The sequence below is a fragment of the Eschrichtius robustus genome, chromosome 10 (genome assembly GCF_028021215.1).
Source record: "Eschrichtius robustus isolate mEscRob2 chromosome 10, mEscRob2.pri, whole genome shotgun sequence".
In the NCBI taxonomy this organism is placed as follows: Eukaryota; Metazoa; Chordata; class Mammalia; order Artiodactyla; family Eschrichtiidae; genus Eschrichtius; species Eschrichtius robustus.
Window position 1 is genome coordinate 52609764 of NC_090833.1, and position 72089 is coordinate 52681852.

A 72089-nucleotide genomic window follows, 5' to 3' on the forward strand; every position below is an offset into this window, starting at 1 on the left:
AATAATAGCTTACATTTGTAGTTGGCTTAATATGGGCCAATCATCGTGCTAAGCACTTTATGTGAATTATTTCCTTAAGACAAAGAAACTGAGTCCTGGGAAGTCGCGTAATTTGCTTAAGTTTACATAGCTAGGAAACAGCAAATCTAGGAATCCAGTAACCCAAGACAGCCTGACTCCAAAGTCCATGCTCTTAAATACCATACTTTCTCTAATAAAAGAACAAGAAATGTCAAGTCATCCTTAAGATGAGTGGTGCGTTCTGACCATCTATAGTGAAAAAACAGATCCATATTTCTAGACCAAAAAATCCACTTTAATTTGCTTTTCGTAACAAAGGCCTTTGAAATGGCAGGTGCATTATGGCCACTCTGTTTAGGACTTCTGACTAGTAGGCTGCCTAATCAGTTCTGAATTCTCACTGTTGATTTTCCTTCCCCATGGACATGTTGCTTGGGATTTATGTGATTTTTCTGCACTATGTTCTAGTGTGGCCAGATCCACCTTACCTGACCCTGTTCTCCAAGGAGTACCCAGGCCTGCTTCCTGTGATGAGAGCAAACCTAGGGTGAAAAAGGCATTCAGAGAGAGAAGCTGGCCAAGTTCCTTAAAGATTCAGCTTTGATTTTCATTTTTCCACAAGACGTTACTGCCATGGTAGCACTCTAGCATGGCTTGGGACAGCTACAGCAGAATTTCTTGCTGTTCCTATATTAAGAATGTATTCTCAGAAACAGCTGGTGTGTTACAAATGCAACTGAGTGCCTTAGGAAGTGAAATGATTGGAATCCCACTCCTAAGCACAGAGGCTGTCGATATTTGAGAGCTGGTAAATGGCAGGAAGGGGTGCAATGGGGACCAGAGGGGGTTGAGTGGGAGAGAGCCAAGCTCCATGTGTCTGCTGGCTTTGTGAACCTGTCTTTCACCTAACCATGACCGTGGAGAACTGTTGTGGGAAGTAGTTAGTTTATACTGGTAAATCAGTTCTCAGATCTTCACGGTAAGATGTTGGCTGAGGACAATGGTTTATGACAGTCTTCATGGACAAGCATGGATGGCATATGGGTAGCTGTGAGCAGTCATTCTTCATTTCTTCTGAGATAAAATGACCAAATTAGGGAAGGAAGACTTTTTGTTTAATTAGATATTAGGAAAATGCCCCAATATTAAGGGACATATTAGCAGTTAAGGATTCATAAACTTTTAAGAATAATCACAACTAACGTTAATAGAATGATATATAGTTTGCAATTCAATTTTACATGTATTGTCCCAGTCGATCTTTCAGAAAAGTTAAGTGGGAGGGACAAATGTTACTGTTATCATCCCCATTTTAAAGATGGGGAAACTGAGATCAAAGAGGTTAAGCGACTTGCCCAGCCTACCTACCTAAGAAGTGATGTTGCATTCATTACCTCTCTGACCTCCCTCCTTGAATATCAACTTTTGGCCTCTAGGACAGTGTATCCCTGGTTCTTCATTTACCATCTTGATCATTCTTTTTCAGTTTTATTTCTTGGATGTTTTTTTCTGTATTCCTTGAGGTACTGACATTCCAGATCTTCATTTGCCCTTTCCCTTTTCTCCCTTTTTTGGTAAACTCTCATTAGGAAAACTCATCCACCCCCATTGGAAGGAAACCAAAGATCTGTTTGTTCAACATTCGCTTCAGCCTCTTACTATTTTATCTTCCCATATAGTAAAAGCTGGAAAGCTAAAAATTACACTTCCCAGACTCCCTTGCAGCTAGGTTTCAGGGTACGGAATAAGTTCTGCCAGTTAGAAAACATGTAAGATATTTTAACATCTTTAATGAGATATGATTCACATGCCATACAATTCAGCCATTTGAAGTGTATAATTTGATGGCTTTTAGCACATTCACAGAGTCGTGCAACCACCACCATAATCAAGAAAATGTGTACTTTTCGAAAGGCAAAAGTGAGGCCAAAGCCATCTATTTGCTGCTTTTGATGATTATTGCTGGCGAGCACAATCGTGGAGGCATTTGGTTTCTCTGCAGCAGTTTTGTAGTATCCAGTCATTGGCTTCCTATATGTCAAGAGGCAGTTGCAGCAGTGGCAGTAGTGGCTTCCTGATTACTTGATTGAGCTTCCTAATTATGATGGTGATTGTAGCTTTCCCAGCACATTATTTCTGCAGCCATCTTCTGGGCATTATTCCTGGAAATCCAATTTAGAGTCTGTTCCTCCGGGCTTTCTGATGATTTTATGAACACTTAATTCCCTGTATTAATTCCTTGCTGAAAAAGTAGCAAGAGTAATTTGTTTCTTACATATGGACCACTTTGAGCCGAATTTTTATATCTTTAACTTTCAACTTTTACTCATCTTCTCTACCTTTAGGGTACCTCCTGGTCAACCTTCCCAAAAACTGAACTGATTATCCTCACTCACAAGCCAGATCATCCTGAGTCTCTTACCCCAATGAACAGGTCTATCCAACAGCTCAGTTACCAGGTCAGTAACCTTGGAGTCATCCTTAACTACGTTTCCTCCCAACTTCCCTCTCCTCCCCTACAATCAGTTAAATCAGTAATCAAATCCTACATCTGGAGGTTCTTTATCATCTCTGCTTAGACCTTCTTACTCTCTTGCTCAGATTGTTACAAAGAGTTACAGTCCTTACTCCTAACTGGACCCCTTCACACTCTCAGATCAGCCTACATGGAGACCATCCTCATCACGTCATGTTCTTTCTTAAAATCCTTCAGTAGCTCCTCTTGCCTAAAAAGTAAAATGTGAAATTTAATTCCTCCCCACAGTGTTCAAGGACCTTCATGACTGGCCTCTGTCTAGCTTTCTGGACTCATTTTCTGCTGTTTTTTCTTTTCTCACATTTTATACTTGAGTCATATTAAACTATACACTATGGCTTTTAACACACTTATTTTTGAGTATGCAGTTTCTTAACCTTAATTTTACTGTTGAATTCTTATTTATCCTTCAAAAATCCAACTTAGGTGTCATCTCTTTCACCTTTGGGCAATAAAGTGAAGGCTTTACTGCCCAACTTCCCTAAATGCCCCGTGCACAACTCACTGTAATCAACCACTCCCTCCTCTTTTCCTCCCTTCTACTTGGTATATCCTGTATTGCCTATATCTCATGTGTTGTGCTTGTCCCCTAGTCTGGTACTGTGTCTTACTACCTGTGCACCCCAAGCACCTAGCACAGAGCCTGACACACAGCAGATACTCAGAATGTATTTGAAAAACTTAATTGAACTGGAACCCCTTCCCAGGTCCAATCATCTTTCCAGTAAATGTTTAGAATAAAAGATGGCTAAATCGAATTTTGATATCAGTATGGGCTCCAGTGTGTATAGGATTTGAGATACCATGGTATAATCAAGAAACCACTCTTCTCTGGAAATTCCATTTGTAGATATTTACCCAAAATATTGAAAGTGGGTATCTGAACAGATATTTTACACCAGTGTTCATAACGGTACCATTCACAATAGCCAAAAGGTGGAAACGACCCAGATGCCCATTGACAGATGAATAGATAAACAAAAATGCAGTACTTTCACATAATGGATCATTATTCAGCCTTGAAAAGGAAGAAGATTCTGATACATGCTACAACATGGGTGAACCTTGAAGACACTTGCTAAGTGAAGTAAGCCAGACACAAAAGGATAAATATTGTATGACTCCACTTATACAAGGTACCTAGAGTAGTCAAATTCATAGAGACAGAAAGTAGAATAGTGGGTACCAGGGTCTGGGGGGATAGGGGAATGAGAAGTTATTATTTAATGGATATACAATTTCAATTTGGGATGAGAAAATGCTCTGGAGATGAACAGTGGTGATTATATTTCACTACAATGTAAATATTCTTAATGCCACTGAACTGAACACTTGAAATGAGTAATATGGTAAATTTTTTGTTATGTATATTTTACCACAATAAAAAAAGAAAGCACGGTTCTGTTCAGGATACATGAGTTCTATTCTCACATCTTCCGTCACATAGCAATATAAAATTGAACTTGATACTCTACTTTCCTAGGGCTCAGTTTCCTTACCCATATAATGAAACATCTGAAGTAAAGGCTTGACAGTCTCTTCTAGCTATAGAATGATCTTGTTACCTACTGGAAGATTGAGTTCTATTTGCTTAAGGGTCCATGTCAGTGACCAGGCTGCAGAAGATTCAACACACCTTGACACTGGAGAACTTTCACAACTTTTCTCCTGCAGACTATTGGGGGACAGCTAAGCTTCAGCAGAATGCTCCTAGTGGTAATTGACTGGAATGTGATCTTTCCTTTGTGTCCATGATATATCACCAATGGAACAGAATGTCTCTTCAGGATTTGATTAACCATTAATTCATTCAGCATTTATTAAATATTTGCCATATTTCAGAGAGTCTACTAAGTGTCAGGGCTATAGATAATCGGTAAGACATGTGCGGTCCAGAGCATTCACAGTATAGTGGGAGATACCAACATATTAACAAATACTTAAAAGGATTTTGCATTAAAAAACCAAAGCAGATATTTACAAAGAACTATGGGATTTGTAAAGAATCACTTATTATTGCCTGTGAGGGGTAAAACATCACAGAGAAGGTTAATTCTGAACTAGTCTTGAATGAGAAGTTCATGAAGCAGGAGCTGAGTGAGAGAACTGATTTTCCTCTGTCTTCATCTACCCACTGTGTTCATGTTGCCCCAACATGGCAGCTGGGGTATGAGAAGAATTCAGGAGAGGTGATCATATCCATGGCAGGATGGCTTCTATAAATAGCATTTTTTCTTAAAGTCGATATCTTCTGATGCATTATTATAGACACACCCTCTCTTAATATCCTTTAAAGACTCCTTTAGGCAAAGATAAAATATTATCCACAATCTGCTATTCTCTTAATAGCTTTGCCAATGTTTGCTGTTCCAATGTCAACAGTCATTATATAGCTTGCTTTCAATATGGGATTAAACCTCTTTTATTCTTGCAGTAATCAGAAAAGCAATTGGAAAGTTAGTATGCTCTTTGGAATTCCATTGCAAAAGAATGAGGTTCTGCCAGATCCTGTCGTGGAAGAAGAAAACAGACGCAAAAGCTGAAAAAAAAAGCTCCTGAAAGGGAAGTGCTGACAGGTTACACCAGTCACAAAACAGACATGCGGCACCCAAGGGTCACCAACTTGGAAGACATGCCAAAGTTGGCCAGCAGGTCCCAGCATGCAGGGGCTGGAAGGGAACTAATTAATTAAAGAGTATCAGACATGTTGTCAGAGTACAGACAGCAGAAAATAAAATGGACTTCAAATAGTTTATCCAGTAGGGGAAGAGTAAGATCATGCTGAACTCATAAAAAATTTCTTCAGAAAAAAATAAGTTCTAACACATTTTGTTCCTATCATGGTTAGAAGATAAATTGCTCTTTCAGATTCTGACAAAGATAGAGGAACCAAAGCCTTCCTTTTAAAAAAGAACGAAAAATTAACATTTATTGAGCACCTACCATGTGCCAAACACTGAGAGAAGCCTTCTGGGCGAATAAATTAACACTTGCATTTACATTGTATTCTATGTTGAGTTTTGTAGTGTTTCAGCCTCGACGCCATTTTGTTTATGTTACCTCATTTAATTCTTGTGACAGCTCATTGAAGGAGATGTTATTTTCACAGATGAAGAAGCAGGTAACAGACCTGGGTCTCGACTCTGCTTTCACAGTGCACTAGCTGTGTTACCTTTTTTTTTTTTTTTTAATTTTTGTTGGAATTGATTTACAATGTTGTGTTAGTTTCAGGTGTACAGCAAAGTGGATCAGTTATGCATGTACATGTATTCACTCTTTTTTAGATTCTTTTCCCATATAGGCCATTACAGAGTGTTGAATAGAGTTCCCTGTGCTATACAGTAGGTCCTTATTAGTTATCTATTTTATATATAGTAGTGTGTAGCTGTGTTACCTTTGAAAGTTACTACCTCACTGCATCTGGAAGTCCCCTCTTTTCCCACTATTCCATAGGGATGCCAGGCATCAACCGTTGCAGTAAGAATGGCTTCAATGGGAACAACTAAGGAAACAGTCCATCTGCTTTGCTGGCCTAAGCAAAATGCTGACATGGTCAGGGCTTGCCTCAACCTTTCTTTTTCTCTCTTAAAAGGTTTACTCCTCAAGGCATGAGACTTTTCAAATTCTCCTCTCCCTCCTTTCAAAAACCTGCTATCAAGTCCTACCTTTACACCAGGGTGTAAAATTCCCAAGAATCTTTTTTGGTGTCAACTCTTTCAAGAGCATCTGTATTTTAACAGGGAACTAAGCATTGAACTAAGATCCCTAAGCAGTCATTGGCATCTGTCTGGAAACCTTAGAATCTTACCTGGGAGAGTTCTCCTGCCAGGCAGCTTTAAGGGCATGCTATTAGCATGGTATCTCCATTTGTGGCTACTGCTGGAATACAGGCTCATGGATTCATATTGTCACCAGGGAAGGTTGCTGTAGTCTGTTGTCACCACAGGCAAGTTTCTGAATTTGTCAGCAGATTTTCCTCTTCTGAACCTTTACATTTTGATGCTCTCTTGGGGCCTAAACATAAGGTTAAAAGCACTGCTCACGAGGGAGAAAGATGAAAAGAGGAAGAGCAGGTGCTTCCATGCCCACTTAAATGAGACCACTTTCCCTATTCATCATCATGCGTTGTGTCTATGGTTCGTTGAGATTCCCAGCAGGAAGGAGAGAAACCATTACTAGGTTGCCCTCGACTCCGCCCCCCCCAACTTTTCCTAAGCAACTCACACTCAGTCCTTTCTTTTTATTCATGACCCACTGCCAACTTATCTTACAATTGCAGAAATAAAAATAAATAAATAAAATAGCTGTCCCTGACAAGAATATTGGACACCTCTGCTTTTAGCAAAAACAAGAAAAATATAGCTTCAGGAAGTTGTTAAAGAGGGTAAGGGAGTTGGTAGCTCATGGTATCTCCTCATGCCCTAAAATCACACTAGCAAGCAGTCAACTACTCCCTTAACCTTGAGGCTATTCTTGCTTAGATTTTCAATAATAATTTCTCCCTTAACCAGGGGGTACCATTGCCACTTACTTAAATTATCTTCACAGGGTTGATGCATGCCTGCCCTCGGGTTCCCATTTGCTATATTCTTCTTCAGGAGCTTGGAAATAGAAGTTTTCATTTTGTTTCAGACCACTCTCTTGAAAGTTCTGAAAGAGCTGGGAAAAGAGAGGGACACAAGTAATATCCATTGAGCATGTATTATATAGTTGGCCTTTTGTATAAGTTCCGTTATTAAATCTCTCATAAAAATACTCTAATGTAGATCTTATTTTTACCATTGTACAGTTGGGTATACCAAGTCCCATACATTGTACTGAACTTGCCCAAGGTCCCATAGTTTTGCAGGCCCAGTGATATGAGCCACCCTACCATACCGCCTCCCTGTACCATTGCCCCTGACAATCACAGTCATAGTTCTAAACTCTCGTTGTTATCTACCTAACATGAAGAAACTGGAAAGTTCTTAAGTTCCACCACAATCACCTTGGGTAGCAGATTTATTGCTTCTAACTCTGGAAACCATTGTAGATTCTCTCTCCAAGCTACAGTGCAGCTGAGGCCAGAGGGAAACACTGAAGAAGGTGTGCAGCAACACAGAATCACAGTACTGGGAGGGACCTGATGATCATCGTGTTCTCTTCCTGCTTTGGGATCAGGAGCCCCGAGGCCCAGAAAGAGACTTTGATGTGTACAGGGTCATACAAGGAATTAAGCTCAGTTTAGAATCCAGACCTTCCAAACCTAGTGCTTCAAAGCACATCCCTTTCATCACACAGTATTTCTTCACCCACATGGCTCAACAGTCTTCCACCTCTGAGCCTTAGGGTAGGGTCTGAATGTTGCCTGCAGGGATGTGCTGAGAAAGAACAATTCCACACACAGCACTGTTTCAAGATATCAAGTCATTCAGATAAAAACCCTAGATATTCACAGGCCATTCAACCCCAATGACAGAATACATCCAGTGCTGAGATCAGAGTTAACAGTGCAGTTCCTAGCACATGACACCTTGCTTGTTTTGATTTATCCATTGTCTAAAAGATGATCCAGAAGTTGGGCGCTACTTCTAAATCACCAGGTTTTTCATTGTAAGTGACAACCTTTGCATTTTATTAGCATGGTCTACTTTTTAATAAGCCTACAAGGCCAGTATATCATAACAATATCGTTAAAACATTCCTCTCTACTGGTTATAAATTGCCTTGATGGTGCTATGACGACATCTCCCAGAGCACCTTTGACAGAATGTCTTAAGATCCAGGCATGTCATTGTCACAGCAGGATGACGTTGCAGCCCAGCCTGGATCCCCTCCTCGTGGAAAAGGTATATGGTAGGGTAAGAAAAGGAGACAGACAACCATCCAGGGAGCCATTGATGGGTCTGTCACTGATAAGCTGTTAGACTTTAGAAAAGCCACTTAACCTCTCTGGGCCTCTTCTTTATCTATTAAATAAAACCTTCCTTTTCTATCTATCTTCCCTTATCTATAAAATAAAACCTTTCCTTTTCTTAGGGTTGCTGTGAAGAGCAAACAAGATAATGTATATGAAAGCATTTTGAAGAACCAGTTGGGTTGCCCAGAAAGCAGAGTCTGAAATTTTAGCATGCAGGATGTTTATTGGAGAGTGCCCTTGGGATCACACCTCTGGAAGACGGGAGAAGGAAGCAGTATTGGACAGAGGAAGAAAACCAGTAGTTTATCAGGCCCAATAACAGCCTCAGCCACACCCATGAGAAGACGTAGAGCTAATATGACCTGTCAGCAGGGTCTCATCTTGTCTGAAATCTCCAGGCTTTATAACTGGCATCAATTAGTCATTAAATGTCAGTTGCCTCAAGAAGTAGTAAGAGCCTAGGCTTGGTGGCTCTCTGCAGCTGAGATGTGACGGATGAAGGCTGTCTGCTGATAGCATTCCAAGTAGCTAGGGTGAAAATTCTTTCCTTTTTATTTTAATATTCTTTTCCATTATGGTTTGTCATAGGATATTGAATATAGTTCCCTGTGCTATACAGTAGGACCTTGTTGTTTATCCATTCTATATATAATAGCTTACCTCTGCTAAGCCCAACCTCCCAGCCCATCCCTCCCCCTCCCCCAACCCCCTCCCCCTTGGCAACCACCAGCCTGTTCTCTATGTCCATGATTCCGTTTCTGTTTCATAGGTAGGTTCCTTTGTGTCATATTTTAGATTCCACATATAAGTGATATCATATGGTATTTGTCTTTCTCTTTCTGACTTACTTCACTTAGTATGATAATCTCTAGTTGCATCCACGTTGCTGCAAATGACATTATTTACTTCTTTTTTATGGCTCAGTAGTATTCCATTGTATATATGTGCCACATCTTCTTTATCCATTCATCTGTCGATGGACATTAGGTTGTTTCCATGTCTTGGCTACTGTGAATAGTGCTGCTATGAACATAGGAGTGCATGTATCTTTTTGAATTATAGTTTTGTCCAGGTATATGCCCAGGTGTGGGGTTGCTGGATCATATGGTAGTTCTATTTTTAGTTTTCTGAGGAAACTTCAAACTGTTTTCCACAGTAGCTGCACCAACTTACATTCCCACCAACAGTGTAGGAGGGCTCCCTTTTCTCCACACCCTCTCCAGCATTTGTTATTTGTAGACTTTTTAATCATGGCCATTCTGACTGGTGTGAGGTGGTACCTCATTGTAGTTTTGGTTTGCATTTCTCTAATAATTAGCGATGTGGAGAATCTTTTCATGTGCCTATTGGCCATCTGTATGTCTTTTTTGGAGGAATGTCTATTTAGGTCTTCTGCCCATTTTTCGATTTGTTGTTGTTGTTTGTTGTTGTCGAGTTGTATGAGCTGTTTGTATGTTTCGGAAATTAAGCCCTTGTCGGTCGCATCATTTGCAAATATTTTCTCCCAGTCTGTAGGTTGTCTTTTCATTTTGTTTATGGTTTCCTTTGCTGTGCAAAAGCTTGTAAGTTTGACTAGGTCCCATTTGTTTATTTTTGCTTTATTTCTATTGCCTTGGGAGACTGACCTAAGAAAACACTGGTACGATTTATGTCAGAGAATGTTCTGCCTGTGTGAAAATTCTTTCTTTAAAGAAGGAATCTTGTTAGCACAACACAGTTTCCATCCCATATCCACTTCCTCATATACATTCAGGAATTAGCCCTTCCAAGATTCCAATGAGCATTTTTTCCCTTGGGGGAAACTTGAAAAGGGAATTTAAGTGGGACAAAATATAATCCCTACTGCTGCAGCTGGTCTCGGGACCATAACAGATACTTTTCCTCCCCTCCCCCATTAAGCATTTCAGATTCCCCTCACCTCTGCTGGTACTCCTGCTCATCTTGGTTGCTGATCCGGTAAGGTGATCCAGACGCTTGAGCTTGATGAGTTTGGACACCTGATCCTGGTACCCTTCTCAGGCCAGGCTTGCTTTACTTGTCTTTTTACATTCATCATTAGGTAATGGAATACCAAGAGACATCCAGAAAGACCTTGTGGGTGCCAGACATAGTTTTGCCTGCCCCCATGGTGCCAAAGTAGCCCTCTGATGAGGGCCAGTTACCTCTGCAAAGATGGCATCTCCTCTTCCTATCTGCTGGTCCTCAGACACAAGAATCCAAGAAGCAGCAGATAACAGGCCTAACTTACAATTTAATTACTCTAGCTGTGTTCCTTGGCTGAAATCCTCCTCCTTGGGTGACCAGGACCACTAAACCCACAGAGGACAAAGTTGTGAGCACGGAAAGCATAAATTTCCTAATTGGGCCATTGAGAGTGTTAGGCCATAGTAACTGGACCGCTTCTGCCTCTACACCTTGATTCACAGGCTCACATGTTCTAACTACTGGAGACAGAGCCCCTTACGCAGATCTTTGGTTCAGGGTTTATACTGTGTCCTAGAGGTTGGCACACCATCCTTAAAGTATTGCTTCTGAGTTGGTATTTCAGCCATGACTTCTGCAAGCCATTCCAACATACTCTCATGCCAGCAGTGTCTGGATGGTGAGATATGTTGTATGACCAGTGAATCTCACAGTTTACACTCTCTCATAACCTTTGCTTTGTAGGGTCCCATAGGCTGATCCTAAGATATGTAGAACTCTATGGTGGTGAATCAGACACTCTATGGGTCCTTGGACAGTGCTTTTGCTGCTTTTCCATGGGCAAGAGAGGCACAACGCATACCTGAAAAATATGCCTATTTTTGTCAGAATGAATATGTGCCATTTTCTGGATTGAAAAGGTCTAGTGCAGTCAACTTGCCACCAAGTGGCCAATTGGTTTCCTGAGGGAGTGATACCATATTGGGAACTCAGCATTGGTCTCTGTTTCTGATAGACTGGACATTAAGTGACAACAGTTTCTAGGTTACCTTTAGTGAGTGAGAGTCTGTGCTTTCGGAACATGAGCAATCTCCATCCCTCTGACGGTGGCCACTTTGTTCAACTGCCCGTAATGCTAAAACTAGGATAGCTAATAACAGAGGCTGGCTGACATCAACTGGCCAAGTCATTTTGTCTGATTGGTGTTTGCTGTCTCTGTTGCCACAGAAACTCTCTGGTGGGTATTAACATACAATACAAAGATTTTCACACACTGAATCTCCTCCCTTGCACATGTGTGTTCTACTGCCACCACTCCCTGCCCTGCAAATACCTTGATGGTGATCTTCTAATCTTTCTCCTTCCAAGTCCATGGCCAGCCACCCAAGTCATTCGTCACTCTCTGTGAGTCTGTATATATTCAGATCTCAGGCCATTTATCTTTCCACGTTCTTCCTCTCCTTCCTTTGATATCCATTTCATATTTCCCTCACCTCAGCCGGCTCCTCAGCTGGCCACGGTCGCTTCCCTGCTTTGGTGACCCAGACACTTAAACATGAATGGTCTAAACACCTGGTCTTGGAACTCTTCTCAGGCCAGAGAAGAGTAGATGATCAGGTGCATTTCCAAAAGCTATGCCCATTAGGAATAGTTTCACTTATAACTGTTTTTCAAGGCCAACCCTGGTAGAGGATGTAGTATAACCATATATTTTCAGCTTTGACGCACAGAATGAGCCAACCCATTCATCTGTATTGCATAGATTCTTTTCTCCTCAGTCAGTTGGTCATAAGGAACCTCTCCTCCCTACCCCATGCAGCTGTGGGTGTGATCTGAGAGAGGAGTGCTGGTACAACAGTGGGAGGTGACATTGGAATCTGGGCTCCATGCAGCTGGCTTGCTTTTCCCCTTTGTCCCCGTTTGTGATTTATTCTAGATATACCACTTTAATCTTGCAACATATTGCTGCTGGGCCTGCTTGATCTTATGACTTAGTGACTCGGACAGGACCCGGTTCATGATGGGTCATTCTGGATGCTTGTTCACTTGATGTCGCATGGGCAAACGCTCTGTATCTATCAGATATCAATAGCCATGTCAAATGTGGTTTTTCAAAAAGTATGTGTTTCTCCAGTGCAAATGATATGGTCTTGCTCCAGAAGCTCAGGGATCAATATTGTTATTCTCCCATTGGGACTTACCATAAACTGCATAAGACATCTTTCCTGTAAATGGTATCTCTAATGCCATAACATTTTCAGGGTAGTTGCACTGCATCATGAACCTGATGTGCAAGTCCCTATTCTACTTTGGGCTCTCTAATACCTGGCAGCTTTCTTTATATGGGCTGAAGCAACATTCCCAGGTATAGAATATGCTGCCTTCAAAACATGAAGAGGCCTAACAGGCACTGTGATTCATTCTTTGTGGTAGGAGAAACGTGATGAAATAATTTGATTTTTACTTTGGATGGGGTCTCCCAGCATGCCTCTAAGCACTTGGACCTCTCAAAATTTTACTCAGGTGGCAGGCTTGATCTTTGTAAGATGTATCTAAATGCCAAAGTACATGCATCTTACCAAGGCCTCCACTGTGCTAGCTGCTTCTTGTTCATCTATACCAATTAACATGACATTATCAAAGTATGGAATAATGCAATATTCTGTGGAATATCCAGATGGTTAGGATCTTTTCAAACTATATTATGACAGAGGACAGGAAAAGTTAACATAGCCCTGAGGCAAAAGTATGAATGTATATTGATGTTCATTCCATATGAATTCAAACTGTTACTGGTTCCTTATTTAATAGGGAAAGAGAAGAATGCACTTGTGAAATCAGTGGCTGTATACTATGTTCCTGGGGCCATATTAATCTGCCCTAGAAAAGATACCACATCTCGTTCAGCAGTTGCAATTGGAGATCCTATTTAGTTGTATTTGCAAAAGTCTCTTGCCATCCTATAGAATGCATCTGTTTTGTTTGTTTGTTTGTTTTCAGGGACCAAACTGGTAAATTAAATGAGGATATGATGGGTACCAACATTCCTGCATCCTTTCGATCTCATGGATGGTCTAATTTCTGGTATCCCGAGTATGCAATCTTTAAAATTTTATCTTCTCTAGGAGAAGGGAGAAGGGAGCAGTTTTAGCCTTTGCACTAAAATAGCCCTTGCCCCACAAGTCAAAGGACCCACTCTGGGTGTTATCCTGACTGTAAGCTATATGTATCCTAAATATATACTTGGAGAGTGGTAAAAAGACTAAACTGGTAGGTTTGAGAACCTAATGGACCCACTGTGAGTTGAACTTTGGCCAGTATTCAATTTATTAAGTGGCCCCTCTAACAAAGGGAATATTTTATGTTTATGAACATTTCGGTATTTTATGTCTCTAGCCACTCTAGCAGTTCTAAAAATGTTTGGGTAAGAGACTTAGGACCAAGATGGTGTCACAGAGTTCCTGAATTTCCCTCCTCCTACAGACATACTGAAGGTACAGTTGCCCATGGAACAATTCCTTCTGAGAGAAATCCAAAAACTAGCTGAGTGACTCCTACACATCTGGCTACTGAGAAAACACCCACATTGAAATTGATAGGAAAGGCTGAGACACACTCTCAACATAAACCCCACTCCCTGACACATCAGCATACAATAAGGAGGGAATCCCAACTCCCAGCTTCTCCATGAGGAAGGAAGGGTTTGGATTGAACATCTAGGGTCCAAAATTTTAAGGTTCCCACCAACATAGAGACTCTAGCAAAATAAAAAACCAAGGGACTATATTCCAAATGAAAGAACAAGATAAATCTCCAGAAACTGATCTTAATGAAATAGAGATAAGTGGTTTACCGCTAGAGAGTTCAAAATGTCAGTCATAAAGTAGCTCACCGAGGTCAGGGGAGCAATGCATGAACAAAGTGAGTATTTCAATAGAGGTAGAAAATATAAAAAGAACCAAACAGAAATGAAAAAGCTGAAGAATACAGTCATTGAGCTGAAAATTTCAGTAGAGGGGTACAACAGGAGGCTAGATCAAGTAGAAAAAAGGATTGGAGAACTCGAAGACAGGGCACTGAAATTTAACCAGTCAGAGGAGCATAAAGAAAAGAGAATGAAAAAGAGCGAAGGTAGTTTAAGGGACTTATGGGATATCATCAACAGGACCACCATAAGCATGATAGGGGTCCCAGAAGGAGAGGAGAGAGAGAGAAAGGGGCAGAAAGCTTATTCAAAGAAATAACACCTAAAAACTTCCCTAACTTAGGAAAGAAAGAGATGTCCAGATCCAGGAATCCCAATGAGTTCCAAATAAGATGATAAAGAGACATACACCATGATACAGTATAATTAAAGTTATATATAGTACAGTTAAGTTAAAGACAAAGAGAAAAATTTTAAAGCAATAAGTGAAAAGCAACTGGTTATGTACAAGGAAACTTTCATAAGATTACAAGAGTTTTCATCAGAAACCTTGCAGGCCAAGAGGGAGTAGGAAGATATATTCAAAGTGCTGAAAGAAAAAACTGTATTTGGTAAAGTTGTCCTTCAGAAGTGAATGAGAGATAAAGACTTTTCCGAAATATACAAGGAACTGAAACTAGAAGAAAACAAAATAAGACACAAAAAAATCTAATTAAAAATGGGCAAGAGACCTGAAGAGACATTATCCAAAGAAGAAATACAAATGGCCCAAAGGTACATGAAGTGGTGCTCAACCTCACTAATCATCAGAGAAATGCAAATCACAGACCACAGTGAGATATTACCTCACAGCTGTTGGGATGTCTGTTACCAAAAAGACAAGAGATAAAACATGCTGACAAAGATATGGAGAAAAGATAACCCTCGTGCACTGTTAGTGGGTATGTAAACTGGTACAGCCATTATGGAAAACAGTATGGGGATTCCTCAAGAAATTTTTTATAAGAACTACCATATGATCCATAAATCCCACCATGACTGGGTATATGTCCAAAGGAAATGAAATTGCTATCTTGAAGAGATACCTGTACTCTCATATTCACTGCAACATTATTCACAATAGCCAAGGTATGGAAACAACATAAGTGTCCATTGACAGATGAATGGATAAAGAAAATGAACATGTATATGTGTGTGTGTATGTACTGAATATTTATTCAGCCTACAAAAGAAGGAAATCCTTTCATTTGCAACAACATGGATGAAGCTGTAGCGCATTATGCTAAATGAAATAAGCCAGACAAAGAAAGACAAATACTGTATGGTATCACCTGTATGTAGAATCTAAAACAAAACAAAACAAAGTTGAACTCACAGAAGCAGAGAATAGAGTGGTGGTTGCCTGGGACTGTAGGGTGGGGGAAACAGTAGGGAGAGGCTGGTAAAAGGGCACAAATTTTCAGTTATGAAATGAATAAGATCTGAGGATTTAATGAATAATACGGTGACTATAGTTGAAGAAACTGTACTGTGTAATTGACTTTGCTAAGAGAGTAGAACTTAAGTGCTCTCACACACACGAAAAGGTATATATGTAGGGTGATAGATGTGTTAATTAACTTAATGGTGGAAATCCTTTCACAATGTATACATATATCAAATCACCATATACACTTTAAATATATTATAATTTTATTTTTCAATTTTACCTCAACACAGCTGACAAATTAATTAATTAAAATATTTGGATATCTCCCTGCCTTCAGTGTTCAGTTTCCTGAGTAAATGACTGAGGTTTCTCTTGGGAAAGACTGAGACAATAATGAATATGTATCTTTGTCATCATGTAGCAGGGTCCTTACTCCTGGGAACTTAGCTATCTCATCAATCAGTGGGTTCTAGATCCAAAAGCTGGATCAGGTCCAGAAATTGCACAGGGGATTGTGACATTTTGTTGAGGTAACTGCATTCAGACTTCTGATCATCCTTCCCAATTTCCTCTGGTGGAACAAGCTAAACAGTGCCCTGTTGGTTGCCCAGCAATTTTGCCCCTGGGGGCGCTGCATTCTTTAAACCATCTCAATAACTGTCTGAAGGTCAGGCCCCCTCAGTTACCACGCTGACCTTGCTGCTTATTAGAGTAATCACATTCACTTGTCTTTCAACTGCAAGCACTGCTACCTGGTTTCCATTGTTCTGAAGTCCCATCATCCCCACTGCTATCAGTGAGCCTAGTTCTGTAATGACTGTACCTACAGACAGCTCTGGTCTGTAGACAAGAGCACCACTGAACATTTTCGTGGTGCTGGTGCCCTTTTCACGAGATCATTCTTTATGGCCTTAACAATTGGTGCATCCTTCTGGCTTTCCCCTGGAACATGATTACCTGGTGGGTTTTCTGGCCTTACATAGTATATCCACTTCAGCATGCCCACTTCCCTAATTCTTTTATTCCCTTCCTTCATCAACTGCCATGAGAATTGTGATATTTGAACCTCATTCAGTGCAGACCGTCACTTTTTTCAGGTTTCTAGGAGTCATCCTTACAGCAAGTCCACGTTATCTCCTGGGGTCTTTGCCAAGGTATCAAATCCTATTCTCAGGAGAGTACTCTCATTTTGTTAAACTCTTCTTTATCCGATTTGATGTTCTTACCCTCTCGATCAAATATATCTCTCTTAACTCCCGCCATACCCGGAGGCTAGGTTTTACAGCTCCTTTAGGATATAGTCACTTTTATCCCTTATAAGGCCCAGAATGTCCCCAGCTAAGTTTTGCTGTGAGTGAACTCCAGAGTCCAAAAGGGAAGGTGGAGGCAGGTCCTGGGAGAGGGGACGTACCATCTTGCAGGAGAGAGGCCTCTTCATGGTCTTCAAGCGAGGATGTAGTGTTAGCTCTTACTGGGGAGTAGTAGTCTACTTATTCAGACTCAGGAAGTTCAGGGAAGCCTAAGGATTCAAGGCTTTTGGGTTACCAACCCAGACGTTTCCATCCCATATGTCAGGGTCCCAGATTTTGCCAGAGCCCTGTCCTTGAAATAGCAGAACTTCCTTGGCTCAGAATTTAACCTTCTTTGGAGAATGGCGGTATAGACAGAATATTTGTGTCCCCTCAAAATTCCCATGTTGACACCTAATCTCCAGTGTGATGGTATTTGGAGGTGGGCATCTTTGGGAAGTTATTAGGTCATGAGGATGAAACCCTCACAAATGGGACTAGTGCCCTTTTAAAAGAGGTCCCAGAGAGAGTTCCCTTGTCCCTTCTGCCATGTGAGGACACAAGGATAAGATGGCTGTCTTTAAACGAGGAAGTGGGCCTCACCAGGCACAAAATATGCCTGTGCCTTGACCTTGGACTTCTCAGATTCCAAAATATGAGAAATAAGTGTTTGTTGTTTATAAACCACCCAGTCCATGGTATTTTTATTAAAACAGCCCCTACAGACTAAGACAGTTTGGCTACTCTTATGACGAAACTCTGACCCTGGTCCTAAGCTTTCTCTGCCCTTCCATTTCAGGAAATGAGTTGCCTTTCTGTGCCATCTCTCATTTTCATAATTGGCTTTCAATTACCTGTTAATTGCTCTCAGACTTTCATTACCTTTTTCTAGAATGTCATTCAAGCGTAGCATTAACCATTAGAATCTATAGTACTTAGTCTCTTTCCTCCCATATTTTTCAGAAGCCTGATATAGAGTACCAGTTGATGCACTCCTTTCCTGTATACCTGTATACCATATCAGCTCACCTTCAGGTGTCCACTTAACAACTGGACGGTCACCTTGTGCCAAAGACTCAGTACTTTACTAACGGTAATTGGGTCTTCACTGACAACCTGGAGGTGAGGGTGTGATCCGTCTCCGAAACCTCATCTTGCCATCTTCTTTCTCCAGCCCGTCCTGGAACCGATGGGCCCATGCTGCATTCTCCAGGAAGCATCTCTGAGTCAAAGTTTAATGTACAAAGTACTTATTAGGGAGTGCCCTCAGACTCATATCCCTGGAAGAGAGGGGAAGAGGATATAATTAGGTAGAAAGACAAGTTGTGATGTCACCAAAGCTATAAGACACTCTGGAGCCAAAAAGACTTATTAGAGCCAAGTCGAGTTTGACTGAAAGGCTGGCCTCTTACAACCACATCAGTCAGTTATTGGATGTGGCTTGCTGCCCTAGCAAGGGACAGGATTTGGGGTGAGGAAGCCTTGCAGCCTAAAGCAGTCTCTGAAGGGGCTGATGGCTGGAGGCTTTCTGCTGATACCAGTCTCCACAGCTAGGGCAACAAATTTTTTAGTGAAGGGCGAGGGGTCCGGGGAGCACACCCCAGCATTCACCACAGAAAATATTATTACCCCTACTTCTCCCACATCTCTCATCTCACTTCCCAGGCTTATTGCTAACTTTTTCTCTCTTGCCACATTGAGGCTTTGCCATCTCGGTTTCTCATATGTTAAATGGAAGTGACAGTCCCTCCCTTACCTACTTCCCATGATTGTTAAAGGGGTCAAAAGGGATAATGGATAAAGGAAAAGACTTTGTGAACTCTAAACCACTTTACAAATACTAGGAAGTATTATCATTTCTAACTTTCAAGGTTATTTAACATCAAGAAATATTTGGTAAAAACAAATTTCTCCCGATAATCTTCTGTTACAAAGCTGCCTAGTTTCTTAGGTTGACCCGTGGGGTATTCTGCTCTTCATAATCACGCTAATCAAAGATACCAGATCTTTTTAAAGCTATTTTGAAGATCAGAAAACTCTCTCTAGATTTCACTATTATTACCAAACTGTCAGTAACAAAAATCTGACATTTGGTGAGGAAGATGAGGGACCAAATGTGGAGAGAAGGAAAGGATTATTATTTACTGAGTTATTTCTATTTGCTGAATACTAGGTATGGTGATTTACATGTTGCTTTTATACATCAGCCACATGAAATTTGAAAGTGAGGACTTCTAAGCTCCAGGTCAAACAGCAGGCTCTTTATTTCCATTTCACGAATCTCTGCTGCCTCCTTTAAGAGACAAGAAGACCCACAAATACTGTCACACCATTCCTAAGGTACAGAACCTGAAGTCAGTTCTCGCTTCCTTTCTTGAAAAATGTAGTTACGTCTGCAGAGCATAAATCTGTAAAAACACAAAATTAATACATCATATCCATCTTCAAAGCATCCACATTTGGGAATTGGGAAACTACAGCAAGTATTTTTCCTGCAACAAATCAGAGGCTAAGCCAGACGCCAAAGCCCCAGAATGCACCTGTGTTTGGCAGTTCTATCTGGGGAGTAACCCGGCATGATCTACTGCGCTGGCTCTTTCAAAGAGAAGCCTCAGAAGGGAGGAGAAGAATGTCTGAGGGTTTGTCTGGGGAAAAATAAAAGAAATAATTGTTCTAAAAAAAAGAGAAATTGGAATTTCACCGGCAGCCCAAGATGCACAGAAGCACTTTAAATTTCTGTGGCTGGTATCCTTCATCTGAAAATCACCAACTTGTTTAAAAATCCCTCATCTGGGGATTTGGCTGCTGCAAGCACACAGCCTGAAACTGAGGGTGTCTAGATACTCATATGTCCTCAGCGGGGACCCTGGGGTACTCTGGTGTGCTGTGGCCTCAATTCCTCTTGCCAGCATTCGTATGGGAAACAGCAGAACAAGAAACTCAATTTCAACACAAGTTATCAGCTATCAATAAGGAGCCACGTGGAAGTGAGGTTTTGCTATCATGATTTCAATTAGACCCAGATGCATGGAAAAGGGAGGATTTTTGCCCCAGCCAAGGCCCACTACTACACTGTACACTCTTCCCGGTTCTGGCTCTCTTAGCACAGAGACAAATTAATCCTGCCTGGAAACAGTGCAAGTAGTGTGGTACACAGAGCTGTGGGGTATGTGTGTGTCTGTGGGTAATGAGTCTAAAGTAGCCCTTCCACACTGAGTTTGGTTTCATGTTTTTCTGTCTGTGTCTACAATATTTAATTTTTCTCCTCTCTTATTTAACTTGTGAAATTGTACTGTTTCCTGGTAAAGCATTTTGGCTTGGTGCAGGGGTGAATGGCACTGTGGAAGGTAAAGCTAAGTTATACTGTAGTAACATAGTAAAACAGATCAGAGAGAGGCTTAGCAGCACCTGGCGTGTTGGGTGGCCGTGGACTGGGGGTCAGGTCCTAAGGGCTCCTCCTCATTCAGCCACCACACCAATGTGTGATGTTAGCCGAGCCATTGTCCCCCTTGGTTCCCTGTTTTTTCATTGGCAAGGTGAACAGACTGCAGGTGGTCTGCAAGATCGCTTTCCACCATAGCAGATTCTGATCGGCATCATTTTGTAGATATCGTTTATTCAACTGCAAACTTTTGTCTCAATAATGATGACTGCTGATTTCTAGCCTGGTGACCAGGTGAACAGTATAAGTATTTCCAATTGCAGGTGATGGAAACCAAACTAACAGTGATTTCAGCCGTGATGAAATTGAAGCTGTGATAAAACATGACGTGAGGTGGTTTTGGAAGGTAAGGTTTGTTTTTTGAATCAACTTTATCATCATGATTCAAAGCATTATCTTCATATGTGAAGCTATGTTTTGGGTGGTATCTACCTGGTGGGTTGATCCCTGTATTATTATGAAATTCCCCTCTTGTTTTTGCCTTATATGTGTATCTAATTCTATATCTATCCTTGCTTTAGAGAATAATTGCTCTGATATTAGTAGTTACAGTGGCTTTTTTTTTCTTTTGCTAGAGTTTGTATGGTATCTTTTTATTCTAAATCTTTTTGGGTATTTATATTTAAGGCATATATGACTGGGTTTTGCAGCACATAACTGGGCTTTGGTATTATATCTAGCTGGCATATTAATCTTTCACATAGAGTATTTAGTTAATTTAAATGCAATATAATTACTGATATATTTAAAATTTATCTTCCATCTTACTATTATTTTTTCCTTTTGATCCATCTGTTTTATGTTTCTGTTCCTCTCTTTCCTTGGTTCTTTTACAATAATCAAATATTTTAATATTCAAATTGGTTGGTTATATATTCTTTTATAGTTCTTTTAGTGGTGACACTAGAGATTGCAATATTTATCATTGACTAATCATAATCAAAAACATTACCTCTTCTGCCTTTTGGTATTTAACATTTAGGACTTGCCCCTTCTGCCTTTTGTGTTATTATTGTCATATATTTTAATTCTACATATATTTTAAACCCTCTGAGATATTACTCTCATTGTTTTATACAGTCAGTATTTATTTATATTTACCACATTGTATCTTTTCTGTTGTTCTTCGTTCCTTCCTACAATTCCCGTTTCCTTCTGGGATCGTTTTCCTTCTCCCTACAAAACTCATTTTATTATTATTTTTTTTTTTTTTTCCATTTTACTATTTCTTTGTAGAGGAGATTTGGTGGTGGTGAATTATCTTAGTTTATGTTTGTCTTAAACTGTCTGTATTTCACTTTCAGTTTTGAAGGATAGAATTCTAGATTGTCAATATTTTCTTTCAGCATTTTAGAGATGTCTTTGCCTTGTTTCCTGGCTTTCACTGTTTCGGTTGAGACGTAATCTTTAAGTTTTGTCGTTGCTTTTTTGAAGGTAGTGTGTCTTGTTTCCTGAATGCTTCTATGATATTTCTCTTTATTTTATTTCTTTCTATGATGTAGGTGTGGTTTAGGTTTATACTTTTGTTGACCTGTCTTTCAGGTCACTAATCCTGTCTCCTCTTAGGCTTTGCTATGTCTCATCTAACCCATGTAATGGATTCTTAATTTCAGACTCTGTATATTTAGTTCTGAAATTTCCATTTGTTTCTTTTTTATAGACTGTTCTCTGGTGAAATTGCGAGGCTTTTATGTATCTTCTGCATCTTTTCATGTTGTATATTTGATATATTAACCACAATTACGTTAAGGTTCTTTTCAGCTAACTATAATGTTTAAATTATCTGTGGTTTTATTTTTAGTGTGTGTGCATGCATGCACGTGTGGGAGTTTTGCTCCTGGTGTTCAATCATGTGGTTCTGTCTTTTGTCAGGCCAGGTGATCTTAGGTTGAATGCCAAGCATTGGGTATTATAATATATATAAGTTCCAAATCGTTTTATCCTCCTCTAGAAGGGATTTACTCTTCCCATTGCCAGGCAGAAAGAGCAGTAAATAATCACTTACCTCAGTCTATTCAGGGACAGGACTGAATCAAGGTTAGGATCCCTAGTAAGTCCCAGTCTATCTCTAGCTCACCCTGGTTCCCCAAGATTTTCCACTAAGAGCCCAGTGTGTTCTTCAAGACCCCTCCTTTTTGTGGGCACTGAATTCCAGTATTTGTCTCATGAAACTCTTGAATGCTCTGCTCTGCTTCCCAGGAATGTTCTGCTTAGGTTTCCAGCCTTCCTTCCCACTCAGCCCTAGAATTCAGCAAATGTCCTTAAAGGAAAGCTAGCTACATGCTAATCCTCTCCCAGTCTCAGCCAAAAACTCTGCCAGTTTCTCTATTCCTTAGCAGCAGTTGGTACAAATTTCAGAATCTAAACCTCTTGCCCAAGCCCACTATCACTAAATGCTCCCAGAGTAAAAATGGCTGTAGAATTCCTCTCACCTCCCCGAGGAATTCACCTCCCCAGAGTTTTAGCCCATACAGTTCTCATAGCCTCAACAGCTTTCCAGTGCTTTTAGCCAGATGATTGCTGTATTTTCTCTGCCGTTTTTAGCTTCATCAGTAGGAACATTGGTCTGACACGAGCGATTCCAACCATTCAGAAGTGGAAGTTCTTCCAGGCCCTTTACATACTTCTCTGTCAGTCTCAGGGTGAGGACTCTTCACCTTTGTGCTTTTTGTCTCCTGGTTGCAACCTGAGACACTACTTATACCAGTATCCTAGCACTCAAAGATGAGATGGATAGAAAAGACTCCTCCTTCTACTTTAAGAAAAATCATACTCAGAAACCTCCAAGCATGCTTTTTTGTATACCTCAGATACAACAGCTAGGTCACATGTTCACTTCTGGTTATGAGGGCGTCTAGAAAAGTATCTTGCAAAGGGAAGTGAAATTTCCATTATTGGTTTATAGTCATTATGGTTTATTTTCTGGGACTGGGCAGTTTGCCACCCCATTCCAAATCAGTGTTCTATTATCAAGGTGTGGAATGGCCTTTCGATGGAAACTCACATCCTATTTCACTATGGTTCAAAGAGATGGGAATAGAGGAAAAGGAATATAGTAGGTAGTCAATGCCCTGCTCCTTGAATGAATAAGTAATGAATTAATGACAAGATAGTCATTTTGCACTGGTTGGGTGGAGAGCAAAAGGTAAGTTTATGAAATTGGTCTTTCCATTTCCCTTCCTGAGTAACATGTCTACCTGTGTGTGCTACAAGCTTCAATAGGGTAGAGATTGTGTCCTATCATCATTGTAGTTAATGTATTGTCATACAGAAGGCATTCAGCTGCCATTTGTTGAGAACTTTAAAGATTGAAGAGGATTTGGATAGTTCTTGAGAAGAGTATAACTGTTAATTAATATCATGATGGTGTGTGTGTGTGTGTGTGTGCATGCTAAGAGTGAACAATTGTGAGTGTAGGGTGTGTGAGGGCTGGACAGTAGGCAACAACCTCGCTATGATGGCAAGTCCATGTTAGTAACAAACGAGGAACTACCTGCCAGGGCTGAGCATTTAAGAGTTTTTATACAAATAAGGTATGGAATGAAAAGCATTTCACTTGGCAGAAAAGAAAACAAAAGAAATGGGAAAGGAACCAGCCCAAGGTCACAGGATCTAAGGTAGAATCTATTAAATAGTCTAGACAGCAACCCCAACTCTCTAACCCTCCATTAAAATGAAATCCTTACAATGAATTTTAGGGAGTTTTGAAAGACATTCTTTGACCTAGACACCAGACAAGTTATACACAGCTGAGCTCCACCTAATTGCATAATGAATGAATCAACTACTTTAAATCACTTTACAAAACCCCATACACAATCACATCTCCTTCCTTGTTACCAATTCCTGTTAAATGCAGTCCTCATAGAGAAATAATTCACTTCATTGTGTTAAAAATGCCCAACTGGAGTCCTTTAAGTGTTGCAGTTCTCAATTATCTCACCCCAAATCCACTGTGAAGTGATAATTAGGGGCTAAAAGCTAAACCGATTACTGCAGAATTCTCTCCTGACAGCCATTTAATAGCTAATCATGAGTTAAATCCCCAAATTATGCATTTCTCAGCAGCACACAGATCACAATAAATTTTTAAAGTTTTAAGTTATCAACTTGTCTCACAACTTTGCCCCAACGCACCAAAAGTAAAGGAATTAACAGGTTAGAGGATTAGAATTCCTTGACAATTTATTCCATTTCTCTATGTAGAATGTTTGTTTTGGTTAATGATGACTCAAATCCAAATTCTGACCACAGCACCATATCATAAGACCTGCCTTTGCCCAGTGAAAGATACCATATCTTATCAGTATAAACATATTTGTGTTGCCTGATTTGTATATACAGGAAACCTGCAACCAGATGGGTGGAGGTCAAGAAGCCAGTATGTGCACTAATGACATATAGGAGCAACATATATGGTTTTACTAACTTTGAACCCCTTGAGCTTTCACAGGTATATGACACATGCTCTTGCCACAGAGGTACAAGCTGTCCTACTGTTATCCTAATAACTACAAGGTAAAGTCTGTGGTTAGAGACACTGGACTTCACTCTGACAAGACCACTTATACTACATCCAGTCCACAGTGACCACCTAGGCAGCAGAGAGGGACAATACATATTTACATGGTGATTAATGGACCATCACAGACACCCTCCTAGCTGCCAAGGTACTGTTGCCTTCTACCCCTACCTCAATAAAATGGAGGGGAGGTGAGTTAATAAGAAGGTTTTAAACAAAAATTTAGATAGATCAGATAGTTTATATGCAAGAGAATTTTTCATTGTGTTGAACAATTTTAAAATAAATATAAGTAATCTACAAATTACTATGATACCTATAATAGGTACCCTGATAGATAATATAGTAATAGATATTATGATATGCTGTGAGTATTTTCCACATTATTACATTAAAGCCAGTGGAGTGAGTGTAACACATTTATTTCACTCTAGGTCTATGGCTTTCAACCAAGGGAGATTTTGCTACCCAGAGGACATTTGGCAACATTCTGGTTGTCACAATCAAAGGACGACCTTTGAAGGAAGGATGCATCTGGTGTCTAGTGAGTAGAGGCCAAGGATTCTTGGCCTCTACTCACTAAACATCCAAAATGCACAGGACAGCTTCCCACCAACAAAGAAATATTTGGCCAGTAACACCAATAGTACCAAAGTTGCAAAACACTATTGTGTGTCCTAGACCCCTGTAGCATTGACACTCTGTATACTAGAGTTGTATTCTCCGAGGCTGTGGGGACAGGTATGGGGATGATGGAGCACAGAAACAGTGTGCTGTAGATCTTCTGAGTCTCCATCCTGTTGCCCATCTTTTACAAATATATGTAATTCTATCTAGCTCCATCATCTTGTTCTCCCACTTTTTCTGGACTTTATTAATTGTCTTCATTACTTACCAAAATGCCCCCTCATTGCCTAGGAGCATTGTCAGTTTAATTACATATTTATACATTCATTTAACGTATACTTTTCAAGTGACTATTGTATGCTATGTATGGTCCCTTACTTCATGGATCTTAATTGGATATTAGTGGTCAATATCAAGAAAGATGGGATAAAGATAAAAGAAAACAGATGTATATACCAGGTCACATGTATTTGAGGTCTTATTAGAAATCATTTTATTTGGACTGAGATTTTCTTGGGGGAATAAACAGGGAGGGTTACATTAAAGAATAAAATCGGACGGTGACCCATTTAAAAGGAATGGTTTTAGAACTGGGACTGTTCAACCTATAGAAGGCAAAGCCAAAGTATAGTGTCATAAAGTTATAAAAGCGCCAATAATTTTCTTCTTTTTAAAAATTTCTCTTCTAATCAAAACAGTACATGTGCTCAGTTTTGTTTATTTATTTATTTATTTTTGGCTGTGTTGGGTCTTCGTCTCTGTGCGAGGGCCCTCTCCAGTCGCGGCGAGCGGGGGCCACTCTTCATCGCGGTGCGCGGGCCTCTCACCGTCGCGGCCTCTCCCGTTGCGGAGCACAGGCTCCAGACGCGCAGGCTCAGTAGTTGTGGCTCACGGGCCCAGTCGCTCCGCGGCGTGTGGGATCTTCCCAGACCAGGGCTTGAACCCGTGTTCCCTGCAGGCGGATTCTCAACCAGTGCACCATCAGGGAAGCCCCATGTGCTCAGTTTTGATGCGAAATATTAATTATCAATAAATAGCAATTCCCTGCCCACTGTCCTTTGTGTCTTGACATCTGATCTCCAAAGCTTTGACTTTTGCTTATTTTACCTGTTTCTTTTGATATTTAGTGTGATATTTCTAAATAACACTCTTATGTTATTCCTTGTTTTTTCCTTTAAACCCTAGCAGGAGGAGCCTTATACTGTAGAGTGCCCCACATGTCACAGAGACACAAAAATAATCTATTATAAAATACTCAGACACCTCTATTACTCAGGACCTGTTGCTCGGGACTCACACAGCACAAACTACTGTCCTAAACGTTGGCACTTGTGACCCATACTACTCAGGCCCTAGGGAAGCACTTTTCTCCATTTCTTTCCCTGTGTCCTAAAATCAAAAAACCTGACATTTGGTGGTTGTGATGCTGTGGATACACAGAAATTATTTCATAGCGTGACAATGATTTGAGTGGCAAAAGCTTTTAGGAGAGAGAGAGAACAAATTAATTAACTTGTCAAATCCTTCCTCTCAGGAAGGATTTGAATGAATCTTCTTTGAATAAAGATTCATCTCCCAGGAATTTCTAATGTCCATTTTCTAGCTTCTGATTCATACACCATAAGTAATCACAAATTTGCACAATATTCACAACAATTGCACTTGGCAACTGAGGAACATTTTACATCATTAAATAATTTATGTTCCTCTTTATCAAATTTAGGAAGCTTTTTAAATTAGTAGATTTTATTTTTTAGAGCAGTTTTAGATTTACAGAAAAATTGAGCAGATCATACAGAGAATTCCATATAAGCCTCTCTCCCTTACACAATTTCTCATATTATTAATATCTTATCTTAGTGTGGTTTATTTGTTATAATTAGTGAACCAATATTGATCTATTATTAACTAAAGTCCATAATTTACATTGTTTTACTTTTTGTGTTGTACAGTTCTATGAGTTTAAAAAGTGCATAATGTCATATATTCATCATTACAGTATCAAACAAAATAGTTTCACTGCCCTAAAAATCTCCTGTGCTTCACCTATTTATCCCTCGACCTACCCTCAAATCCCTGGCAACCAGTGATCTTTTTATTGTCTCTAGAGTTTTACCTTTTCCACAATGTCTGATAGTTGGAACCATACAATATGTAGCCTTTCCACACTGCCTTCTTTAACTTAGCAATGTGCATTTAACCCTCCTCCGTATCTTTTTGTGGATTGATAGCTCATTTTTAAAATTGCTGAATAATATTCTACTGTACAGATGTCCTAGAGTTTGTTTATCCATTTGCCTACTGAGGTTATCTTGGTTGCTTCCAGTTTTGGGTATTTATGAATAAAACTGCTATAAACATTTATGCATAGGTTTTATATTTTCAGACATTATTTTTTAAAATATTTCTCTGCCTTATATTCCATTCCTCTCCATTTAGAATTCTAATTACATGCATGCTGGACAGCTTTTTACTTCCCCACAGTTCTCTAATGCCTTGTTCATTTTTCTTCAATTTTTTTTATCTTCTCTGTTCTTCAGATTGCATCATTTTATTGATGTATCTTCAAGTTCATTGATACTTTTTAAAATCACAGATCTGCTGTTGACAACATTTCACTCACCATAGTGAATTTTTAATTTCAGTTGTACTTTTTGGCTCTAGAATTTCTACTTGGTTCTTTCTTATATTTTCCATTTCTCTCTTGATATTTCCAATCTTTGCACTCATTAATGCTATATTTTCTTTTAATCCTTTGAGCATATTTTCATCTTTTGACATATTTATACTACTTATACATTTATAATCTTTAAGGACTTTTCAGCTAAATACAGTGCCTAGGTACACTTGATGTATGTTTCTTTTGATTACTTTTTTTCATTGAGTGTATCACTCTTTCCTGTTTCTTTGCATTTCTAGGAATTTTTGGTTGAAAACTGGATATTATGCTGTAGTGACTCTGGATTCTGAATGGTTCTTCTGAAATTTATTGGTTTTGTTTGTTTGTTTGTTTTTGCTCTAACATACAGTTATCTTGTCTGAACTGAAACCACAAAATCTGACTTCTCAGGTGGTTCAACACCTTACTTTGTTCAGCTTCCAGCTGCTGCTTTTTAAAAGTGGACCTCCATGTATCTCCCTTGTGCCTGCATAACTGAGTAGTCAGTCGAGAATTTGAGCAAATTTATACTAAGATTACAGGGTCCATTCTCTCCATGGTCCCTTTGCTCTGTGGTTCCAAATAAATTTCTGGTTACTTCTTCAGCTCCAGGTTCTTCCTCTGACATCTTAAGTCAGTAAGTCTTCCACTTTTTGCCACTTAAACTCTATGTGGTAGGTAGTACACTCAGCCAAAGGTGTATAAAATTCACAAATCTCGTTAGGAGCCATAGAGTTTTTCAAGTGTAGACTATCCTCTAGTTTCTGCCTGCCTTTTTGATGAGCCCCCTGGGTCTCTTGTGTGCATGTGTAGTTTAGCAGTCAGCCAGGGATTTGGGTAGAGTTTATACTCAGATTTTAGATATCAGCCTTTCTGATCCTCTCTCTCTTCCAAAAATTGTCCCCTTAAATTTCCAGCTGCTCTGATAATCTGAACTCTGTTGTTTGCCACCTTGAGCTGACAAGGCTGCAATTTTCTTTCAGGGGTGGGAGTTTGGGGTATAATTAGGTAAAAAAGCCGCATAATCACAATTCTCACCCAAAGCAACAGCACTCTATCAAGAATATACTCCCCTCCAGTCTCTGCCTGCCACTGGTCATTTCCCAGTGATTTCAGGTGATAACTTTATTTATAATTTTATCCAGTTTCAATAATTGTTTGCTGGAGGTCAACTTCTTCATGCCAACATCACTGTATATCCTGCATGTGTTACATTAAGTTTTAATCTTTTATAGAATTCAAAAGACAAAAGCATTAAAAAATGATATATCTCTGTTAACAGGTACATACTACATATAGAGAGATGTAATTTGTGACATCAGTAACATAAACGGAGAGGGAGTGGAGAAGTAAAAGGGTAGAGGTTTTTTGTGTGTGATTGAAATGAAGTTGTTAGCTTAAAATAGATTGTTATAACTTTAAGATGTTGTGTGTAATTCCCATGGTAACCACAAAGAAAACATCTACAGAATATACACAAAAAGAAATGAAAAAATAATCAAAGCATGTCACTATAAAACTCAACTAGATGCAAAAAAGGTAGTAAGGGAGGAAATGAGAGACAAAAATCTATAAGGCATCCAAAAAACAATGAAAAAATGGTAATATTAAATCCTTCCCTATCAGTGATTACTTTAAATGTAAATGGATTTAACTCCCTAATTCAAAAGATGCAGATGGGCTGAATGGATAAAAATTAAAAAACAAAACAAAACAGGATCCAACAACTTGCTCGCTTTAGAGCTAAGGACACACATGTGTTAAAAGTGAAAAGGTCAAAACAGATATTCTGTGCAAACAGTAACCAAAAGAAAGAAGGGGTGGTTATACTAGTATCAGACAAAATAGACTTTAAGTTAAAACTGCTACAAGAAGTAAAAAAAGGACATTATAGAATGACACAAGGGTAAACTTAGAAAGAGGGTTTTACAATAATTAATATACATATGCACCAAGCTTCAGAGCTTCTAAATATATAAAGCAAACACTGACAAAACTGAAGGGAGAACTAGACAGTTCTACAATAATAGTAAGAGACTTCAGGACTCAATTTCCATAAAGAATAGAACATCCAGAGAGAAGATCAATAAGAATATAGAGGACGTCAACAACACTGTAGACCATTTGGTTCCTAATAGACATATACAGAATACTCTAGCCCCCCAAAATAAAAATAAACATTTTTCTCAAGTACACATGGAACATTCTCTAGCATAGACCATATGTAAGGTAGAAAACAAGTCTTAATGAAATTTAAAAGATTGCAATCATACAAAGTATCTTTTCTGATCACAATGGAGTGAAACTAGTAATTAAAGCAGAAGCAAACTAGAAAATCTGTAGATATGTGGAAATTAAGCAGCGTACACTTAAACAACCAATGGATCAAAGAAGTCGCAAGGGAAATTATAAATTTTCTTGAGACAAATGAAAATGAAAACACAACATACCAAAACTTGTGGGATGAAGAGAATACAGTGTTAAAAGGGAAATTTACAGCTATAAATGTTTACATTATAAATGAAGAAAGATCTTGAATCAGCAACCTAACTTTATTCCTTAAGGAACTAGAAAAAAAGAACAAACTAAATCCTAATGAACCATCCTAAAAGGGAATTAAACACAATTCCTCTTATGATAGCATTAAAAAATAATTATGAAAAAACTTATCCATGTGGTGCAAGACTTGTACACTGAAAACTATAAAACATTGCTGAGGAAAATTAAAGAAGACACAAATGACTGGAAAGAGATCTCATATTCATGAGTCGGAATCCTTAATATTGTTAAGATGTCAGTACTACCAAAGTGATCTACAGATTTCATGCAATCACTTTCAAAATCCTAAGAGCAATTTTTTGCAAAAATAGAAAAATCTATCTTAAAATTCATGTGGAATTTCAAGGGGCCTCTGAATAGCCAAAGAATCTTAAAAAAAAAAAGGAACAAAGTTGGAAGTTTCACATTGACAGATCTTAAAACTTTTTACAAAGCTACAGTAATTAAAACAGTGTTGTACTACATGAAAACAGACATATAGAGCAACGGAATAGCATTGGAAGCCCGGAACAAAAACCAAATTTGCATTTGTGGGCAAGTGATTTTTGACAAGGGTGCCAAGGCCATTCAATGAAAAAGAACATTCTTTCAACAAATGGTATGGGAGAAACTGAAATCCACATGCAAAAGAATGAAGTTTGTCCCTTTCCTTACACCACATGCAAAAGTTACCTCAAAATGGATCAAAAACCTAAACATAACAGCAAAAACTATAAAACTCTTAGAAGAAAACATAGGGTAAAATCTTCATGACATTAGATTTTTCAATGATTGATTGGATATGATACCAAAAACATAGGTAACAAAAGGCAAAATAGATAAATTGGACTCTATCAAAGTTGAAAACTTCTGTGCATCAAAGCACTCAAATCAGCAGAGTGAAAAAGCAATCCATGGAATAGAAGAAAATATTTGCAAATCATATTTCTGATTAATATCCAGAATATATAAAGAACTTTTACAACTTAACAACTTCTACAACAACACCCCCCCCCAAAAAAACCTAATTAAAAATGGGCAAATGACTTGAATAGACATTTTTTCTAAAGAAGATATACAATTGGCCAACAAGCATAGAGAAAGATAATCAACATCACTAATCATTAGGGTAATGCAAATCAAAACCACAAGATATCACCTCACACTCATTGGAGTGACTATCATAAAAACAGAAAGTAAGTTTTGGTGAGGATGTGGAGAAATTGGAATCTATGTGCACTGTTAGTGGGAATGTAAAAAGTGCAGCCATAATAGAAAACTGTATGGTGGTTCCTCAAAATATTAAAATGGAATTGCCATATGATCCATCAATGGTACTTCTGAATTTATATCAAAGAATTGAAAGAAGAGTCTCAGAGAGATATTTGTACACCATGTTCATAGCAGCATTACTGGAAGTAGCAAAAGGTGAAAGCAACAAAATATCTGTCAACTAACGAATAGGTAAACAGAATGTGGTATATACAAGGAAGGGAATATTAGCCTTAGAAAGGAAGAAAATTTTGACATATGCCACAGTTTTGAAGACAGTTTGCTAAGTGAAATAAGCCAGTCACAAAAAGGCAAATACGGTATTGTTCCTTTTATATCAAGTATCTAGAGTAGTCAAATTCATAGAAACAGAAAGTAGAATGGTAGTTGCCAGAGGCTGGTGGATAGGGGCAAATGGGAAATTATTGCTTAATGGGTTTAGCGTTTCAGTTTTACAAGATAAAAATGTTCTGGAGATTGGTTGAACAATAATGTGAGTATATACTACTGCACTGTACATTTAAAATTAGTTGTGATGGTAAATTTTATGTTGTGTGTATTTACCACAATTTAAAAACAAGATAAATTTTCTCTTAAACGTGACTCTTGTTTGTTTTTGAGATATTCCTTTTACATCCATAGACTAGTCACCCTTTAGCCTCGTTCTATAGCTCTTGTCAACTCTCCTTTACCATTATTCTTAGGATTTAACTTTGGTCTTTTGTTAGATCCTCTGGTTTCTGGATCCTGTGGCTTTCCATCTTTTAGTTCACTGCACTCTTTGGTCCAACACCTTCTCCAGTAGCTCCTGAGAAGGCGTGCATGAGATGTAATATTTCTGAGACTTAGCATATCTGAAAATCTTTTTTCAGTCCTCATACTTGATCAGTCATTTGTCTGATAATGGAAATCTTTGTTGGAAGCTGGAATTTAGGAAATGTTACTTTTTTCTTTTCTTCAGTGCAGTGGTTGAAAAGTCCACTGCCATTCTAATTGCTTATTTCTCCAGTGAGGTTTAAAGAAATTTTCCCTTGTTCTCAGTATGCTGGCCCCCATTATTGAAATTTCAATCTTCTACCTCGGTAAGTGTCCATTGTGATGTTCATTCAGTGTGCCCTTTGATTCTGGGATCTCATATTCTTCAATTCTAGAAAAAATTCCTTATTTGTTTCTGTAATCAATTTATTTTCTTCATTTCCTATATTTTCACTTTCTGGGAATTTTATGATTCACACATTACACTAATCCTCTTGTTTTCTTATACTTTCTCTTCTCTTCACTATCTCTTTGACTTTTCCCCTCTGATTTCTGAGAGATTCCCTCAAGTTTATATTCTAAACATTTATTGGATTTTTTTCCCTTCTGCTACATATTTTATGATAAAATTCTAAAATTTATTTTTAAAATTTTTGTTGATTTCTCCTTTTGTGCCTTCCTTGTTCCGTCTTCTTTTAACAATCAAAAGTAGTAATTACATTTTTTTGTACTTTTATTTTTCTCATATTGTCTGTTTCCTTCAAGTTTTTTCTGTTATGTTTACCTATTTTGTTTTCTCTCTTTTATGTCAGATGCTTTCCTCAGATGACTAGTGATCTTTGACTGGCCATTCATATTCAAGAGTAAGGCACTAAATACCTGACTGGAAGCTCTGTCTTCATATATGGACATATGGATTGATGAGCTTAACTTTAGAGTTATCAGGCAGGAACCTTGCTGCTTTGTTGGGTGACCACTGAAAGTTAGGATCTCTTACTCCAGTCCATTTCTCTAGAAAAGTGTCCTGTATTTTCCTGCTCGGCTGCCAGTGCAGTGGGCAGTAAAGAAGGGAAGAGGGCTAGTGGTATCAAGTTTTGTTTAATACTCCTTTTTTAACTTCTTGCCTTACTCCTACATTTTGCTATGCCAGTCATTTACAAATCAAGAATCCCCTGGGTTCCAACCCATTCAAAGCCTTAATCTGGAGTCTTCTTCAGGGGTTGCGAGGGGCAGTTCCCTAGCTTTGTGGGTTGGAGAGAAGATCTTGGGGGCGGAATTGATTCTTATGTAGACTTTAAATTAATCTTTCTATTTTCAAGCCCATTCACATTTCCACACCAGGGAAACATTTCATAGTTCCCTGGTATTTCCACTTCCTGGGTCTTTCCAGGTTCTTCAGTGCAGTTGCTGGCTTCTGGGTCTCCATCACTACAGGTGTAGTTTTCAGCTCTCTTCGATTTCTAATTCAGCTATTCAGAGTTAATTAGAGTATACTTTATACTTAAACAGAATATACTTTAAGTGAGAAACTCGTTCAAAGAAAATGACAAGCTTTTAAAAATTTTCTACAATGGATAAAACAAGGGTCAAGTAATTAAATAGTACCTATATCAATGCTGGGCACATAGTAGGTCCTTAAAAATTCTGAGTGAATGAATGAATATAAAAATTTCTTAGAAATTTGCAATTACTGGAATGCTTTGTTACTGCAAAATTAAAGGATCCCATTCATTGGCCTAAATCACTAACATTTATCAAGTTTTTTTTTTTTTTTAGTTCAATGTCATCTTAAATTAAAAAGATTTGGTTTTTTTGTTTGTTTTTTTTTTTTGTCTGAAAAGAGAATTAACCTGATGATCTCTGAGTGGCCCTGCCAACTATAACATTTGATTATTTCTGTGGTTTTAGAACACTACTAGTTGTTTGGTTTTATATTTTATAGCTAGTCCCTAAGCACATAGCAAGTCAGCAAAGTAATTTAGATCTTCATGACCTTCACCTAGATCAATGCCTTGAGTTTCTGCAGATTGGGATTTTGTTGACCTTCCATGTTTAGAGTCATATAAAGCAAAACAAAATCATTCTTGATCAAGTGATGTGTGTTTTTTAAAGGGCTGGCTGTGTTTTCAGGTATTAGAATATATAGCCATTCTCTAAGAGTTATACCCATCAGCTGTCACCAAATTCTCTAGTGCAGATGCCTCACCCACCCTAAAAATGGCAAAAAAAAAAATGTTGTTGGGTGAAGTGGTATGAAATCAAGAAAGTTTTCACCGTTAGTAAAATCTATAAAGTTTTGGTCTTAAAGAATATTTTTTAAATAGGCCTCTGATGGATTCAGTTGTTTTGTTATTATTGTTGTAAAATTTACTTGCTCTTCTGGTAGAACCAGTCAATATTAGCTAGTTCATAATACTTCCAAAGTATTTACACAATGCAGTGATTTATTATTGAGTTAGGTAGCTTACTTTTCTCCACAAGGAAAAGATGGAAGAAACAAGATTGACCAAGTAAATGTTAATATTCAGAATATGATTTAGAGTGCAGGGCTCAGATTGGTTTTCCCATTACACTGAAGGATTACAGAGATGTACAGAAATACTGTTGGTTCATCATTACTAATACGCACATGCCAGGACATATGGGCATATAGAAAGATTGAAAAGCAACTGCCTTAGCTATAGGTTCCAGGGAGTTTAGAGGCTTAAATCACAGAGACTTGACATCAGGCAAATGGAGGTTCTGAGGCCAAACAGTTATTTGGAACCCAAGGTATTTGAGAATGCTAGTTACTAAGAAAAATTCTTTTCTTAAGATTGCCATGGAAAAGCAACTTCTACAAATGTAGTTATCCCAGTGCTAGCTTTCCATATTTTGAGCTCTGTGCCTTTTTTATTTGAAATAGGCATTTTGACCAACATGGTTTTACATTTCACCCAGCCCTGTAACAGGATGGGGAAAATTTGTGATGGAGATTCTTGGAGAAAATAATATTTCAAATCTGTTATAAGACAGGCTGGATTCAGCTTTGAACAGGATCATATCACATTTATTCAAGGATTGGGGCCACTTGTACTTATCTTCTTAGTGGGAAAAGGCAGCTTGACCCTATCTCAAGTTTCTTTACTCTTAAGTGAGGAAAGAAGAGATTTTGATTGATCATGTAATAAACATTGAAATTTGAGGATGCAGTCAATGGAAAGAAGGCTTCTTCCATATGCATAAACACAGAGACACAATGCTTAGATTTTGTTCGTCAAGTATAAGATTGTAAGACTGGAGAAGGCAGCAGCTACATAATTTATTTGGTGCTTCTAGTACTACTGTTTAGTGTTTTCATGTCCTATCACTGCAATTAGATTGCAAGCCCCTTAAAATCAGGGACCAGATATTTGCTTCTTTGTTTCCCCCAATGAAAGTAGCATAGTATCTTACATTCTAATGTGAAATATCCTGACATTGGGAAGAAAATCTTTGGCTTAAAGGAAAGGGGATCTGAGGCAAGCTACTTCAACTTTTGTAAAATCAGAGGATTAGACTAAAGAAAGAAGTACAGGTGAGAGAAATAAGCATGTGATAGGGCAAAAAATCCATAGGTTCCTATTGTATCATATTCAAGTTTGAATTAAAAATTGTTTTGGCTGTCTATTTTTTATTTACAAAACTTGTTTTGTCAGCAAGATTGCAAGCTCTCCTACCTAGTTCCAGCAGTCTTTTTCCTTACCTTTTTTTCTGGATTTCATTCATTCTCTTCAATATTCAAAATACCTCTTCATTGCCTAGGTACTTTGTTAGTGTGAGTACATATTTACATATCTTTAACAAATAATGTTCAAGTGCCTACTCTGTATTATGTATAGCCCCTGACTTTATCCATCTAAATTAGACATTAGTGGTAAATACCGAGAAAGATGTGATAAAGATAAAAATTAAAACGTACATATAATATATATTTGAGGGTCCTGCTGGGAAGTATTTAGGATTGAGATTTTCTTAGGGAATGTACAAGGAAGTATCAATCACATAGAAGAATAAAAATTGGAAAGTGACTGATTCGAAAGGAAAGGTTTTAGAACTGTAATTATTTGATTTAAAGAGGGGAAGTCTAACACATAATTCATAAAAGCCCCAATGATTTTCTTCTTTCATATATTTTTTTCTCCTAAAGCAATATGTGTACTTAGTTTAAAAAGGCAAATAATAATTACTGAAAAAGAGCAGTTCCCTGCCCAGCCTCCCGGCGTCTTGATACCTGATCACCAAAAGAATCCACTTTTGTTTATTTTCCCCATTTCTTTTGCTATTTAGTAGCATGTCATGTTCAAGTCTAGATTAAAAACTATTTTTAAATTTGTGAAACGTGCTCTCAACCACATTGCAAGCTCCTGGGGTACAAGGATCTTTGGTGGTGACTTCTCTCTCATGGTGTTTATAGTACCATGCCAGGCACAAACAAGATAGCTATTGTTTGCTACTGATCAAATTTGGCAACCTTTCCTGGGGCTTCTCAGAATTCATAAGTGTCAGTGAGTATCGGTGGCCTCTCTAAACAGCTGGGGATATTTAATTTTAGAAGGCAGGATGATGGAGTGGAAAATACAGGAAAGATTTGGAATTGAAAGAAGACCTTGGTTTGAGCTCTGTGTCATCTTGAGAAGTTGTTTTTACCTCGCTGGGCTTTAGTTCCCATCTGTAAAATAGGATTATCAGCTTCTGCTTTCCTTCAGATGCTAAAGGGAATCAAAGGAGATTTACATACGCACCTAAAATGCTCCATAAATTAAGTTGTCATTCTTATACTGTCTAAAAGTGTGTCCTGTGATGATGGAAATGTTGTAAATCTGTGCCATCTAATATGGTAGCCACTAACCACTAGCTACATGTGGATATTGGGCACTTGAAATGTGACTTGTGTGACTGTGGAACTGAATTTTAATTGTATATACTTTTAATTAATTTCAATTTCAGTAACCAGTTTAGACAGTGCAAGTCTAGTCTAACTTCCTGATTTTTCCAGTCAGGTAATTGAAGCTCAGAGAGGTTATGCTATGTCAAGGTCATATGACTGGTATCTGGAAGAAGTAGAAACAGAACTCATAAGTGATTTTTTTAAATGTAGTAAGTTTATAGTTATTGTTGAATGATCAGCATAACCTTTCCATTTACATTAAATTATGTTTCATTATAATCAAGGAAGAGTCATTTGTGAAAATTAGGGTGGGGAAATCAAGCTGAGAACAAGTTCCTTTGTACTGATATTAAATGTTTCCACTTAGATTGAATGGGGTTTAGTGACTGGATATAGTATAAATATGGGGCAGATAAAATTTTAGGGACCCATGGATTGAATTATAATTTAGTTGAGAACTTTTTTGTCTTTTATTTTTTGAGGCTAACTGAAAGGTAAAAGGGCTCTTAGACTCCATTAAAATTCTCTAATTGTAAATGGGGGCACTTTGATCCCAAGGAGAATTAAGACTAGTTAATCTCTATATTCCTGCTATTGAACTCCGAGTTCATTGCCACTTTCACAGATCGAATTTCTTTTTCAAGATAACATTTGTTGTGCCATTTTATTATAAAAGCAAGTATTTCATTGCAGAAAATTTAGAAAAATTTTGTACAAAAGAGAAAGATAAGAATCACTTGTATTTCCGCTGCCTCCAGATAAACACTTGGTAGATTTTTTCCCTATTCTTTTACATATAAGGTAGTTTATTTAAGTAAAGTTGAGATTATTCTGTTTCGTAATTTGATTTTTTTTTTTTTTTTTCACTTACCAAGAACGTTTTCTCAGGGTCAGATTTAATTTTAAATTCTAGAACTGATTTACTGAGCCATGGGGACATTGAACAGGTCACTTGACTTTTCTATGCCTTGGTGCCCACAGCTTCCTAATAGTAATAATAACACCTACTTCATAGGGTTTTTGTAAGGATTAAGTGAAAATGTATAAGTTAAGTTTCTGGCACTATTAGTTTTCTTTTTTATCTAATGTTTATATTTTAGCCAAAGTGATTTGACTGCCCTGAGCAGGATTTGTCAGTTACTCAGAAAGGTAAATCAGGGGTCATATCAACTAGACAGCTGCACATTGACTAAAACCAAAATGTGAGTCCAGGTAGGGGCCTTCAGAGGTGTTACATGAGCCACAGATGAAGGAAGAGTAGAGAAAGACAAAGCAAGTAGGCCAGCACTAAGAAAAGGAAAAAGATCAGCTTCTAATCCTTTTCTCTAGTACCATGTCTCTACCACATCATTATGCAACTCTGAATCTTCAATTTGTGGAATGAACTAGGAGTCCCACCTCTATCACTCATTATATGGGGAGTTATGTGCAAGTCTCATTCTCTCCAGTTATGTTTCATCATCTGAAAAAGGAGGGTTTTATGTTAGAGGATCTTATGGGATATTTTGACATATACCAACACCTTATGTCCTGTGATTCCAGTTGCCTTGCTAGCTCCCACCTAGGACTTCTTGCAACTACCCTGGGTCCCCTCTCTTCGCTTCCCATTTAAGATTCTTCCTAGAATCTGCCTAGAGTCACTCAAAATGAGGGTGGCAAGAAGAGTGGATTAACCGTCTCATTCTGACCATCTCCAAGGAATACACAAGATATGACAAATACACACAAAAAATCTATGTCACTTCTGCAAGGAAAAAAAAAGCCAGCTCATGTTTCTTCATTGCTTGCTATCGGCCAGGCATGGTCTTCTCAAAAATCCTTTCAGGAGGTATAATTATTATTGTCCCCATTTTATAGATAAGAAAACTTAGCCACTTTACTAAGGTGGCGCAAGTAATGACTTACATTATTCTGCTTTGAATTAAACGGTCTACTCCAGGGCTTATACTCTTAATGATGAGAACACAGCAACTTCTCTATAAATGATCAATACAAAAGAAGTCACTTGGAAAAAAATGGCTGGAATCCTGCAATGAACATGATGGCTGGTAGTTTTGGAAGAAATAAAGACTTTCACTAACATGTGCTTTTGCGCCCCCCCACTCATGATTAGTTATATTATATAACCAGTGACTACCCACAGGGCCTGGTACGATGCAAGTGTCCAATGCATGATGGATGAATGAACGGTTAACTAAAGGAATAAATGAAAAAAGAAGATGCAGATAATTTGCCTCTCCTACCTCAGTCAGAAACAGAAAATTTGAGATATTATTCTGCACGTTCAGCATGAGAATAAAACTTCCTTTCTGCTGAGTCTGTATGGAAATGCAAACAGGTGTTAGAAAGCTAGTGTTACATTTCCACAAAATCCATTTAAATAAACATGTCTCAGCTTGCCATAGTTCTTTGAACGTGGAATGTAACATGACAACCGTCAAAAAGCATAAAGGGAATTTTACCGGGAGCTCAACGAAAAGCAATCTGCATGGGGCCCTACATATTAGCAACTTTTCTTGCAAAGGGGATGATTTGGTGATCATAAGCCAGATTTTAAACCAGGAACAAACCAAGGACTCATAGAGATTGGGGTCCCTCAACTATCCAGGAATCTACTAAATGGTCATATTCATTTACCGAAAGAACCTCTGGTAAAGCCCTGCTTTATTCAAATTTTCATCTCTAAGAAGGTAGCTTTGTTAGTAATGAAGGATATGACTCTTCCATTTGAAAAGAACACTGGTGAGGCAAAAGAGTCAGATTACTGTAAGAATTTTCCCTCTTATCTTCAAAGTTTATGATTTTAAAAATGGAATTCTAAGACTTTTAAATATGTCTCCTGCTTTTAGGAAAACAAATACGAAAAATTAAACAGATGGGCTTGAATCCATGAGGGAGGACTCTCCCTCTAATGTAGCACTTCTTATCTACCTCCATCAACTGCGTTTGTGCTGGCCTCCCCAGTGAGATATTGTGAGTTCCTGGGGAGCAGACATTAGTTCATTCCATCTTCTGTCTCTCAGTACCTAACACTCAGTTTTTCATACAGCAGGAACTCAAAAAAGGTTGGATTAATTTAAGTCAGCTCCAGAAGACTTAACCTGTAAAACCTATTTATGAATATTCCTCATGACTTGAAAATCGAGAAACTACAACTTAAATCCATGTGCCTACAGAGTGAGCCCTCTAATTAACTCAAAAAAGTAGGCACCAAATATAGACAAAGAGGCAGAGAAAGAAAGACTAATAAAATATTAAATATGACCATCCTAATTGCAACAACACATTTTGCCATATTGCTCCTGTGGAGGCTACCAGCTGTGACTACATTTGGTCATAGAGGAATAAGTTGAAGTACATAAGTTAGTTGGTATTGGGGAGCCATGCCATTTGGCAAGAACGGTTGACTTAACATCCATGACCCCAGGTATATGATGGAAAAATGAGTAGGTGATTTGCTAGATCCAGTCAAACAACTGGTCTCCCTGTTCCTGCCACTATCTGTAAGGTGACCTTTGAAAACCTGGAGTGACATAGAAAAGGCAGATTAATCTGTCTCAAACTGGGCAATTTCTCAACCTTAGTGTATACTTGGCCACTAGTGTGGTTTGTGATCCTGACTCTCCCCCATGGCACCCGTTAAACAAGGTGAACCTCAAGCTTCTCAACACATGAGCATGATACCACAGAACTCAGTTCTTGCTGTTGTGTTTCTTTGGACACTTTCACCTTAGTAAACTTTCTTGGATCCCCATTCACTTAGTCTCATAGCTATGATAAAAAGTGTGGAGAAAGATGCCACCAGGGGACCTGGTATATGTGAGATAGGAAAGATGAATCAGGAATGCTGAAAAAGATGTCTCCATGAATCGTCCTGATTCTTTCCTTAGATACCACAGTTCCAGACCCATTCCCTAACTGCTGACACTGAGAATTCTCCAACAAAACTAGATGAGAATGCTGTCTTACTATGTAACTCTTTCAATTTTTATAATCAAACTTTGGACTTAACTACATTATTTTCTCATGTATCCTTAGCTATTTATCTCCAGTTTCAGAAGACAATATCTTCCTCATTTCCAAAACTAATTTCTTCACCTAAAGATCTCCTCCCTTCCAGCCTCTTTAAGGACTTGTATTATCAGTTATCTCCACTTTTGAGTCTGAGATATCTCCCTCTCTACTGATTTTTTTCCTATGAGTAAGTGAACTGCTCAAGTCTTTCACACCTTTAGAAACAAACCAACCAGCTTCCACTAACCTATAGAACTCTTTATAACTACAACTGTCACTTGTATTTATATAGGTACAATGGTCTAAATTCACTGGATCCATTTTGGACTTGCTAGTCTTTCCTCAATCTCTGATGCTAGGATCTTTAGGATTAAGTTTAGGGAGGTGTCCAATTCCATATATTAATTAACGTTAAATTTCACTCAAATAGCGAGTATTTTCTCTTCCAAGGCTAGGGGTTTTGGCAAGCCACAAGACAGGGAGGAGGGACATGGTCCTTCCTTCTTCTCTTTTTTTGTACTTTATGAATTCCCCTCTTCTCCCTCATCTAGTATCATCGTTCTAACACCATCAGAGCTAAAACAAGAGAAGGACGAGAACAAGGGCAGAATATTTTTAGTTGGTGGTTAGCCAGCTAAGACTGCTTTATGCTCTCTGTCCTGACAAACGTTTAAAATTGACACTTTCTCTTTTGGATACTTTTGAGATTCTTAACAGGCCCTACTGGAAATGTCAGTTACACTTTCCAGGTGATGTATCTTCCTTTTGTCTCCCCCCATCCCTTGGTTTTTTTAGGCAGCCACACCGCACTCAGATGTTCTCTTTCGATAATAATTTTTTAAATTTATTTTCTTTATTTTTTTGGCTGAGTCAGGTCTTAGTTGCACATACGAGATCTTCGTTGAGGCATGTGAGATTTTTCACTGCGGTGCGTGGGCTCTTCATTGCGGCACATGGGCTTCTCTCTAGTTGTGGTGCACAGGCTCCAGGGTACGTGGGCTCTGTAGTTGTGGTGCGCGGGTTCCAGAGCGCATGGGCTCTGTAGTTTGCGGCACACGGGCTCTCTAGTTGAGGCCCACGAGCTCAGTAGTTGTGGTGCACGGGCTTAGTTGTCCCACGGCATGTGGGATCATAGTTCCCTGACCAGGGACCGGACCGGCGTCCCCTGAATTGGAAGGCGGATTCTTTACCACTGGCCCACCAGGGAAGTCCCAGATGTTCTCTTTTGAAGGTTCAATTGTCCCTTCAATTGACCCATTTGGGCAGGATTTCAAACAGCTGCATAACAGTTTTATTTCTTCCACATGACCCCTTGTGCTCCAGGGAAAATCCTTATGCTTCGTATTCCCGAAGTCTCTGGAATGTGGGCCAAGCCCCATGCCATAGCATAGGGGATGTTATGGTGAAAGGTATTGCTTAAATAAACCTCCTAGTTTTTGAATATCTTGTTCATCATTTAAATTGTGAATAATAGACTGGGAACACATAAATAATATGGCTTTGAAAAAGGCCTTCACAACATGGCATTGCCTTCTGACCTCTTTAAACTCATCTTTCATGTGTATCCTATGCTCCAATCATAAGTACTTCCCAAATTACGGAACATTCAGGCCTCTTGTCTTTATTTATGTGTACTTCCTGCCCTTACATCCTTTCTTCATTTGGTTAATGCCTACACATACCTTCAAACTCATCTCCCCTAATATCATCAGCATGACCACCTCCACTCTCCTCTGTACCCCGGAGCACCCAGCTTTAATTTTTCAGTCCTATTTCATATGTTGTGGAATTTGTTGTACCATAAAATTTGGTGGTTACCGTGGAATCAGACCTGGTTCTTACTCTGACTGTGCCGCCTGCTAGTATGTTACCCCGAGCTATTTACGTAACCTCCTGAAGCTTCATTTCCTCATCTTATTATCTAAAAAAGAAAAAAAAAAAAAAAAGGGAATGAGGGACTTCCCTGGTGGTCCAGGGGTTAAGACTTTGCCTTCCAATGCAGGGGGTGTGGGTTTGATCTCTGGTCAGGGAGCTAAGATCCCACATGCCTTGTGGCCAAAAAGCCAAAACATAAAACAGAAGCAATATCGTAACAAATTCACTAAAGACTTTAAAAATGGTCCACATCAAAAAAAAAAATCTGAAAACAAAACAAAACAAAAAAACTTAATGCGTACATATCTCATCAGGTTGTTAGGAGGGTTAAATGAAATAATGTATGTAAAGCATTTAAAACAGTGCTTAGAACATTTATAAGTGATTTATAAGTGATATATTTAAGCTTTCATTAAATGTTACTTGATATTAATCATAGCATGTATGGGCTTCTCATGGTACCAAACTCAATAAAGAAGCAGAGAAGTATACATTTCCCCTTAAATTCTCAAAGCATTCATAACATTGAATTTTATTCCATTAAAGAATTAAACCTTTACAAGGAGGGCTTGGAAGCTCTCCTAAATCAAAGTAGAACAGGACACAGTCATTCCCCAGTGCCAAGGGGCTGCTTCCTGGCTGAGGTCCATGCCTTCCTCTTACTCCACGTTAAAACAGCCATGAGCACCTGAAGGGCAACTATGCCAAGGGCAAGAGGCAACCCCCCTTCCAGGCCTAGAACTTTCTCCTCTTAGAGGAGAAAATGGCAAATAAATAAATAAAATCTGTATAAATTTAAATAATTGGAAGGCAGCTTGACTGAAAAAGACACTTTTCTTTTTCACCACAAATGTCACCATCTGGACTTTTCCTTTTTTAATTTCTTTGGGACCTGACAAGTCACTGGGCTGATATAATCACACCCAGTCAAAAATGACAGACACATCTCGGCAAGTTAGGATGGGCAGAGTTCCAGCGTGTCCAGGGGGACCCAGAAACCAGTGGGAGAGTGGTTTCAACAGCCCCCCACCAGCTCTCCTTCCCCAGAACACAAGAGCTCCTGAGGTATGATCAGCTTAAAATACGCAGCATGCTCTCTCACACACACACACACACACACACACACACACAGAGAGACACACACACACAGAGACACACACACACACACATTTGTGCATGTGTGCATGCTTACCAGATAGCATTCAATTAACCTACTAGTTAACTCATTTTCCAGTAAAAAAAAAAACCTGAATGGCAGGAAAGGCCAGTCAGCAGACTATGCTGCTATTAATAAATTACATGTGGCCACCCTGTTTCTGTACTTCATTTCTCTCAAACAGTCCTTTATCCGGCAAGGCAGGAATATTCTAAGGGTACCAGCAAAGTGAATCCAGTTTTCTTTATTGGTCAACTCAGAAGCTTCATGTGGCCATAGGTCCACAGACAAACTCATAATTGTCACATGTAAATATTCCTACCCACAAAATCACCTGATTTAATATTTTTTTTTGCTATTTCTGTGTTATTCTGGTTATGGTTGTCTGGAAAAACAGTGCCTTCCCTGTAGATCTTGTGGACAGTATTTTTTTCAAAACAGGAAAATTGCAAATTTTCTTCTATGGCAATTTACAATGCTTCAGTCTTTAGGAATATTTGCCTATTGCTTATTTTATTTGCATGGGACTTAATGTGTGTGTGTGTGTGTACACATACATATACATACACCTATACATAAACACACATATTCATTTGCCAAATTTTTGCAGTGCTCTATGTACATGCATTATGCTAATGTTACAAGGGCAAGGTCTACTAATACATTGCTTTTCTGACTTGAATGTGCCTATGAATCACCTTAGGAGATTGTCTAAATACAGATTCTCATCCAGTAGTCTGCATTTCTGTGTTGCCACTCCATGGGCCACACTGTGAGTAGCAAAGAGGCAGGGAAATTAGACATAGTTTTACATGAGAAATTTGTGAGTCCTTCTGGGCACTTCCCTCAGCTTCATACCCACACCCAATCATTAATCAGAATAATCACTTCTTAAATACCTCCCAAGTTCACCTTCCATCTCCATCCTCACTGCCACTAGCCTGGTCCATCTGCACCACAATCACTTGTCCCCCAGACTGCAGTAGTCACCTCCTAATGGCTTTTTCATCTCCACTCTTGTCTCTCTCCAACCGTATTTAACACTGCAGACAGAGTGATATATTTAACATGCACCTCAGGTCTTGGGCCTCTCTAGCTTAAAATTCTTAGGTAGCTTCCTGTTGTTCTTAGGATAACAACGAAAATTCTCAGTATGTGCTGTAAAGCCCAGGATGATCCAGCCCTCTTCTGTCTCTGTAACATTGTTACCATCCACCAGGCTCCCCCTCCATCACCACACTTCCTCCACTCTGGCCTTCTTTTGGCTTCCAGTATGTAAGATGTCTTCCTGACTTAGGGACTTCAGACCTGACATTTATGGCTCCTGCCTGAAACATTTTCTCATTCTCTTCCTCACTGCTCACCGACTCACTTCCCATTAGCTACTCCCAAACCTCTGCCTCAGTTCACCCTTCAGGTCTCAGCTGAGATTTAAGCTATCCGCGTAGGTTTCCACTCCCCGTTAGATGCTATCAAAGCACTCTGTATTTTGCTTTCAGGGCACTTAGTAATGAATCATTTACATAGTTGTTTGCTTAGTGTAAGCTCCATTAGGGAGGAGGCCAGGTCTGCCTCATCCATCATTGAACCACCGGCACATGGCTCTGGATGTCATATACAGACTGGTGTATATTGCCAATAATGATGGAAAAAGAAACTGAGCTGGTGACAAGGACTGTTCCAGTGGTTTATAAAGCTACAGCGAGAGCCAACAGTCGGAGTTTCCTGTGGCTGGGGACAGGTGCGGGTTGGGAGGTCAGATGCTGTGAATCACAGTGGACCTGGGTCTGGGTAGGGTATTGGAGAATGAGCAGGTACTCACCAGGCAGACGTGAAAGAGGGAGCATTCCAGACAGCAGGAGGGGAGGTGGGCAGCAAGTAAGTGTAGAGGGTCCTTTATGCCATGGGAAATACTTTGATCTTTAGCCTATAGGTGAAGAGGGGAGGGGGGACTGAGTGGTTTTAAATCTGGAGAAGATGTAATTAATTTTGTCATAATTAAATCTGTGCTGCAGAGACAACTCCGTGAAAGCTTTACAAAAGATGGGGAGGGTAAAGAATTGAGACAGATAGGATGGGTAAGAAATTCTGATACCAGCCCGGGTAAGAAATGAAGCAAGAATAAATGTCATTATAGAAAACAATGTTTTCCCCAGCCTTCCTTGTAGCTGGGGTCTAAGCATGTGACCTGGACTCAACCAATCAACTACCTGCCCCTCCCTCACCCTCCGCCAGACTTTGAATTGAGAACTAATGACCCAAAGAAGCAGGAGCAATTGAGAAGCAGTTTGTTCATTCATTCATTCAAAAAACATATATTGAACATTTACTCTGTGCCACGTTTCAAGATACTAGACATATAGCAGAGAACAAGGCAGACAAAAATCCCCACCCCCAGAGAGCTTACATTCTATAGGGGAAGAAAGTAAGCAAGTAAATGAGTGCTGTATGGTTTGCCAGATGCTGATAACTGATATTAAAAAAAAAAATGAAAGCAAGTGTCATGGAATAGAACATGCTGGAGGAAGGGCAGATATGGAAGGTACAATTTTAAAGAGTGTGATTGTTGAAGGCCTCACTGAAAGGGTAACATTTGAGCAAAGACCTAAAGCAGGTGGGAAGAAAACCAGGTGGATATCTGAAGGGAATGTTCCAAGCAGAGGAAACATTAGATGGTGATTATAGCAGCGGTATCCAGGGGCACCAGCAATTCTGGTGCCAGGGGCCATGTCCTGCCCCGATGGCAGCAAGCCACAGCAAGTGGCTGCTTCGGCAGTGGTGTCCTCACCAGATGGTTCTGTGACGTGATGTGGGCTGTCATTCCAGCTACCGCCTGGTCTCCCTTTTTCCTGCCTGTTTTATGAACTTGGTTCTCCAGCCTTCCTAGTGACTCTGGGTGCTCTAAAATCCTTGCAGTAAATTCCTATTCTTCCGTCAGCCAGAAGTGGTTAGCTAAGAACTGTAACTGCTATAAACAGTGAGTTCCTGATCCCCAGGGAACTGATGTCTCTGAAGTTAAGAGAAAATGTCTGTCCCTTCTCTCACCTATAGCTCTTGTTCGAGGTGGCATATGAGATTTTTAACTTCTGTGACATGCTGCCAGCTGCCTTGCCCAGAAGAAATGGCATTGAAGTACGTTCCTAAGGACAAGTGGATAGAATCACAGACTTGAGATAAAAATGGGAGTACAAAAGGCTTCCTTTGGAAAGGATCCTTTTGTGTTAGAAAAAAGGAAGGACAAAAGAAACCCGGTTAAGACACCTGGGTAAAATGTCACAGCTCCCGAGTTGAGATAATGGAACAGAATCAAACTACCGTGATGGTGAGACAAAAGAAGGGGCTGCCAGGGATGAGGTGTCTGTGTCCATTAGGGAATGTGTATTTTCTCAGTTCTGAGTTGCATTATTTTTTCACATTTTAATAGCAGTGAAATTGGTATGCGTCTTACTGCCAATTGTACACATAATGTAGGGTTGCTCCCCTCTACCTCTGAAAATCTATGATTAAATTATGGTGCACCCTACAGTAGACGGCACTGGAGAATCTACAAAATAGGAATAGGTTGCATCTTAGCCCAGGAAGCTATCTGTGACTTACATTCCTTTCCCAGTTAGTACATATACAGTTTAGCTCCAGAACTTAGTGAAGGGATATGGGAAATGCCAGTGATGAATGTACAACAAGCTCATTTCTGAACATTTAGACTCCCTAGGTACATGGGGGTGGCTTTGTTTCTGAGGCTCACTGCTGGGGGAAGGCCACTAACAACAGTGTAGGGGGCAACACCACAGAAACAGCTGCTACTAAATAGACAGCAAGTAGCTTAGCCATCTCCTCTCCTGAGTTAGAGAGAGGGCATCTAGTCCAAAGGCATAAAAAAAAAACTCAGTGGAGGAGAAAAATCACAATATGAAGGTCATGAGGCACAAACCTGCCACTCTGATGGGCTCCAGATAAAGTATACAATTAAGATGTTACAGCACCACTTCCCAGCCCGGTAGTTAGTTAGGCCCACAACAGCACTGAGCACATCCTAGGAAACAGAGACATGGACCTCATTCTGTCAGTGGTTTCACCTGAGCGGAACTTCATCTTTCTTCATCTGATATCTCTGATCCAACACTTCCCATTTCTGCCGGGCTTGTTCACTTTCTTAATAACGGTCATACTCTGAACATCCAGGAACTACAAACAAAACTACACACCCACCATCCGGGTGTCATTGGACCAGCCATGTGACTTTAGATTTCTCATTTGTCAAATGTAATCATTGCTAGTTGTTCTTCCAGGCTACAGTGCTATGTTTACTCTTTTTATTCATGGGCTCTTACCTGACCTGTAAGGAGCTAAGAGGCTTCTTACTGAGGCTGCAGTGTGCTGATGCTGTCTCTCTGTTTGCTGGCTATTGTCAGCTGTCCCCATCTCGGCCACCAACAGGAGAGGATGAAATTAATGACATCTGTTTACTGTCTGTATTTATTTTCTGCATAACAGACAACTACAAGGCTTCAGGGCACACAGTGTCCAGCATTTATTTAGCTTACATCTAGGGTTTGATGTGTGTTGGCTGATTCTGCCTGGGCCTGGCTGGGGTAGCCCAACTGAAATGACTCTGCCTCCCATGCCTCTCATCCTCCTCCTTGGCCAGAAGGCTCACCGGGGCATGTTTTTCTTCTGGAACTTGTAGAGCACTGGAGAGCAAGCCCAGTTGTGCAAGTACTTGTCAAGCCTTCAATTACATTCCACCCTCTGACATTCAGTTGGCAAAAACAAGCCACAGGGGCACCTCAACGTCAAGGTGCAGGGAAACATCCTCTGCCCATGGAGGTGCAAAATGCAGGAGGGTAACTTCTACTTCATTCCTAAGCAATGATTGGTCCCAACGTGTGATCACCAGAAAGTTGTCGGGTTCTGGTTTTCACCTGGTTCCAACCTAGTGGTCTGCCCTGACCCTGGCTTCTGGTTTCAATTCCAATCACTAAAACAGATATTTATTTATTCAGTATCATGAGGGGCAGAGAAGGTGAACTCACATTTTCTGAGCTCTCAATGTGGGTCTGACTCTGGGTTACATCCTGGGCACTTGTTATTGCAGTCAGTCATCTCTATCCAGGTAAGTTAAGTAGTTATCCTCTTTAGTGAAGAAACTTGTGCTCACAGTGGGTGAGTACCATGCAGGTACTCTTTTAGTTGTCTTAAGAGGGTACAAAGATGAAGAAGTAGACTAGTCCACCCACCCTCACAGAGCTTACTGCTCTCTGAATTACTGATTGTCCACTTTAAGTAAAAGTCCTGATTTCATATATTCGTAAGCATCCAAGCCTTAGTTGCCAGAACTCTCTATCTCTCTAACTCATTACCCACCATAGTCCTGATATGACTCTTAAAGGACTAAAAAACAGCTGATATATAGCAGACCGCCCATCATAATGTCTTAGTTATCATATTTATTCCTTATCCAAACTGGACCTAAGAGACATCTTACTGAGGATAAAGTGTGCTGATACCTTCTGTCTGTTTCCTGGCTATCATCAACTTTCTCCATCTAAGAAGCCAATGTGAGAGAGTAGGATTAATGGCATCTATCTACTGCCTATGTTAGTTTGTTGCATAACAACCACAGAGTCTCAGAGGCTCAGGACAATCAGCATTTATGCTTGTGTGTTGGGGTTACACATTGAATCCGGACCAAGCTAACTGTGCATATTGGTTGGCCTCAATTTTCTCATCGGAGAAGTGAAACTAGTAGCACCTGTCCTGCAGTGTTTGTGTGAGGATTAGCTGGGATACACTAAGTAAAGTTACCTAATACAGAGCCTGGCACAGTATTTATAGGTTTCCCTCTCTCCTTACGTCCGAGGAAATTTGACCATCAGCAGCTACATCTGCAGCTCTAAAGCACCAGGTTTTAGAGCCACCCTGTGTCAGACTTTTCAGGACAAAAGAAATAATGCAACAATTTGACATGATGCTTTGTGGAGGCTTCATCTGAGTAAAAAATATATACATATATACGTGACACCCATACGATGAAGGCTTGATTTGCGTGCGTGGGTTAGAAAGGAGAGAGTGCATTGGGGGAAATGGAACAGAGCTAATAAGTTCCCGTCTGTGATTTGACCACTCTCCGCCTGACTAGCTGCATATTCATGTCAATTTCCTCCCAGTTACCTAGGGCAAGAAATGAAGAGGAAAGATCTTTAATCATTTTTTTATTCTAATTGAAACATTTTCCTTGCAAGTGGAGAGAGAACAGGTGCCTAACGAGCCCGCATGATGATACAAGGTAGTAGATATCACCACAGATATAATTAAACTGGAAGATCAATGAAAATTTCCTTTCTGGACTACTGCCAGGTCTACACAGACTGGGATCCAGCTAGCTGTATTTATGCACAGCGATATCCAGAAGTGTGTACTCACACAGGTGTGCCACACAATATTGTATCATGATAAATCAAACAGCCACAGACTTGCACATTGAGGATGACTTATTTAGGAAAACACAGCTATTTCTGTGTACAGTTAATGATCGTGGACTGCAAGCGTCCTCTGTCAGGAAGGCAGACAATTGCTGCATCTTATCAAGTCTCACTTTCCCTTTTCCTTTATTATGTTTTTCATTTTTGGTCTATAAAATACAACCACATAAGTAAGCACTGGCCCAGAGGATCAAGATCTGAAAGGAAGGGAGGAAGGGGGAAAAAATAAAGGGAAAGAAGGAGGGAGGAAGGGAATCCTCAATGGAATGAATGAAACATTGCAAATGTGTGGCCTCTCCTTTGGAGTTCCAGAAAATTAGATTGAGTTTATACCAAGATGTCTAACCTCTCTGGCTCTCAGGGCCCTCAGACTCTGTGGGCCTGTAAATAAGCCCATGCCCATCTTGAGAGTCCAGGGTTCTTCTGATAAAGGGGAGCAAGGGAAGAACTTAGGAGAGTGGGTTGGGCTTTGAGATTGGCACTGATGCACATTTTGCAGGCCTGGTAGAATTTTCACAGCCTTGCATTTTTTGAAATTTCCTTGCAGAAATGGAAAAAATAAAATAAAAACAACCTGAGAATTCTATTCAGTTGTTTTGTAGCGATATTGTAATTGAAAAAGAATCACTCCTTGAGTTAAATACTCTTTTAGTCAGCTCGGGCTGCTGTACCAAAATGTCATAGATGGGTGGCTTAAATAACAGACATTTATTTCTCACAGTCTGGAAGCTAGGAAGTCTGAGATCATGGTCCTGGCAGTTTTGATGTCCTTTGAGAAGCCTCTTCTGTCTTGCAGATGGCTGTCTTCTTGCTGTATCCTCACATGACAAAAAGAGGGAGATCTGATGTCTCTTCCTCTTCTTAAAGAGCACTAATCCCATCATGACGGGCTCCACCCTCATGACCCATGACCTCATCTAAACCTAATTACCTCCCAAAGGCCCTACCTCCAGACACTATCACATTAGAGGTTAGGGCTTCAACATGTGAATTTTGAGGGGACATATTCAGTCTGTAACAGATACCGAACCAAACACATTTGTGGTTGGTTCCGCAAAGCAGAGGTGAGTCTGATCCCTAAAGCTCACAGGAAGAGCGATGTTTTGCTTGTATTTCATTTAAGAGGAGACGATGGAAACTGTAGTCCAAATATTGCCCACTCGTATTTTACAAAAGAAAAGAATGTAGGAGAGTTACAAAAGAATATAGATTCTCGTGTTAGAAATTTCCTTAAAGATAACTTTAGACCAACATATCCGTTCTCATCAGGATAGACTAATTGCGCTAACAGTTTCAAAATCTCAGTGGCTCAACAAAATAAGGATTTGTTCTCATCCAAAGTCTGATCTGTATGTGCCCAGTTGGCAAATCTCCTTTATACAGTGAACTTAGGGATCCAGGTTCCTTCCAGCGTGAGGCTTTACCATCTCAGAGTCTTCAGAATACTTTGTAGAAGGTGGGAGATCACACATGGGACACTTTATGGCCATGACCAAAAGTGGCCCACGTTCCATTGGCCAGAACTCAGTCACATGGTGTCATCTAGATGCAAGGTGGGCGGGGGGGAGGGGCAGGGCGCTGGTGCTGTAATCTTCCAGTAAAGATGCAGGAGGAACCCAGAGCATTATTTCTGCTACACCCTCTGTTTTCCAGATGAGGAAAGTGAGGCTCAGTGAGCTGTCTGATGTGTTCAGAATGAATCCATGGCATAGGTGGGACTAGAACTCACGTCTCCTCACTCCATCTTTTTTTCCTTTATTTCCCATTGTCTCTTAGGCTCTTTGAAGAAGTACAGCAGGACTTAGGGTTTCTGAAGGACAATCCCTAGCCACAAAGAAGATTCTCTCCTTAGAATCCAATGTCAACCTTTTTTTTTTTTTTTAAAGAAATTCACGTACGTTTGTTTGTTTGTTTGTTTATTTATTTATTTATTTATTTATGACTGTATTGGGTCTTCGTTTCTGTGCGAGGGCTTTCTCTAGTTGTGGCAAGTGGGGACCACTCTTCATCGCGGTGCGCAGGCCTCTCACCGTCGCGGCCTCTCTTGTTGCGGAGCACAGGCTCCAGACGCGCAGGCTCAGTAATTGTGGCTCATGGGCCCAGTTGCTCCGTGGCATGTGGGATCTTCCCAGACCAGGGCTCGAACCCGTGTCCCCTGCATTGGCAGGCAGATTCTCAAACACTGCGCCACCAGGGAAGCCCCCAATGTCAACCTTTTATATACTTATCAGAGAATACGCTTAGAGAGAATTTAAAAATTGATTGACTTAATTTGAGTTTTTTTCAGATTATTTCTTAAATGGTTCTTTGACTTCTGCAAAAGATGACACATTCACCAAGAATGAGGGCAGTATGATAGTCTCTTTGATCTTTTGTAATAGCTAATAGTATAGGACATGTGGTCACTGGTTAATAAATATTTGTTTCTGAACATGGTCATACTGAGTCTTAAAAAGGCATCTATGGAAAAACAGTAAGAGAAAGACCAATAACTTTCTGATAAAAAGGTAGGCAGTGATTCTGTGTAGTCATCAAATACTTATGAGGATCTAACATATGTCAAGCATAGTTCTGAGAGCTCGGGATATGGTGGAGAGGGAAACAGACAGTTTTTGCTGGAATCTCAGCTGATACCTATAGCTTGAACTCAAGTTTCTTTAATGGCTGACTCTGTCTAATACAAGGCATGTTTACTTCTTCTGTTATCTGTAAAAGAGGGATACCAGCTGTTATCTAATACCTCTCTGGGCTATTAGGCAAATGGTAATAGAGCAAGTGGAGATCCAAAATGATCGAAAATAAAAGACCCAGTAATAAATTTTTACTGGAGGCAGGTTAATGAGGCGTGTATGTGGAGGGCAACCTGACTGGTTCCAATAGGTCGTTATAAGTCCTTCCTTCAGAAGGGCTCATCTTCGGATTGCTGCTTCTGGAAATGAGGTGGCAATGATGGAAAATGCAGAGCAGCACCAGAGAAAGGGTTTAAGACAGCCCTATACATATGAAATGAGTTCAACAAGATTTATGGCATTACAATAAACCACTGACAATTTATGACGATGAGATCAACATGACGGATTCCAAAAAATGCAGTTCAATGGCCACTATGACCTCATCTCTGAGAGTCCCCTCAACTCTCGACAAATGTCTACACCTTTAGGCCCTACTATTTTTTTTTCTTTGTAAAGAATTATTTTTCTATTTATTTGTGTGTAGGAAGTCTCAAGATTCTCCAGCTTTTTCATTCAAAGAATGAAGAACACTCAAATGGCTCCTTCCTCAATAAAGAAGTCCCAAGCTACACAGAAGTGATCATTAACTTGACTCCTACTTTTATTTCTTTTAAGAATTATCATGTCAAAGACTTTCTCACTAAGGCTTTTAACCCATTCTCATTGTAAGCACCCGGCTTCCCTGATACCTCTCTTGTCTTGGCTTACGGCTTTTGCGTTTTCTAGACAGCAAGCACCTTAAGAGCAGCAACTGTATCTTACTGAGCTCTTCATCTCACGTGCTTTTCCCAGAGACCACGTCATGGTACACACTCAGTAAATGTTTGAGAATGAGTGATTGCGGTTTTCCAGTTTGAGGATGAGAGCCGTGTCTTGGCATATGTACATTTTTGTGTCCAGCACCACTTTGAAGAAGTGAAGGTCATGCTCCTGATTAGGAGCCAGGACACTTTTTCTATAAGGGGCCAAATAGTGACTATTTTAGGGTTCGTAGGCCATACGGTCTTTGTGGAAACTGCCTCTGTAGTACAAAAACAGCCACAGACAATATGTAAAAAAAAATAATCATAGCTGTATTCCAAAAGAACTTTCTTTATGGACACTGAAATTTGAATTTCATATAATTTTCATATTTTAAACAATGTTGCTGTTCTTTTGATTTTTTTCAACCATTTAAAAATATAAATACCATCCTTGGCTCATAGGACATACAAAATCAGGTGGCGGGTCATGTGGCCCGGGGGCCACAGTTTGTGGACTCTCACAACAGATCGTGGGGTTACTGGTGTCAGTTTTGGTGGTGGGACTTACTGATGAGTTGAAGCAGCTCTTTGGAACCTTCAACTCCATTTCCTTAGCCAACTCACAAGTGCCTTAGCTGGTCCAATTCCTAAGAGGTGGATTACTGTCTTATCTGCCTTCTGTCTTCAAGGACACTTTAATGAATTAACGTTATAGAATTCTTGGGCAAGATACACCACCTTAGGACTAGAGAGTTATGATTAAAATATTAAAATGGAAGAATAAAATATAATTCATGATTTATGGTGAATCATCTTAGATACTTCTAAGAATCAATAACCCATATCATCATTCTCATTTATTCCTGTGACATTCATTCATTTCACAAAGCAAGAATTCCTGATAATATGAAATATATGCCAGACCATATGCATGGGTCAAGCAGAAAACGCATCCAAAATTCTGGTACTATTGTGAGACATGCATGAGAAACAAATACATCTGCTTCTATACTTTAAAAATTGATGTTTAGATTTTTAATATATTGTTGATGTTTACTATAAAATACATCCCTTTGATGATAATTTTGCTACACAAAAATATACACAGAAAAATACAGTCAGTGGTTTGATGTAAGCAAATACAAGTAACAATAATATTTTTTAAGTCAATTAGAACACAGCACTTTACTTAAGGAATTTGACCCTTAGTTTTCCAAACACCTGTTGGTTGAATATAAGAGGGAACCAGACTCTGTCATGTAGCTGCTGCCATTTCAGAGAAAATGACTGAAAGAAGATTGATTTACAAGTAAAATGCATATACCAGTTCTTATGCAAACCTACTTCTGCCCCCAAATTTTAGTGACTAAAAGTCTAGATTTTGGAACCAGACAGTTCTGGGTTCAAATCCTTGGCTTTATCACCCATTAACTGTGACCTCAAGCAAGTTACTTAACCTCTCTCAGCTTCAAATTTCTTCACCTAAAAAATGGAAGCATTAATAATGACTGTGGGTACAAGTGAGATAATGCACGTAAAGGACACATTGCAGATCCCACACATTGATAGTTAAGCATTCGTTAAATAGTTATTCTTATTATTAATAAATATATCATTAGAAAAAATAGAGCCCTTTGTTCAGGGAGTTAGCAAATTTGTAGAGGTGGAATGTAATTTCAAATATAAGGCAGTGTTGAAATTCTGAGAGACACTTTCCCTTGCCTGGGCTCAGGAGATGGTATTGATGTGAATGTCTCTGTTTTGGCTCTGTGTAAACACCAGAGCCATCAGCTTTAGTTTTCTTGTTGGCTGTTTTCTTGTTGCACTGGGGGCAGTGGGGATATTCCCTGGAATTTCCACTGTATTTGTGCAACTTCCCTTTACCTAATACTTCGGAATTTCATTTTAATTTTCTTTTTCTTTTTCTTATTCTCGTCTGATTTCCTTTCTGTTTAGTGTATGGGTTCATTATAATTTATCAAAATCTTACTTATCTAAAGCCTCTGATTTCAAATTCTTTTTAATCAAGATGTTGTTCATCTACCTAACTTAAGTAAACCAGTGGAAGGACAGTTTCAAATCCTTGTCCCATAGACAGTGTCGAGATACACAAAACCCAGGATACCTAAAGGCCATGTCAGAGAGATGGGAAGGCTCATTTATAGCCTGGTATGCACTCCAGGACACAGAGTGTGACAGAAAGGGTATAGATAAGGAATCAGAGTGCCTGGCTTTGGGAGTCCCCTCAGCCAACCCAGACCATGGGCATCTTCACAATCTCTCTAAATTCAGGGGTATTGGTCAATAAAATGGGAATGATTAGGGTACTTACCTCATGTAGTTTAATGTAAATAACATAGTGGATATAATACTTTATAAACAAAATCACCATGCATACTGCTACAGGGTTATTATTATAATTATCATTGTTCACCCCATGTGTGCATGTATCACAAGGATTCCATTTTGGGAACAAATAATTTGTGGTGGTAAGAGTCAAGAGTCTGACACCAACCAGGTGTGTAACTTGGGACAAATCATTCATTTATTTAAGTACTAATTTCCATATCTGCAGAATATATTAAATACTTGGTTTATACTACACTGGCTACAGAGCACAGAAGAGAAGCAGATCTGAGAGACAAAGAAGGCAGAGTTAAGAGCTAAGTGCACAGTACAATAAAAGATTGGGGTTTCATGAGTACAGGAAATACGTATTGATAGGCAGGGTGGCCAGAGTCTTAGAGAGCAGGAGAAGTGAGTATGTGATGCTGTAGTCAATGGGGCCACCAAAAGAGTGGGAGCACGGGGAAAGGGACCCCAAAGGAGGTTCACTGGGTAACAGAACACATTGGGCTCAAGGGAATGTTACTTCACAGAGAGCCCACATAGTTCCAAAACTGGCAAGACTTTGAATTAAACTCAGAGCAACTGGAGGGAATATTGTTCACCATTGCCTTGTCTAAAGTGATGAGGACTGACCCAGGTATCCTCAACATAAGTAAGGAGGGAGAGAGGCAGAGAAGGTTCAGAAATTACAGCCTCTGAATGGGCTTCTTGGCTCCTGTCTCCTTCCCTAGTCCATCCCCCATATTACCACCAGAGGGACCCTAAACTCATATATGGTCTTCCCCCGTCCAGATTTAAAATCTCTGATTTGTTTCAAGAAAAGATGCTCAATGTCACTGATCATCAGGAAATGCAAACCAAAAGTACAATGAGGTCTTACCTCGTATCTGTTAGGATGGCTATTATCAAAAAACAAAAGACAACAAGTGTTGGCAAGGATGTGGAGAAAAATAGTCCTTTTATGCTATTGATGGGAAGGCAAAATGGTGTGGCCACTGTGGAAAACAATATGCAGCGTCTCATTTTCCACAAGGTGAAATCTAAACTCCCCTGCTTATAGAATCCTTTATTATAAGCAGGGTCTACTCTAACTCCTCAGCCTCATGTGCAGTTTTTCTTACCCAAGAGCAAACCACTCTGAACTTATCATCTTTTCTTCATAGCTCAGTGCCTTTGCACGTGCTGTTCCTCTGCCAGGAATATCCTCTCTGCTTGGAGAATTCTTTCTTTTCCTTTCAGGCCTGGTTCAAATACTACCTTCCTTACCATGTATTGTGGCAACTGCAATAAAGTTATTTTTTTAAGAAGGTGTTTACATATCTGCTTTTCTACTAGCATATGAACTTGTGGAGATGAGCCCATGTTTTACTGTGCTAGTAGGTGCTTCATTAATTAATACTTTGTAGAGCTTACTAATGGTTAACAAAATAACCTAAAGAATGGAGGCATCAGAAGAGAATAGATAAAAGAACAGGGCTCTTGAGAATACAAACAGACAAAACCTAACAAGGAACAAATTTAGATTCAATGAAATCATAAACAAGGTACATTTTCCCAATTAAACAATTTATTCAATAATTACTTAGTAAATGTCTCTTATGCACCAGGTACCAAGGATATAAGAGTGACCGAGGCTGACTTATCGTGTCCTGTCAACTAAAATGCCAGTATTCCTAGAGTGTGGTGAGCAAGGGGGAAAGTGGCACAGTAAGAAGTAGAAGACCAGACAGGGGACAAATCACCCAAGGCTTTGCAAGTTAGGGTGAGAACTTCACTTTTATTACGAGTGCAATGCTTTATTATCAGTGCTTTGCTGTAAAAGTTTTAATCAGGGGAATTAAATCATCTGATTGACGTTTTGAGGAGGTCACACTGGCTGCTCTGCAGAGAGTGGACAGTGTATAAGTGGGGATACCAGTTTGGAGGCTGTGCATGAACCAGGCGAGAAACGGTATCGGCCTAGTGACCAGAATCATCCGGAGGGCTGTTAAACACAGACTCCTGGTCTGCACCCCTAGAACTTCTGATTCTGTAGGTCCAGTAGTGATGCAGGTGGGGTCAGAAATGTGCATTTCTAGCAAGTTCCCTGTGATGCTGGTGCTTCTCTATGGAGACCACACTCTGAAAACCAGTGACTTCTCCTATGGAGCAGAGGTGGTAATGAAGTTGGAACAAAGCATACTGATTTGCAGTCTAATTTGGAGATAAGATTAGGAAGACATGCTCTGCTCATGTGCCAATACTAGAAAATATCAGGACAAGGAGTATCCCTATGAAACCTGAATAAGGGAAATACTAGGAAAAGGAATTTTGATCATGTGAAACTTAAATGAGGTTTAAAACAAAGCAGCAAACAAAAGGAGCACCTTTCATACAATAGGCAATAGATGTATAGACATAATTTACACCCCCCTCCCTGACACACACACACACACACACACACACACACACACACACACACACACACACACACACACACACACACACACACACACGTAAAAGCAAATGGTTTCCCAAAGTGTTTGAAGAAATCGTGTATTATAGGACCAAGGCAGCTCCTAAAGGTTTACAGTCTGTGAGTAGTTAAGACTGAGCAAGGGAAGGTATCTGTGCTTTTCCATTGTCAGACTCTTGGGGTATCAGATGAAAAAGGGGAACAGGGTATCCAGGCCTTGGGTGTGACCTAGTGTAATTCCTTTCAGGGTTCTCAGAAAACCAGCTACTCCCCCACCCGATTCAGTTCTGCTGCTCAAGCATCCCATGATGTGTCTCTCTGTCTCCTAGCATGGACTCCTCAGCTTGGCAGCTCTCTCCTCGCACATGAGCTTGAGTAGTGCAGTTAAGAAACAAGCAAAAACCCTACATGCCAGTGCTTCAGGGACTCTGCCCAGATTCTGTCAGTCTCCTGCTTCATCTTGGTATATCCAATTCCTGCCCTATTAGCTACTTTATTTCTGCCTCTTTGCGCAGCCCTGTTATAAGCTGAACTGTGTCCCCCAAGAATTCATATATTGAAGTTGTAACTGCCCTCTGTCCTAGCCGCAATGCCTCAGAATGTGGCCTTATTTGAAAATAATGAGGTCATTGCAGGTGCAATCAGTTCAATTAAGATGAGGTTGGGTTGGGTTGGGTCCTAATCTAATATGACCGGTATCCTTATGAAAAAGGGAAATTTAGACACAGAGACATGCATATAGGGAGAACAGCATGTGAAGATGATGGCAGAGATTGGGGTCAAGCTTCTATGCCAAAGGTAGCTAGCAAGCCACCAAAAGCTAGGCGGGAGGCACGAGACAGATTCTTCTTCATAGCTCTCAGAAGGAACCAATCCTGCCAACACCTTGATTTTAGACTTCTAGACTCCAGAACTATGAGACAATAGGTCTCTGTTATTAAGCCTCTCAGTTTGTGGTACTTGGTTACAGCAGCCCTAGCAAACTAATACAAGCCTCTTGCGATTATTGCTTCATTGTACTGTGCACTTAGCTCTTAACTCTGCCTTCTTTGTCTCTCAGATCTGCTTCTCTTCTGTGCTCTGTAGCCAGTGTAGTATAAACCAAGTCTCCTGGGACCCCAATCAGGGCACAGTGTCCTGGATCCCCTCCTTTCCAGATATGGGGTTCTGACACTCTTCCTCATTGGACACCTGCCTCTTTAAGAATCTGTTCCATGTTTTTTTCTTCATCTTTGTGTCCTACCAGTGATCAGAGTGCCTAAAACATAGCTGGGGCGTTTGTTGAATGAATAACAAAACTAATGAGCTAGTCATTCTTTATCTACATTTTCCTTTGGTGAATGGGAAAACTCACGGGCTTTTGACCTTCACACTGTTGTCTTTTCATCAATACAATGAGTGCTTTATTTGGGAAGCATCTGTTTTTGGATCACATTACTCAGTAAATGTGTATTCTTAATGAAGGTGATCAGTGCAGATCAAGCTGACATCAACACTAAAGATATGGAGGATTGCTTTGGTGTGCAAATGGAAATGGTTTGGTGCCAGGGGATAATGAATACATGAGAATTAGGACTGCGTTATTAAACTGAGAGGATGAAGCTTGTCATTAGTTCCCACTGCTTCTTGGAGTTATTGTTAATAGCTATTTGAATGAGGAGACGGGAACATGTGGAGAAGAGGAAGTGAAGAAACAAATGTGTAGATAACGTCTGCTCATTGAGATATGTGGAATTTGGAATTGATCATCCTGCAGTTTTCGCTGAAAGGCTAGTGATTTTGAACTGATCTGTTTTCCCAAACTCATCAGAGGTGCAAGCAGCTGACAACTCCGCAGATTCCTCCTGGTGTCTGCACCAGACTTTGATTTCCAATGAAATGCAAAGTTCACGTGCCACATTTGGGTGCCAGACTCCAAAGAATGATGATCTTTGTTTATCCAGGAAGGGATTGTTCCTGGAAAGGATGTTGGTAAAATTATCATTCAAACAAAATATTTTGAGAGAGAAAGAGGCACTGTTAATATTTAAGCAGGGACAGTAGGCGTAATTTGGGTTACTTCTGGGTAAATGAGAGAGTACCACTCCTCTACTGATGGACCACCCAAAGCCCTATTAAAATGCAACCAAATTCCACTGGAGTTGATTCATTTAGCATTAAGTAAATGCCCATAATCATTAACCATTAACTCCTTCCAGGGACTGCTATCATCTCTTCAGAACTTCGTACACAACAAGAAAGTTTCCCAGTGAAAATCCAACATAATAATATAGTCTATGTTTTTTTAGGAAATGCTCCAAATTTTCAAAATTACTTTTTTTTAACTTTGGTAATATGCATTTATTTATTTTTTTATTGAAGTATAGTTGATTTACAACATTATATTAGTTTCAGGTATACAACAAAGTAATTCAATATTTTCATAGATTATACTCCATTTAAAGTTATTACAAAAGAATGGCTACATTTCTCTGTGTTGTATAATATATCCTTGTTGCTTATTTATTTTATACATTATATTTCATATCTCTTAATCCCATACCCCTATCTTGCTCATTCCCCCTTCCCTCTCCCCCCTGGTAACCACTAGTTTGTTCTCTATATTTGTGAGTCTGTTTCTGTTTTGTTATGTACATTCACTTGTTTTATTTTGAGATCCCACATATAAGTGATAATATAAAGTATTTTGTCTTTCTCTCTCTGACATATTTCATGAAGAATAACAACCTCTAGGTACAACCACATTGCAAATGGCAGGATTTCATTCTTTTTTTTATGGCTGAGTAATATTCCATGTATACCACATCTTCTTTATCCATTCATCTGTTGATGGACGCTTAGGTTGCTTCCATATCTTGGCTATTGTAAATAATGCTGCTATGAATATTGGAGTACACATATCTTTTAGAATTAGTGTTTTCAGTTTCTTGGGATATATACCCAGGAGTAGAATTGCTGGGTCATATGGTAGTTCCATTTTTAATTTTTTGAGTAACCTCCATACTGTTTTCCATAGTGGCTGCACCAGTTTACATTTCCATGCATGGTGTGCAAGAGTTCCCTTTTCTCCACATCCTCCCCAACATTTGTTATTTTTAGACTTTTTGATGTTAGCCATTCTGACAGGTATGAGGTTATATCTCACTATGGTGTTGATTTTCCTTTCTCAGATTATTAGTGATGTTGAGCAACTTTTCACATGCCTGTTGGCCATCTGTATGTCTTCTTTGGAGAAATGTCTATTCAGGTCTTCTGCTCATTTTTTAACTGTATTTTTTTTAAACATTGAAATGTCTGAGCTGCTTATATATTTTAAATATTAACCCCTTATCAGTCATATAATTTGCAAATATTTTCTCCCATTCAGGTTATCTTTTCTTTTCGTTGATACTTTTAAGTTAAATTAGGTCCCATTTGTTTATTTTTGCTTTTATTTCTTTTGACTTAGGAGACAGATTCAAAAAACTGTTGCTCTGATTTATGTTAAAGAGTGTTCTGCCTATGTTCTCTTCTAGGAGTTTTATAATTTCAGGTCTTACATTTAGGCCTTTGATCCATTTTGAGTTTATTTTTGTATATGTGTGATGAAATTTTCTAATTTCATTTCTTTACGTGTAGCTGTCCAGTTTTCCCAGCACCACTTATTGAAGAGACTATCTTTTCTTTGTTGTATATTCTGCCTTTCTTGGTTGTAGATTAATTGACCATAGGGGCATAGGTTTGGTTTCTGGGCTTTCTATCTTGTTCCATTGATCTATATTTCTGTTTTTGTGCCAGTACCATACTGTTTTGATGACTATAGCTTTGAACTATAGTCTGAGGTCAGGGAACCTGATTCCTCTAGCTCTGTTCTCCTTTCTCAAGATTGTTTTAGCTATTCAGGGTCTTTTGCATTTCCGTACAAATTTTAAAAGTTATTGTTCTAGTTCTGTGGAAAATGCCTTTGGTAATTTGATAGGGATTGCAATGAGTCTGTGTATTGCCTTGGGTAGTATGGTCATTTTAACAATATTGATTCTTCCAATCCAGGAACACACTATATCTTTCCTTCTGTTTGTATCATCTTCAATTTCTTTCATCAGCATCTTATAGTTTTCAGAGTACAGGCCTTTTGCCTCCTTAGGTAGATTTATTCCTAGGTATTTTATTCTTTTTGATGCTATGGTAAATGGGATCATTTCCTTAATTTCACTTTCTGATATTTTGTTGTTAGTGTGTAGAAATGGAACAAATTTCTGCATATTAATTCTGTATCCAGCAAGTTTACCGAATTCATCGATGAGCTCTAGTAGTTTTCTGGTAGCATCTTTAGGATTTTCTATGTATAGAATCACATCATCTGCAAACAGTGACAGTCTTACTTCTTTTCCAATTTGGATTCCTTTTATTTCTTTTTCTTCTCTGATTGCATTGCTAAGACTTCCAAAACTATGTTGAATAAAAGTGTCAAAGAGTAGGCATCCTTGTCTTGTTCCTGATCTTAGAGGAAATGCTTTTAGCTTTTCAACATTGAGTATGATGTTAGCTGTGGGTTTGTCATATATGGTCTTTATTATGTTGAGGTACGTTCCCTCTATGCCTACTTTCTGAAGAGTTTTTGTCATAAATAGATGTTGAATTTTATCAAAGCTTTTTCTGCATCTATTGAGATGATCATATGGTTTTTAATTCTTCAGTCTGTTAATGTGGTGTATCACATTGACTGATTTGCAGATACTGAAAAATCCTTGCATCCATAAGATAAATCCCACTTGATCATGATGTGTGATCCTTTTGATGTATTGTTGGATTCAGTTTGCTAGTATTTTGTTGAGGATTTTTGTGTCTATGTTCTGTGATATTGGCCTGTAATTTTCTTGTTTTATAGTATCTTTGTCTGATTTTGGAATTGGAGTGATGGTGGCCTCATACAATGAGTTTGGAAGTGTTCCTTCCTCCATAATTTTTTGGAGTAGTTTCAGAAGGATAGGTGTTAATTCTTCTCCAAATGTTTGGTAGAATTCATCTGTGAAGCTATCTGGTCCTGGACTTTTGCTTTTCAGGAGTTTTTAAATTACTGATTCAACTTCAGTACTGATAATTGGTCTGTTCATATTTTCTATTTCTTCCTGGTTCAGTCTTGGGTGATTGTGCCTTTCTAAGAATTTGTCCATTTCTTCTAGGTTGTCCATTTTATTGGTGTATAGTTGCTTATAGTAGTCTCTTATGATCCTTTGTATTTCTGTGGTGTTCAGCTAGTGCTTTGAATTCTTTATCTGGTCAATTGTTTGTCTCATTCATTGTTTTTTCAGGTATTTTCTCTTGTTCTTTCAATTAAGACAAAATCTTATGTCTTCTCATTTTGCTTAACTTTAACTGTCTCTATGAATTTTAAGTAAAACAGTTACCTATTTCAGTGTTCAAGTGGTGCCCTTGTGTGGGAGCATCCCGATATAGTCAGCATGTGCCCAGTGGCTTTAGTGGGAGAGATGGTTCTGACATGAACACGACTCATGTCTTTCCCCAGGGTGTGCTGGCAGCTCTCACCTTGGTAGGAGATGGAGGGGCTAGGGCCAGAGTCAGGTGAAAGCCAGGCCTTCCCCTCTTCTCAGTGGCTGTCACTGCCCTATCACATGCAGGGTTGGGGCTCAAGTTGCTGAAGCGGAAGCCCTGAAGTTCCATTCTGAGCTGACTGTGTTCCCTTTAAGTGTGTGCTCTCCCCCTTCCTAGCACTGGCACCCTTGCCCCAGAGGGGAGCAGTGCTGGAGAAATAGGGGCTGATGTGGGCACTCGGCATGTGTCAGGGCATGGGGTTTGGCTGTCTGCCCAAGGTCAGAGATCTGGACTGCTTCTGATGCACTGCCTGTGTAAGCACAAGTAATGGCTGCCCCCACCCTGCTCACATGCTGCTTGAAGTTTGAGCCTCATTTGTCCCTCACAGCTGGGCTGTCCCGTTGGTCTCTGCCACCCTCAGCCTCCTATGGAGCTGCATTATAGAGCAGGTGAGGCCTGTGTGGGCTCTTGGTGTGTGTTGGGATGCAGACTGTGGCAGTCTGGCTCCAGAGAGGTGGGGTTGCTTCTGATAAGCTGCCTATACAAGCGCCAATATTGGCTATCCCCACCCTGCTCAGACACCACTTCACCACTTTGGGTCTAAGCCACATCTGTGTCTTACAGCCAAGCTCCGAAGTGGAGCTGGAGCATTTGCTTGGCTCAGGCTGGGGTGCACACAGTGGTGGTGGTTATAGAAAACTGACCAGCCACTTGTGCAGTTTTCATTCCACCCTCTCCACTCTGCTTCAGGAGCAAGCAAGAGTGCACATGCTCCTCACAAGTGGACTCTAGGCTTCCCACAACACTCCTGTTAGTCCCACCAGCCCTCCAACCAGCCAAGAGGGCTGATTTCCCCTGTTTTGGACCACAGAGCTGGGGCACCCAATATGTGGCTCGGACCGCTCACTCCTCATGGAATATCTCCAATGGTGTAATCTCCCTTTTCCTCTGAGTCCCCTCCCAGGGGCACAGGTCCTGACCTGATTGCTTCTCTACCCTTCCTACCCGATTCTGTGTGGATCTGTCTTTCAGCCTTGTTTGTACGGGGTCTTTTTGCCAGTCTCTTTAGTTTTCAGTGAGAATTGTTCCACGTGTAGATATATTCTTGATGTGTTCATGAGGAGACGTGAGTTTCACGTCCTCCTATTCTACCATCTTGATAAACAAACCCTCAAAATTACTTTTAATTTCTTTAAATTAAAAAACAAAATTTAAACCTTTTACACCATCCCCCAATCACTCACTATGAATAATTAGAAAAGATAGTACAGAGGGAGAAGACAATAGCCAAGCAGTTAAAAAAATTAGACTACTCATTAACAGATATCCCACATGCAACTGCAAAAGAGTAGACTATCACCAGTAGTCACATGAAGTTCATGGAATGGTGAAGTGATGCAGCACTAGCATTTTGAATAAAACACCTTGAGCTGAATCCCAGCTTGGCCTTCCCTAGGTGTGTGATGGTGGGAAAGTCATTTCACCTCTATGAACCACAATTTCTCCATCTGTAGACTGGAGCGAATTTGTACAGAATTTTTGTGGGGATTTGAATAAAATAATGCATATAATGTGTAGAATATAGGGCTTGATACATAAATGCTCGATTAATAGTAGCTGCTGCTATTAAATCACAAATACTCTGTTTTTACTAGCAACCATTTATACTAGCTCTGATTATTTTAAAACAGTATTCTTATAGAATTGTTCTGGTAGTTTTATGAACATTTATTATGTCCCCCTGCCCAGGGTTGGAGTTTGTTCCTTTGTTTGTGAGACACTAAATGATTATGACTGAAAAATCAGAAATTCGTATAAAGTTCAAAGATAAATCAAAAATACTTATCATGCAATGTGCCTTGTTGCCTGTGATGTATCTTTTGGCCTGAACATAGTAAAATTAAACTATTTCTGGAAAATATAATAGAGCAAAGACTTCTTGGATTTAGTTCAAAGAAATGACTTTTCCAAATGACCATTACAGACTTAAAAGTGCTTATGTATGCTATGCTCATCTCCAAAGCACACCATACATGAAGGAAAAAAAGTCTTGAGCTGTTGGTTTCTGTGACCTGAAGTCTTCCTCATGAGTCTTTACCATGAAGCTCCCTAATGTTCAATAATATTATGAAAGCCTGCACACTATTGCCTGTGAATGGTTACGTTGGCGTTCCCCCCTGTAGGTAAAGGGCAATAGGTAATGACATAGTAACTAAGAGAGAATTTTGGCAGAACCAAAGAGGAGAGCAGTGAGTGGGGAGGGGGAAGATAGTGCAGGGTTGCCCATAGTAGAAGTGGCCCATGATGAGACATGTGACTGCACCCGTAACAGGGAAAGGGAAAATGGAGAGGACCACTCTTGAGTATCCCTGAGAGTGTGCAGGTGTTACAAGACCACCAATATCCTTTAGAAAGACCCACACATCATTAGAGACAAAAAGGGAGCTCACAGAAACTTAGAAAATCTGAATTGGTAGCTTCATATTGTAGCAATGGGATAAACCAGGGTTTATATAAATGTAGCAGGTATTGGCCCACAAAACTCAAAGTTTTCTTTGTTTTTCTAAATCAAATAAAATCGGGCTCTGGGCGTCACACACCAAGATTAGCAAAATGTCCAGTATCAGTCACGTTTTAGGAGCTGGGGTTGTACTGGAGCCTTAAGGGCCACACTTTCCGTGTAACTAGAACAAGTCAGAGGTCCTTAGTCATGTGGCAGCTGCTCTTTGTGCTCCTTGTTCAGACCTGTGTGTTCCTTTTGTGGGTGGTGACTCTGCGTCTCCTTCAGGACCATGTGGAACAACCACGGGACAAACACCATCAACAACTAGGAATACCTGCTTTGGACTTTTAGGTTACAAGGAATAGATTTTCATTGTACTTGAGCCATCACATATTCTTAAATGTGTCTTGTTGTCATGTTAAAATAGCTTAGTCTAACCTAACTAACACAAACTTTCTTACACTACTGTGTGGTTCAAATTCTGTCCTATATGACAAATATTTCCTGGAGAAAAAGTGGGGAATCTAGTAATGCATCTATATTCCATAAAGCTTATCACTAGGTAAAAGTTGTTAAAAATAATTCCAGGTGTATTACCAGAGCCACAAAACATAGATGGTGATTATAATAAAGAATATAGATTCAGGATTAAGTGTTCAGAAGCCAGCAGACCCACAGAACTCTTTTCAGGATTAGCAAGCAGAGTGGACAGGTAGCCCTTTGTAGATCTCCTTAGAAAGCCATGAACAAAGATAAGATATTTACCGTGTACTTTGAACATTTGAAGAAGAAAAGGCTGAGATTTTTCTGCAAACAGAAATAAATAAGGGCTCTGATAGCAAGAGGTGACCTATCCCAGTGGAAATGTTATGTGGTGAAATATGAGCTATATTTCATCAACAGAACCTGGAAGAAGAATCCAGATGGAACCAGAGCGGAGATTATTGCACAGAACAGATCAGCAAAAAATGCCTTTGTTGGTTTCTTAATAAAAAGAAACCAGAACTTAGATTAGAATCCCACTGTCTATTTAAGGGGTTTTATATAGATTCTTACCTAAATGAAATATAATAAAATGTGTAGAGTCCACATTCCATAGTTTGGCAACAGTAACTTACAGTCCATACTTCTCTCATTCCCATAAAGTCCCAAGTTCATTAAGTCACCTAGATATTGTTGCATGTGGATTTCGGACTGGCAATATGCTACTTACCATTTTAATGAAGACCCTAGTGCCCTAAAACTAAGCATATTCTCCTGATAAAATGTTATATTATCTAAATATTTCTCTTTCCAAGCATCCTCAACTTTACAGTGTCGTTTAACTATTAATTCAGGTGTGAAATTCTAATATTTCAGTAGTTGGACAAATAAGATTTAAAGAATAATAGAGAGGGGACCTTCAAGATGGCAGAAGACTAAGACATGGAGATCACCTTCCTCCCCACAAATACATCAGAAATACATCTACACGTGGAACAACTCCTACAGAACACCTACTAAACACTGGCAGAAGACCTCAGACTTCCCAAAAGGCAAGAAACTCCCCACGTACCTGGGTAGGGCAAAAGAAAAAAGGAAAAACAGAGACAAAAGAATAAGGACGGGGCCTGCACCTCTGGGAGGGAGCTGTGAAGGAGGAAAAGTTTCCACACACTAGGAAGCCTCTTTGTGGGCGGAGAAGGGGGGTGGCGGAGGCGGGAAGCTTCAGAGCCAAGGAGGAGAGCGCAGCAACAAGGGTGCAGAGGGCAAAGTGGAGAGATTCCCGCACGGAGGGCCGGTGCCGACCAGCACTCACCAGCCCGAGAGGCTTGTCTGCTCACCCGCTGGGGCGGGCGGGGGCTGGGAGCTGAGACTCAGGCCTCAGAGGTCAGATCCCAGGGAGAGGACTGGGGTTGGCTGCGTGAACACAGCCTGAAGGGGCTAGTGCGCCACAGCTAGCCGGGAGGGAGTCTGGGGAAAAGTCTGGACCTGCCCAAGAGGCAAGAGACCATTGTTTTGGGGTGCACGAGGAGAGGGGATTCAGAGCACCACCTAAATGAGCTCCTGGATGGGCATGAGCTGTGGCTATCAGCGTGGACCCCAGAGATGGGCATGAAATGCTAAGGCAAGCACAGGTCACTATCCACACCTCCCCTCCCGGGAGCTTGTGCAGCCCACCACTGCCAGGGTCCTGTGATCCAGGGACAACTTCCCCGGGAGAACACACGTCACGCCTCAGGCTGTTGCAACATCATGCCAGCCTCTGCCGCCACAGGTTTGCCCCACATTCCATACCACTACCTCCCCACAGCCTGAGTGAGCCAGAGCCCCGTAATCAGCTGCTGCTTTAACCCCCTCCTGTCTGGGCAGGGAACAGACGACCTCAGGCGACCTACACGCAGAGGCAGGGCCAGATCAAAAGCTGAACCCCAGGAGCTGTGCGAACAAAGAAGAGAAAGGGAAATCTCTCCCAGCAGCCTCAGGAGCAGTGGATTAAATCTCTACAATCAACTTGATGTACCCTGCATCTCTGGAATACCTGAATAGACAATGAATCAGCCCAAAATTGAGGCGGTGGACATTGGGAACAACTGTAGACTTGGGGTTTGCTTTCTGCGTCTAATTTGTTTCTGGTTTTAAGTTTATCTTAGTTTAGTATTTAGAGCTTATTATCATTGGTAGATTTATTTATTGATTTGGTTGCTCTCTTCTTTTTTTAATATATATATAGATATATATATATATTTCCTTTTTCTCTTTCTGTGAGTATGTGTGTGTATGCTTCTTTGCCTGATTTTGTCTGTATACCTTTGCTTTTACCATTTCTCCTAGGGTTCTCTCTGTCCGTTTTTTTGATTTTTTGTTTTTTTAGTATAGTTTTTAGTGCTTGTGATCTTTGGTGGACTTGTGTTTTGGTTTGGTTGCTCTCTTCTTTCTTTCTTTTTTTTATTACTTTATTATTTTTTTATTTTTAATAATATTTTTAAAAAATTTTTATTCTAATAACTTTATTTTATCTTTCTTTCTTTTCTTTCTTTCTTTCTTTCTTTCTTTCTTTCTTTCTTTCTTTCCCTCTTTCTCTCTTCCTTCTTTCCTTCTTTCCTTCCTTCCTTCCTTCCTTCCTTTCCTTCTTTCTTTCATTCTTTCCCTTTTCTTCTGAGCAGGGTGGCTGACAGGGTGTTGGGGCTCCAGCTGGGCGTCAGTCCTAAGCCTCTGAGGTGGGAGAGCCAAGTTCAGGACATAGGTCCACCAGAGACCTCCCGGCCCCACATAATATCAAACGGCTAAAGCTCTCCCAGAGATCTCTATCACAATGCTAAGACCCAGCTCCACTCAATGACCAGCAAGCTACAGTGTTGGACACCCTATGCCAAACAACTAGAAAGACAGGAACACAACCACACGCATTAGCAGAGAGGCTGCCTAAAATCATAATAAGTTCACAGACACCCCAAAACACACCACCAGACATGGTCCTGCCCACCACAAAGACAAGATCCAGTCTCATCCACCAGAACACAGGCACCAGTCCCCTCCACCAGAAAGCCTACACAACCCACTGAATCAACCTTACCCAGTGGAGGCAGACACAAAAAACAACAGGAACTACGAACCTGCAGCCTGTGAAAAGTAGACCCCAAACACGGTAAGTTAAGCAAAATGAAGACAGAGAAATATTCAGCAGATGAAGGGGCAAGGTAAAAACCCACCAGACCAAACAAATGAAGAGGAAATAGGCAGTCTACCAGAAAAAGAATTCAGAATAATGATAATAACAATGATCCCAAATCTTGGAAATAGAATGGAGAAAATACAAGAAATGTTTAACAAGGACATATAAGAGCTAAATAGCAAACAAACAATGACGAACAACACAATAAATGAAATTAAAAATTCTTTAGAAGAATCAATAGCAGAATAACTGAGGCAGAAGAACGGGTAAGTGACCTGGAAGATAAAATAGTGGAAATAACTACCACAGAGCAGAATAAAAAAAAAGAATCAGAAGAATTGAGGATAGTCTCAGAGACCTCTGGGACAACATTCAATGCACCAACATTCAAATTATAGGGGTCCCAGAAGAAGAAGAGAAACAAAAAGGGACTAAAAAAAATTTGAAGATATTATCCTTGAAAACTTCCCAAATATGGGAACGGAAATAGTTAATCAAGTCCAGGAAGGGCAGAGAGTCCCATACAGGATAAATCAAAGGAGAAACATGCCAAGACACATATTAATCAAACTATCAAAAATCAAATACAAAGAAAAAGTATTAAAAGCAAGGGAAAAGCAACAAATAACATCCAAGGGAATCCCCATAAGGTTAACAGCTGATCTTTCAGCAGAAACTCTGCAAGCCAGAAGGGAGTGGCAGGACATATTTAAAGTGATGAAAGGGAAAAACCTACAACCAAGATTACTCTACCCAGCAAGGATCTCATTCAGATTAGATGGGGAAATTAAAAACTCTACAGACAATTAAAAACTAAGACAATTCAGCACCACCAAACCAGCTTTA